Consider the following 72,089-nt stretch of genomic DNA (forward strand, 5'->3'; position numbering starts at 1 on the left):
GAGGGCTAATATCCAAATACATAAAGAACTCAAAAACTAGATTTCCATAAAAACACATAATCCAAATAAAAATTGGTTGCATATCTAAACAGAATTCTTAAAGTGCATACTCAAATGGCTGAGAAACACTTAAAGAAATGTCCAACATCCTTAGCCATCAGAAAAATTCAAATAAAAACTAATTTGAGATTTTATCTTTTACCTGTTAGAAAGGCCAAGTTCAATAAAATGAGTAACATCTCATGCTGACAAGAATGTAGAGTAAGGAATGATCACACATTGCTGGTGGAAGTGAAAATTTGTATAAGTACTATGGAAATCAGTTTGGCAATTCCTTTGGACGAGGGGAATCAATCTACCTCAAGATCCAGCTGTATCATTCTTGGTCATTTATCTAAATGATGCTTCATCTTACCACAGAGATAATTATTCAACAATGCTCCTCGATTCTCTAGTCACAATAGTCAGAAACTGGAAATAACCTAGATATCTCTCAAAAGAAAAATGGATAAAGAAAATAAGTGGGCTACATATACACAATGGAGTGTCACTCAACTGTGGAAAAATGACTTCATGAAATTCACAGGTAAATTGGTGAAACTATACAAAATCTTCCTGAGTGAGGTAACCCAGATCCAATGGACAAGCATGCTATATATCCATTTAGATGTGGACATTAGCTCTTAAGTCAATGATAACAAATCTATAGTCTGTAGATCCACATAGGTTAGGTATAGAGTAAGAGACTAGTGGTCAAAAGGTCTCCCTATAAAAGAGAAATATAATATGTAGTTATGGATGGATTGGGGGTACTGGATTTGGAGTATATAGTTGGGAGGTGAAAGGGAGGGGTCATGAAGGAAAGAATATTGGAAGAGACAACTAAAACTAAGGACAATTTTTGAGGGCTGCTATGGAAAGATAATATAGTAGTTTCCCAAAGATACTATACAAAAGCAATCTAAATGAAATCACCAAATAATGGGGGAGACAGAGCCCCAATGGCATATTCTTGTCACTAAATGAACTTCAAGTCCTGGAGTTGTATTGTATCTAATTCAGTTTTTGGCCAAAAAGTTTCAATGAAACCCTCAGACAACCAGGCCTATTGCCAGAACTATAGATAGCTCTCCACAAACTGACAACAAAGTTCCGTTGCTGAAAACAAACCCACAGCTCATTAAATATGGAGAAATCAAGCTGGTGCCTACACAGAGACTTCACCTCAGTGTGCTAGCTGTTTTGATACAAGCTGGAACTCAGTATGTTACCAAAAGAGAAATGTAAACACCAGCCTGCTGTGGGATAATGGTTTGTAACCTATCAATTGTATTTTAATAAAATGCTGATTGATCAGTAGCCAGGCAGGTAGTATAGGTGGGACAACCAGACAGGAAGTAGAGGCACATCAATGAGAACAGGAAAATTCTGGAAAGAGGAAAGCTTCCTCTGCAGTCCTGTCCAGACACAGAAGGAAGTTGTGACCTGCCCCGCTGAAAAAGCCAAATGGTTTACAGTGTGTTAAAAATATATTCAGGCTTGGGAGTGAAATGAAAAAGGTTAAAGTCCTTAAAATAAAAAAGAAAGAAAGAAAGTATTTGGGTGTGGTGGCACACACCTTTAATCCCAGCACTTGAGAGGTAAGGCAGGCAGATATCTGTGAGGTCAAGGACAGCCTGGTCTACAGAGTGATTTCTTCTGAGACATAAAAAAAAATCCTGTATCAAAAAGCAAAAAATTACAAAATAAAAATAAAAGAAATAGAGGTTAATATAAAGCCATGTAAGGATGAAAAATGACATTTTCATCTGTGAGGTTCTTGGATCCCCCAACACAGCCTAATTCAGGGCTGAGGTGTCGGGGGAGCCAGTAGGGAGTGTTCCTGTCACAGGAGCTTCTTTTTACAGTCCCACCCTGCCTCCTAAGCCTGCCTTTTTGTCTGCAAGTCCTTGGAGCCTGGCAAGAGGCCCTGCTCCTAGGCTGAGAGGATTCAGAGAGGTGAGTGAATGGCTGTTTGGCCAGAGGGTCCAGGGGAAATGTGTTTAGGCCCCATCAAATTCCCTAAGCTTTTCTGGTCATCCAGCAGGGTGTGTTCCCAGCTGCTGGCTTTCTTTACCACATTCCAGCCTGCCCCCAAGCACTCCTTTTCATCTGCAAGGTCCTTGGATGCTCCAACTCAACCTGCTTGGGGGCTGAGGGGAGAGGGAGTCAGCAGGGAGTGTTCCTTTCACTGGGGCTTCTTTGTAACCTATCACCCTGCCTCCCAAGCGTGCCTTTTTGTCAGCTAGGACCTTGAAGCCCAGCTAGAGGCCCTGCTCCCATGCTGATCAGATTCAGAGAGGTGAGTGAGTAGCTATTCAGCCTGATGGTCCCTGGGAACTGAGTCCAAGCCCCCTTCCATTTCCTAAGATTTTCTGGCCATCCAGCAGGGTGTGTTCCTGGCTGCTAGCTTTCTTTACCACATTCCACCCTGCCCCCCAAGCCAGCCTGTTCATCTTCAGGGTCTTTAGATCCCCCAGCAAAGCCTGCTTCAGGGAAGAGTGGATCTAAGAGCCTGTTCCAGTGCTCAGGGGACCTAATAGAGGGCGGAACAAAAAAAACTCCCAAGTACATAGTCAGCCACAGCAAAGATTAGACCAAGATGCCACGACTCTGCTGGCCTCTTTGAAGGAAGAGATGGGCAGACGCCAATGCAAGAAATCCTCCAACATCCTGAAAAGCAACAGGATAACACCTGTTGTGAGGAGTGGGGGGGGGCTGCGTCCCGCCACCCGGCTAGCTTTACCCGAAATAATTACACGGAAACTATTCTTTTAAACACTGCCTGGCCCATTAGTTCTAACCTCTTATTGGCTAGCTCTTACATATTGATCTAACCCGTTTCTAATATTCTGTGTAGCACCATGAGCTGGCTTACCAGGAAAGATCTTAACCTGCATCTGTCTGGAGTGGGAGAATCATGGTGACTGACAGACTCGGCTTTTTTCTCCCAGCATGCTTTTCTGTTTTCTCTGCCTACCTAATTTTCTGTCCTGTCAAAGAGCCAAGGCAGTTTCTTTATTTAACCAATGAAATAAACACAAAACAGAAGACTCTCCCCCATCAAACACCAGAATCCAGTGAACACGCAACAAGAATACTTAAACATCCTAACCCAGAAGAAGGAGAAGAATTCGATTTTAAACGTAACTTTATGAAAATCATGGAGACAATTGAACAGGAAGTGAAAAACTCCCTTAAAGAAATGGAAGAGAACACAAACAAAAAGTGAGAGGAAATTAATAAATCCCTCAAAAATACCCAAGAAAACCAAGAAAAAGCAATCAAACAGGTAAAGGAAATAGTTTAAGACTTGAAGACTGAAATGAAGGTAATTGAAAACACAAACCTAGGGATGGCTGGATATGGAAAATCTGGGAAGTGAACAGAAAATACAGAGACAAGTGTAACCAACAGAATATAAGAGATAGAAGAAAGAATCTCAGTTGCTGAAAATACAATAGAGGAAATAGACCCATTGATCAAAGAAGACAGCAAATCCAACAAATTCATAGCACAAAACTTCAAGGAACTCTGGGACACCATGAAAAGACCAAACCTAAGAATATTAGAAGAAGAATTCCAACTCAAAGGCCCCGAAAATAAATTCAAAAAAATTATGAAAGAAAACTTTCGCAACCTAAAGAAGAATATTCCTATGAAGGTACAAGAAGCATACAGAACACCAAATAGACTGGATCAAAAATAATCCCCTCAATATATAATAATCAAAGCACAAAACATACAGAATAAAAAAAGAATATTAAGAGCTACAAAGGAAAAAGATCAAGTAACATATAAAGGTAAACCTATCAGATTTACACCTGACTTCGCAATGGAAACCATGAAATCCAGAAGGTCTTGAAAAGATGTGCTGCAGACACTAAGAGACCATGGATGCATGCCCAGACTACTATACCCAGCAAAGCTTTCTTTCACCATAGATGGAGAAAACAAGATATTTTAAACAATACATATCCACAAACCTTGCCTTACATAAAGTACTAGAAAGAAAACCTCAACCCAAGAAATCCAACAAGACCCACAATAGCATAGACATCTGAAAATCCTCCACCAACATAACTCAAAGAAGGGAAACACACGAACACTACAACCAAAAAAAAAAATAACTGGAGTTAACAACTACTGGTCATTAATATCATTTAATATCAATGGACTCAATTAACTTATAAAAAGGCACAGGTAAAGAGAATGAATATGAAAACAGGATTCAACATTCTGCTGTTTACAAGAAACACACCTCAACCTCAAAGACAGACACTACCTCAGAGTAAAGGATTGGGGAAAGGTTTTCCAAGCAAACAGACTTAAGACATAATTGGGTGTGGCTATCCTAATATCTAACAAAATTGATTTCAATCTAAAATCAATCAGAGGATATGGATAAGGACACTTTATACTCATGATGAAGTCTCAATCTTGAATATCTATGCCCTTAATATAAAGGCACCCACATATGGGAAGAGCTTGGGGGAGTTGGATATTTTTGATGGAGGAAGGACAGATATGGGAGCAGGGAAGAAGATATCTTAATTAAGGGAGGCATTGTGGGGTTGGCAAGCAGCTTGACTCTAGAGAGGTTGCCAGGTGTCCACAGTGATATCCTCAGCTAGGACCCTGGGCAATGGAGTAGAGGGTGCCTGAACTGGCCTTTTCCCATAATCAAATTGATGAGCATCTTGAATATCACCATAGAACCTTTGTCTGGCATCAGATGGAGATAGAGACAGAGACCCCATAAGAGCACTAGACTGAGCTCCCAAGGTCCAGTTGAAGAGCAGAAGGAGGGAGAATATGAGCAAGGAAGTGAGGACACAAGGGGTTGGTCCACCCAGTGAGACAGTGTGCCTGAGCTAATGGGAGCTCACCAAATCTAGCTGGACTGGGACTGAATGAGCATGGGATCAAACTGAACTCTCTGCCTGAGGTGATCAAGCCTCACAGGATATGCCAGTAATGACTTGATGCTAATTATAAATTTTCTTTAGGTACCCATAACATTATCAGCACCCCCACCCAGCAGAAAGTAGCCTGGAAAACTATGCCCACATTCCCCCCAAAAATAGACTATTGATATTTTCCTTTGTTTAGAATGTTGGTTATGAGTTGTTATTATGGATAACGGAAAGGAGAAAAGCTAATCAAGGAATATTGGATTCAGACTTCTTGTTCCTTAAAAAAGGTGGGGGGAGTGCTGTGGGACAATGGTTTGTAGCCTGTCAATTGTATTTTAATAAAATGCTGATTGGTCAGTAGCCAGGCAGGTAGTATATGTGGGTCAACCAGACAGGAAGTATAAGCAGGAGAATTCTGAAAAGAGGAAAGCTTTGTCTTTAGTCCTGGCTACAGAGCAAGCAAGATGTAACTGCCTCACCGAGAAAGGTACCAAGCCACGTGGCTAACATAGACAAGAATAATTGGCTAATATAAGTTATAAGACTTAATTAAGAAGCTTGAGCTAATGGGCCAATCAGCTTATAGTTAATTTAGACTTCTGTGTGATATCTTTGGGACTTAACAACTGTGGGAACCAGGCAGGGCAGAAAACTCAGTCACCACCAACCCAGTCACAATTGCCTTCACCTAAAGTGGTGTCCTGCTTACAAGATATGCTAGGGAAATGATGGCCCAAAGGACATGGGAGTGACCAACCAATATTTGATTTGATTTAAGGCCCATTCCACAAGATAGAACCCATTCCAGATACTGCTTGGTTGTTCAAGAACCTGAAACTAGATAACTCAGGGACCTCAGGTAAGACCAAATACTGATGTTGTATAAAAAGTTAATAATGCCAAATAAAGTATCTTTTATTGACATTTTGTTATACCCATTGATTAATTTTTGCTCAGTGGTCATCAGAGCTTCCTCCTGCAGGAGATGAGAATAAATGCAGATACCCACAGCTAGATTATGCAGAGAGTGAGAGACCATGGAACACTCAGATTTAATGGGGATTTATCCATAAAATATCTCTCATCAGGTTTCACGGAACCCCGTAGAAAAGGAGATAGAAAAGTTTAAGAGTCACAGAAGATTGATGACATCAAGAAAACAAGGCCCTCTAAATAAACAAGACAAATGCACATATGAACTCACAGACATTAAGACAGCATGCATAGGTTTTGCAGGAATCTGCAACAGATACAGTTCAAAAAGTTAAGGAGAGGTGAATAAATGCCCATCCCTAACCCAGAAGAAACCTCCAGATGATAACCCATTGTAAACAAATATTTAGTTTCTTCCAAGGGAGTATCATTGGGGAAATTACTATTAAGGGTAGGCTGCATGCCCAGCAGTAGAAAGCCAACAGGAAATGAAGTCAATGGCATTTTTGGAGTTTCCTTGTCTCATATGTAGTGTCAGAGCTTTGGCTTATTATTAAAAATCTTTTTGTGGTTTTTATTATATAATATTTATATGTGTATATAATGTTCTTTTCATAGTATAGAATATGTAATATATATAATGTGCTTTTCATAGTATAGAATATGTAATATATATATAGTAATATTTTTGTTCCTTTCCCCTGTCTCTTCCAATCCAACATCCATAATAGTTTCCTTTTTACTTTCATTTCCTGTTTTCTCTATATACCACATAGGCTAGAGCATGCAGTGTTTTATGAGTGTACCTCCTTTACTTAGCATATTTCTAGTTCCAATCATTTTCTCGCAGATGATGTAGTAATTTTCTTATGTGTAATTGAATATAATTCAGTTGTGTGTATATATTTCATTTTCTCTATTCTGTATCCTTTGGTGGAGACACAAATTGATCCCTTTTCTTGTATAATATGCTTTAAAGCTGAGATAAAGGAAAATATAGGTTGTTGACATACAGTATCAGCAGAAAAACATGAGCTAATGCAAAGAACTTTGGATTAATATGAAATCCTTGTAGTAATTAGGTCTGAGGACATTGATATACTCCACAAATGAGCTTACTCATTGAAAGGAAGTCAGATAATGCAATTTTGCTTTCTAGAAACAAAATAGAATGATTAACTTTGTCACCTTGATTGGATATGAAATCAAGTAAGAGATATTCATGAGCAGACCTGTGAGCTAATTTATAGGAAAGATTAACCATGGAGGCAATGTCCTTCATTCTCAGCCCTCAGAGTGGATTGTTGGGGAATATCATTTTAAGGTGTGTTTCTTTTGTTTATGTTGCATTTGTTTAATTTTGTGAAGGTGTGTTACTGTGCCTGTCTAAAAATCCTGATGGTCTAATAAAGATCTGAATGGCCAATAATGAGGCGGGAGACAGGAATAGGTGGGGCTGTCAGGTAGAGAGGATAAAAATGAGGAGAAACTTGGGAAAGCAGGATGAGGGAATGAGAGAAAACAGAGGACGACTTCAGGGGCCAGCCACCCGACCACCCTGTTCCTCAGCCTGACGTGGAGTAGAAGGAAAGAAAAGATATACAGGAATACAGAATGATAAAATCCACAAGGCTAAAGATGAGATAATTTAAGAAAAGCTGGCAAAAAAAGCCAAGCAAAAGCCGGGCATTCATAAACAAGAATAAGCCTCCATGTATGATTTATTTGACAAATGGGTGGTAACCCCTCAAAAAAGTCAAAAGACTAAAGAGCCAAAAGAGTAAGAGCAAAAACAACCAACAAAAGTATAGAAGTACCTTCCAGGTAACAGCCTAGATACAAGGAAGTGCAAGAGACAAACAGTAGACAAATAGTGGCTGGGCAGCTGTGGCGCACACCTTTAATCCCAGAACTTGGGAGGCAGAGGAAGGCAGATCTCTGTGAGTTTGAGGTCAGCCTGGTCTAGAGAGTGTGTTCCAGGAGAGCTGAGTTGTTACACAGAGAAACCCTGTCTCAAAAACAAAAATGAGAGAGAGAGAGGAGAGAGAGAGAGAGAGAGAGAGAGAGAGAGAGAGAGAGAGAGAGAGAGAGAGATGCTGATTTCAGCCAGCTGCCTTTGTTCCCTGCTGATAAGTGTTTCTACACGGTTGTTGTTGCCACTACTACATTATTTTGGGCTTCCAAAGTGAAGATCAGTGTCTCTCCAGGATTTCTACATTATTTTGGGCTTCCAAAGTGAAGATCAGTGTCTCTCCAGGATTTCTCCAGACCTTCAGTGCAATATTGGGACTGATGAGGCATCTAGCTTCATTGCCTGAATATCTAGCTATGGAATTTTCTGCCTCACCAGTGTTCATACAGACATTTTTGAACCACGCAGACCATCTCCTGAAAGCTACTCAAACAAATCCCCTGTGAAATATGTGTGTGTGTGTGTATTTATTGCGTCAGTTCTGTTTCTCTAGAGAATTCTGATTAATATACAAGGTAAATAAATATAGATAGAAAAATCAAGAGTGAATTTGTTCCTCATACTCACCTTTTTATCATCCACGCAGTTTACATTTATTTTTATATATTTCCAGGGAACAATTACCATATTTTTTCTAGAGCATGCTACTCTTTTGGTATAGCTATAGGTGCCATTGTGTGATCTGGATATCCCCCAAAGAAGGAGAGAATTTGTGCATTACTCCATTACAGGGAAGTAATGGTTTTATAAAATGAACTTATAATAAAAGAGTAAGTTGGGATTTGTGATTTAGATTATATCCTCAAGGTGTGTAGCACCTCAATGTCTTTGATATCCATCCAATAAAAGAGAACACATAATATTTTCTTATATCTCTTCCATAATATAAAGAAATTAACTTAGTATGAGTCTTCCCTTGAAGTTTAGCAAAACAATGTCACTGGCTGGGAGTCAGTGAATTGAACACAAAAGGCCCTTCACGAAATCCAGCCATTTTCTTTAAAAGAAGAGACATACTTTCAATTTTCTTTTCTTTTTTTTATCTTGTTCACTTTTATTCACCACTTTATTTTTTTTTTATTAAAAATTTCCACCTCCTCCCTTCCTTCCATGTCCCCCCTCCCCCTCCCCCTTCCTCTCCAGTCCAAAGAGCAGTCAGGGTTCCCTGCCCTGTGGGACGTCCAAGGTCCTCCCCACTCCATCCAGGTCTAGGAAGGTGAGCATCCAAAGAGACCAGGCTCCCACAGAGCCAGTACTTGCAGTAGAATCAAAACCCAGTGCCAATGTCCTTGGCTTCTCAGTCAGCCCTCCTTGTCAGCCAGTTTCAGGGAGTCCGATTTGATCACATGCTTCATCAGTCCCAGTCCAGCTGGCCTTGGTGAGCTCCCATTAGATCAGCCCCACCGTCTCAGTGGGTGGGCACATTCCTCGCAGTCCTGACTTCCTTGCTCATGTTCTCCCTCCTTCTGCTCCTCATTTGGACCTTGGGAGCTCAGTCCAGTGTTCCAATGTGGGTCTCTGTCTCTATCTCCAGCCATCACCAGATGAAGGTTCTATGGTGATATGCAAAATATTCATCAGTGTGGCTAGGCCCTATCTTATAGCTACTTTCAATTTTCTATGTCTTAATTCTGCTATCCATAATATGAATATAAGGAGAAACCACTAAAGAAAACCTTTAGACAACTTAAATTTAACAGAGGTTAATTGAGCACAGGATGATTCATGAGTTGGGAAGTACTCAGAACTAGGACAGGCTTGAAGAACTCTGCCAAGAAGTATGAGCAGCTGGATTGTATAGGCTGCTACAGAGGCAAAACAAAGTACATTATACGATATAGCTAAAACATTGCTATTTGCCTTATTTGGATGAAAAATGCCTAGCTGGAGGACAGTAGATATAGTTTGCTTATGTACAATCCTAGGTTGAAGAGCAGTCTTAGCTTGAAGGCCTCTTGGTTAAATTTCTAAAAGAAATGTCTGCCTAGGATTTCTTGCCAAATTATGAGTGGGAGGCTATTTACCGGAGCAAGAACAACGAGTCAGTGACTATACCACTGAAGACAAGTGGTGGGACCTGTTGCAAAGAAGGGTCCTGGACTGAATGGTAGGATCACAAGGGACTCCGAGGTGAAAATGACACAAGCGCATAACGGAAGTGTATATGGAACTGTCAAATAACAAAAAAGAAATCATTTTCCTATGTGGAAAAACAACATCTGGCATGATTCAGGCTAGAGAAACATCCAAGAAATATTGATAAGACAAAAGTCTGAATTCCCAAATGCTCCATAAAAATGCTAGCATGCTGGTTAAAACTTTTATATGAATAAGCTGTATTTTTGGTATTGTTCAGACCACAGACGTATTAACAATATTTGAATCACAGAAAGTTAATACTCCTTTATCAGAATAGATTGTAAGGAAGAAAATAGATCAAAAAGTTCATGTAAACTATGCGATAGGTTTCAGTAAAACATTACAGGCTGTATAGCTACATAAATAAATTCTAATATTCAGTTTCCTTAAAATGTGGAAATTCAGTCTGCCAACACGAGTATTTTTACATTCAATTACTCTCACAGTATTCAATTAATTTCCATGATGATTGCACTTTATCATTATAATATGTTTGGAGTCAGGAATACATGAACTGGGTACAACATTATTCTCCATCACACTTCTGCAATAGAGAGAAGATTTCACATCAGTGAAGCAGAACCAGGTTAATACATTGGAATTGGTTTGGATTCATCAAAATGGAATTTTACTTGTTGGAATCTAGTGTTTGGTATCCTTAATGAAAAAATATCTAAAATTAGTTTCTATTAATTACCTTTTGCAATGCATCAACTAGTTCATTTATGTAGTACTATTATTTAAGTGTTGTCAAATGGAGTTTTGTAATGTCTGAAACTTTTTTAAACAAAATGCGGGGAAGAAGAATCAGTGACATAAATCTGTCATGTGTTGATATTCTTTGAAGCTGAATAACGGGGGCTCCTTGTATCCATTCTTCTTTCAACATGTTTGAATTTCTCCATAACAGAATGGCAAAATGAAGTGGGCAGGAATGTGATTCAGGTAATTTTTTCTAACATTATATCTTTAATATTATTCAAAGACAGAAGGGGTATTTATAGTACAACCACTTTATGTTCACACTTGTTAAACACACAAAATGGACAATAATTTTTCAAACTTTATTTTTCGTCCTTTAACTTGATTTACTTTTAATATTCTTGGTAATCTTATAAATTTTGGATGTGAAACATCGTGCAAAGATCTAAAAACTTCTGCCATACCATATTGTTCCCAAATCAAACTCAAAAGACTCTTAGAAAAACAAAGACATTGAGATTGGATGACCAACCCTAAAGAAGGTCTACCTATGGAAAAGTTATTCAGTTGCTTTTTTTAAATATGCACAACAAGGTATACAGAACTCGAATGTGGATTGTACTCGTAGATGGGTCAGATGTTAAGAGTGAGAAGAAATGAATATAGTCGGCAATAGGAACTATGTGGTCTTGGTAAAATTAAATGAAGAGGTTCTGTTGAGGATATGGTCTGTGAAGTTCAAGAAAGTTTGCCCATATAGTCTTCTACCCCCTCCACACAGACCACATCCTGTAAAGAGTGAGGATATACGTAAGCTTAAACAGCTGCATTTTCTTACAAGTTCACCACTCACTTTCTTTCCTCTACCATTACTATAGCAGAATATGGTTTTGAAGGTAATGAAGTTACTTCTTACTTGGGTTTCTCAGGGTCACAGGAAAGTTTTCTAAGTGGTTTGAGGGTACTTGAAGCATGAGGTAGTTCATGTATTTTTAGTTCCATTATTTTCTTTTTTTTAAATTATTTATTTATTATGTGTACAATATTCTGTCTGTGTGTCTGCCTGCAGGCCAGAAGAGGACATACAGATCACATTTCAGATGGTTGTGAGCCACCATGTGGTTGCTGGGAATTGAACTCAGGACCTTTGGAAGAGCAGGCAATGCTCTTAACCACTGAGCCATCTTTCCAGCCTCCCATTATTTTCTTCAGATCTACTAAAGCATCAGATGTTTCACTTTTTAAAATCCCCTTGTGCCGTATCCTAAGACTATGTAATTCATAACAATTTTGTTGTTATGGAATATACTTAAGCTTCATCAATAGTCTAGAGATATACACACAATGAGAAACAAATTGCTAAAATAGACTCAATGAAGTTAGACTTAGAGGAGGCTTGAGGTAGTATAACACAGGAGGAATGACATCTTGATTATTGAGATTGGAATCCACTAGTCCAGTAAGTTAAAAGTAAGAATAGACATGAAGAACATGAGTCCATGTATAATACTCCACTAGCTGTCTGCAAGTCCATCAGTTTGCTGGAAGAAATGGCCACACAAGACATCCAGAATCAGAAAATTTCTATTTAATTACAGAGACAATCTTTATTACTAGAATTCAGATGATAAATAAGAGCTGTAAATAAACACCAGATATAACATTTCACAGTATCTTGGAAGCTAACCCAAAAGGTGGCATAAAAATTAAGTTGTGTGGAGTTCCACAGACGAATCCTTATGGAGCATGGGTGTTCACAGGGCAAATAGCTCCACCTCATAAACCACTAGTTAATATGATTTGGTGTTTTACTGCATGACAATTAAAATACATAACACATAAAATATTTCATTAAAATAACAATAAAAATAAAGACAATATTAATAGCATGCGAAACATTCTGCATTCAAATTTTTATTTAAATACTCTGCTTGATTTTGAAACTAAAATTTAAAATCTTTATAAAAGAAATAAGAGATGACTTATCTTTAACTATACACTACCACAATCAAGACTCTTTTTGTATTCAGTCATATAGAGCTCAAAACTATAAATAAAAGATCTGAAAAAGAATCTTTCCAAGGAGAGTGGGACATCAGAAAAGAGGCAATTTCTTGGTAGGAGCTGAAATACTATTTGTCTCCTACATTAGATTTTTTCCCCCTAGAAGCTAAGTCTGGTATTAGAAGAAGGGGTGGGGGGAGATAAACTTCAAGCAAAAAAAAAAACCGAAAAATTTATATCCATGTTCATGGAGATATTTCTTGGAATTTAGCATCCTCATAATGGTAAGCCATTTTTCTATTTAGACTGGCATTTGCAATGTATTATGTGAAAGGGTTGCTATAACACTCTCTTTAAAGTGTCCTTACTTGCAGTTCATCTTCCTGTGCCTGCAGTCTCTTTATTGATTGTCACCACTTGATGCAACTTCATGTTAATGCCTATTCCTATGGTATGAACTTCAGATATTTCTTGGTAAGTTAATATGAAGTTAACATTAATAATTAGCACCTTATTGTGAATAAGTTGATCAGAAAGGAAAGGGAATAGAGCAAAATACAAATATATTGATGAGGAAGATGAAGAATCAGGAAAACCAGATGCTGAATACAAACCCAGATGAGCATGTCTGAGGAAATAAATAACATAAGATCATTACACACTTGCCTTCTACCTAAAGGATGCAAAGGACTGCCTAACAAATTAGCTATATGCTCAACCACTCTAAGATTATCAATAATATACTAGAAATATTTCCTCTCCTTTAAAAAAATAGTATGATTATTGTGAAATCAATGTTAGAAAAAGTTCAAACAGTGATCTCCCAAAGTGACGTTAAAAAGTGTAATCCATGCTACAAAAAAGTAAGCGTAGAAGTAGAGGAGGAAGTGGAGGAGGAGACGGAGGAGGAGGAAGAACAGGGAGTCGAAGACGAGCCTCTGCAAGGAAGAAAAAAAAAGAAGGATGAAAAGAAACACATTAAGGAAGAGCCACTTTCTGAGGAAGAGCCATGCAACAGCTCAGCAATCCCTAGTCCAGAGGAAAAGGAGAGAGAGAGAGAGAGAGAGAGAGAGAGAGAGAGAGAGAGAGAGAGAGAGAGAGAGAGAGAGGCTGAGGACTAGTGGAAAGGAACTATGATTTATCCACCTGAACACACCATACTTAGATTGGGTTGGAGGCATATCAGATGCTCTGTAAATAATAAAGGGAGATTGACCCCCCCCCAAAAAAAAAGAAATAATAAGTGAGTTTTATTCCAAGCACCCACAGTTGTTTCATAGTTCCACAAATGGTTACAAAACAAAATTACACTCAAACAGAAATCACTTCAAAACAGACCAAAGACACTTACAGTTTCTTTTGAAAACAAAATTTAACACTTATTTAATACACCAAAACATATGTACATTACAAGAAATAACTAGGAAATACATAAATATACTGTTGCTAGCAGCCAAAAGTCATTTTTCTAATCCACTGTCATTTTCACAAAAATGTACAAGTATAATCTACACTTGCCCAGACAAAACTTTAGTTTTCTGGTAGTATTATGAGTTAAAATTCATGAAGATTTAACCAGTTTACCCCAAACATATAATTAACTATATACCTAAAACTATCCTTTTTTTCTGGATATGAAAAAAGAAAAAAATTCTTGCTTGGTTTATACATATTTTTCTTAATGTAAAGAAGAGTGTGCTATCTTTCCATTCTCTTCTTCAAACATTTTTAAAAGTAATCTTATTTATAATGTATATCATGATTCAGCCCATTCCAATACTTACATCTCCATACCCCAGTTTTTTCCTGCTCAATACTACCAAGTAGGTAATAGGCAAATCTTTTGTAAGGAGTGCCTAAGGCTACTGGGATGAAGTCTACTTTTTTCAAAAGGTGAAGGAATTGCTTTCAACAGGTTCTGAGAGGTAATCTGTGTAGGCTTTATAACTGAAAAATATGCAGACTTGAAGGTCCACATGACCAGTGTCTTCAAGCCCTTTTCTGACTTGTGTAGATATGTTGACAGATACCACTTAGCTTGGGGAATGAAGGACAATAGTGCTGATTTTAAGACATATACTTCACCTTGCTTCATCTTTTCACTCTGGCCCAAGCTTAGTGAATAATTGGTGCACTGTTTCTTCCATAGGCTCAGTAAGTGCAGTAACCTGTTAGATTTTCTCAATGTAATTCTAAAACACGATGCAAAACATCCCTCTACTAGGCAGGTCCATACATTTCCAAAGGTGTTCTTTGGAACTAGTTTAAGAGAGCCAGAACTGTGATTGTCACCTGTCTCCTTTCTCTTAAGCCTAGAGGCCATCTGAGTCATAATGGGCTGTCTCTAGAAAACTACCTGCCCTGGGAATATTCAATGTAGCATTTTATACAATCACGGGGGATTATTGTGTGTCATGAATATTTTATTGTTCTTAGTTTAAATATACCAAAGACTGATTACATAATTTCTTTCAATGATTAGATGTGAGAGATGGTATTTCATACTGACACTAACCAAAGAAACCAAGCATAGGAATTTTCAAATCATGGAATGGAATCACACCTTGGAAATAAATATTAGCCTATCTTTTTAATGTTATGTGTATGTAAAGTACTGTCTATCCCACTTTAAACATAACCAAATGTTGTTGGAATGCAAACTGTGCTTGCTACTACAAATAGACATTTGCAATCCCTCTGGTGAATTCATCATCTGAGGTTAGAAAACTCAGTACTTAAGGGGAGTTTGAGCTAGTAATCCCTTTGTGACTTAGGTTCACAGATAAAGCTGATGACTGTAGCTCAGAGCATATGTGCGAAGAGTGACATCAAAATTTTATCACTTAAGTCTTAAGGACTTGGCCATACATTATGCATAGACATGTCACAAGCAAAATGATGAAACATGTTCTCAATAGGTTCTGTGTATTCTCTATGTAAGTAATATAGAACACACTTAAAAGTTGGGACTGTTCTTTGTGAATACTGCCTTGTTGATGGGCTATTGCGACCGTGTCCTGGTACTTTCATTCTAGGCCACGTTTAGTTTTGGGTTTTATTTAGCATAGTCCAGTTGCCACTGTAGAAGTGGTATGGTTACTCACAATTTTATATGATTTTGTCTGGAGTTGGACGCTATCAGGCAAATCTTGTCTTGAAAGACGTCTTCTGAACTCATTAGTGGTGAAATAATATATGATTGGGTCAAGGCAGGAATTCAGACTTGCCAGACACAGGGCCACAGAATGAAATATTAGAATCACTCTTCTGGCTACACAGCTCTTAATTTCATTGGATTTAACCAGGAAATCTAAAGGAAAGCTGAAGTGATAAGGTGCAAAGCAAATTAGAAATACCCCTGCACAAGTCAGAATCATCTTCAAGGCTTTCTTTTTCTCTCCAAGATGTTGAGAAATGGGGTATTTGTTTTGTAATGATAAAGCTGTTTTCCACGTGCAGTACAGGACAATCATGAGAGGAGTAACAAACCCAACCAGTTCTCCAATGGTTATCATGGCAACAGATTGGGCCAAATTGACATTCCTGGTAGGAAGATCCACAAAGCATTTGGTTCTGTTGCCTGGGGTATCATCATTGGTTCTGAGGAGAGGAAAAAGTAGGCAGGCAAGGCAGATGATCAACCAGCCAACAATGCTGATATACAAGTCATATTTCTGCTTGCCGTCATTGAAATGAAAGGGGTACATGAGAAACCAAAATCTTCGTACACTGATGCAGACCAAGAAGTAGATGCTTGCATACATGTTAACATATTTCAGATAGAAGCAAAACATGCAGAGGCCAGGACCAAATGGCCAGTCATGGTTCAAGTAGTAAAAGATTCTCAGTGGCAGAGAAAGAATTTGCAATAAGTCAGCAATAGCTAAATTTATCATAAATACCACAGCCCTTTTGGTTTCTTTCATATAGCCATAAAATACCCACAAGGCTAATATGTTCCCTATGAGCCCTGGCACAAGAATGACAGTGTATGTTACTGCATAAATGAAGTACCGAAAATCTGTATTGTCTCCATCAGTCTTGTTACATGTATAATTAGCAATCATGATTATTTCTAGAGAAATTGTCTTTGTCTAATGATCATTCAAAATCTAAATTCATAAGTAACAGTTGTACCTCTACAAGATTGCTGGTCAATGGCTCAGAAAGACAGAGTATAAAACAGCTTTTTGCCACAATTGTTGGCCTCTACATATGATTTGGGAACTTTCCAAAAAATGCTTGTGTGTTTGCCTTAGATTTGTCTACAACAAGTACAGAATTCTAGTGTGCAAGCACACATGAATTGTTAACGTTTTCTCTTCTTGTTTATTTTGCAGTAAGGCCTTCCAGGACATCATGGCAGTTGGATATCTCCCATTTGGTTCAGAACTATGTTATCTGTCAACTTCTTGAATTCCCATATGATAATCATTACAGGTGTTTGGAAGGATATTCGTGGGAGTTTTTTCAGCCTGGCTCACACAGAAGAAAGGTTTGCTTCAGTGCAGAGTGTGTCTGCCACTATTCCAAGATGATTAACTTTGGTGGGTCTTTTTTTCCTGAGACCTTTTCAGATCTGTATTGAAATTTAAGAAGAGAAAGGGAAAAAAGACAAACCTGTAAGTAAAAGAAAATAAGCCATTTATATATGGTATTTTTACATGAGAAAAACCCTGCGTTTGATGGCCATGCTATGTCCAAAAGACAATGTTTGTAAAACATACTCCCCATACTCTTACATTCTTTAGTCTCTCTTTCAATAATATCTCCTGAGCCTCACTGTGTGGGGTGATATAGATATCTTACTTAGGGCTGAGAAGTCACAGTCACTTATTCTTAGCATTTTGGTCAGTTATGGGGCTCTGAATTAATTGCTTCCCATTACAAAAAAAAAAGATTTAAGAACAGCACAGGTCTGTGGGTATAAACAAATATTTAGATCATTTAGCAAAACAACACACTAGATTCCTCTCTAGTGTGTTCCTAGTCAGAGGCTTTTGGTAAGGTTCACTATGTCAGTCATGAATTTTTTCCTGTGGAACAGGCTTCAAACACAACCACAATGCACTTGTTTATCTCCTTAACATTTGTGCAAATATTGCATCAGTGGGCGCATCTTTTTGGTCAGGTTAGTATTATTGCATAGAGTGCCTAGTACTGGAGAAGACCATTGATGTCTTTTTTCCTCCAGAGGCCTACGTAATATCACCTGACACAATGAAAGTTGCCTATCCAGGAGGACTCCTCCATTGCTGGTGAGAGTGCAAATTTGTACAATCACCAATCATTATCGAAATCAATATTGTGGTTCCTTAGAAAATTTACAATTGATCTACCTAAGACCCAGCTATACCACTATTGGGCATATACACAAAGGATGCTCCATCCTACCACAAGGATACTTGCTCACCTATGTTCACAGAAGATTTATTCATAATAGCCAGAAACTGGAAACAATCCAGAAGTCCCTCAACTGAAAAATAGACAGAAAATGTGGTACATTCACTCGAGAGTTTAAAAAAATGGCAACATAAAATTTGCAGGTCTATGAATCATACTAGAAAAAAATCATCCTAAGTAAGATAATCCAGCTCCAGAAAGACAAATATGGTACATACTCCCTGTTAAGTGAACATTAGCTCTAAAGTAAATAATAACCATGTGACAATCCAGAAACTCAGAGAGGCGAAGTAACAAGAAGGGCTCAGGAAAGGATACATGGATCTCTCAGGGAAGGGAAAACAGAATAGATTTTGTAAGTGGATTGGGGCAGGTGGGGATGAGAACTGGAGGGGCAGGGGGAGAGGGATGAAGGAAGAGAATGCTGAGACAGACAACTGGAATGTGGGGGAGGAAGCACTTGGGGGTGATTTGAAACTCCCTGGAATCCTTGAGTGACCCTAGTGAAGACTCCTAGTAATAAAGGATATGAAAACTGAACCAGCCATCTTCTATAGCTAGGCAAGGCTCCCAGCAGTGGGGCTGCAACATTAACCCAGCCACAAAATCTTAGACTTAAAATCTTTCTTGCCCACAAGATGTGCTGGGGTAATGGTGCAGAGCTTATGGGAGTGGTCAGCCAATGACTGGTCCAAGTTGAGGCCCATACCTCAAGAGGGAGCCCATGTCTGACACTATCTGGATGAGTAGGAACCAGGGGCTGGTTAGCCCAGAGACCCAGGGTAGAATGAAACATGACTGGAGGAAAAATCCAATGAAATGATTCCTAATGATTTTCTGCTATACTCATAGGATCAGTGCCTAGCCCAATTGCCATCAGAAAGGCTTCTTCCAGCAGCTGATGGAAGCAGATACAGAGACCCACAGCCAAACACTAGGCAGAGCCAGGGGAACCCTGTAAAAGAGAGGGGAGACCGGATTGTATGAGCTGGGATGGGGAAGTGGGGTGGGGTGGAGGGCATTACGAGAACACAGACCACAAAATCAACTAAGCAGGCCTCATAGGGGATCACAGAGTCTGAAGTGACAATCTCTGAACCTGCATGGGTCTGAGCTAAGTCCTCTTCATATATGTTATGGTTGTGTGGCTTGGTGTTCTTGTGGGATTCCTAAGAATGGGAGCAGTGGGTGTCTCTGACTCTTTTGTCCGATCTTGGGACCATTTTCCTCCTACTGGGTTACCTTGTTTAGCCTTATTATGAAGGTTTGTGCTTATTCATTTTTTAACTTTTTATTATTAAAAACTCTATTTTTTCATTTTACATACCAATCCCAGTTTCCATTTCCTGCCCTCCTCCTGCTCCCTTATCCATTCTTCAGAGAAGGTAAGGCACATTGCTTTGAGGAAGGATCAAGGCTCTCCCTCCTATATCTAGGCTGAGCAAGGTATCCCTCCAAAGAGAATGAATTCCAAAAAGCCAGTACAAGCACAAGGGATAAATCCTGGTCCCAATGATAGTGGCCCTGCAGTCTACCTCAGCCGTACAACTGTTACCCACACAGTTAGTCTTATTTTAACTTGTTATGCCATGTTCAGTTGATGTCCCTGGGAAGCCTGCTCTCTCTCTCTCTCTCTCTCTCTCTCTCTCTCTCTCTCTCTCTCTCTCTCTCTCTCCTCTCTCTCTCTCCTCTGTCTCTCAAAAAATCTATTTATTTATTATGTATCCACTGTTCTACCTGTGTATATGCCTGCAGGTCAGAAAAGGGTACGAGATCTCATTGTACATGGTCGCGAGCCACGATGTGGTTGCTGGGAATTGAACTCAGGACCTCTGGAAGAGCAGCCAGTGCCCTTAACCTCTGAGCCATCTCTCCAGCCTACCTGCTCTTTTTATTTTTGAAGGGAAACAGAGGAAGAGTGGATATGGGAAAGAAGAGAGGTGAAAGGAGTATGGGGAAGAGTGGGGGAAGGGGAAACTGTGGTGGGGATATAATGTGTTAGAGAAAACTAAAAGAAAATTAAAAACATTCTTCTATGTCTTACAGCCAAAGTATGTGGTATCTTCAGCAATAGGATCCCACAGTCTAATTAGAATGGGCAACTAGTGTTAATAAAGTAATGGTATAATAATATATAAGAAAGCAATGCTAATAGCCTGAGTTATTTTATTGGGGCGCTCTGGAAACTCCCTTACCAATAACCCATATGGAGGGTACACTATATCAGGATTGAAATATCTTTTTTGTACTCATAAAATTAGGGGTACCTTAGTTTACCTGAACAAGATTAATCCTGTCAGAATTCCAGTATGAATAGGGGACGAGCTCAGAAGTCTTTATCCCTAGATGAGGAGTTATTGGTAGTTGATGGCCACTAAGGGGGAAGAGAATAATTTTTCTTTAGGGGTGTAGCCAAATTTTTCTTTGGGGGTGATAGGTTGTTCATCCCCAAGTGGATGGCCCCACACACATGCACATATGGTCAGTTCTCAAGGGACTCAATGAGTTATTTATATATAAAAAAAAACATAAGAGGATATAAAGTTGGGAAGGAGACCTATCGAGAAGGTCTAGAGAAGATGGGATGAAGTCAGATATAGATACAATCAAATATCATTGTATATAGGTAAAATAAGAAAATAAGACCTATATATAAAATGCATTACTTTTAAAAGAATTTGAGTGAGAGTAAATATGCTACAGATTCTATCACAGTGGTTCTCATTCTCTGGGTTATGACCCCTTTGTGGGTCAAATGACCCGGCCACAAGGTTCACCTAAGACCACTGGGAAACACAGATATTTACATTATGATTCATAACAGTAGGAAATTATAGTTATGAAGTAGTGATGAAAATAATTTTATGGCTGGGGGTCATCACAACATGAGAAACTGTATGAAAGGGTCTCAGCACTAGGAAGGTTGAGAACCACTTTTCCACAAGATGCAGAAAAATAAAACTAGAAGGAACTTGAAAAAATAATCTAGCATTTTGTTACTAAAAATGTCTGAACCAACAAATATGGGAGCCTCTTAGATATTCAGAAGAATCTCAGCTCTTCCCTCAGGACTTGCAAAATCAAAATGTGCATTTTAACAGTTAAACTCAGTTGAGATTTTGGAAAATCTGATCTCCACCACTGTTTCATGAACTTAGCAGATATTCATATCCATTTAAGGAAGACTCTTTCTTTAAAAATAACAACAAAAAATACAGCTTTCCAGGTGTTTCCTCCAGAGATTTTGATTTAACATGTTTTAGATAAGGCCAGAAATTTGTTTTTAAAAAGGCTTCCCATATGATTCTGATATAGTCAGCATTGCATTTGTCCTTGAAGCATCGTTTAGGGGCCAGTGATTTTATTCAAATCCTTCCCAGATGTTGTGAAAACAAGTGGGCAACCAGCCTCTCTTTAAATATTTCCATTTACATGGGCCATTTAGTCACCTCTTAATTATCCAAGACGAGAGCAGAGCACCAGAACAGAGAATCAAATCCCCCAAAGGTTGACTCAGCTGGGCCCATGACCCTTCTGAGGTAAACAAATTTTAGCTTAGGGACTTGGATAGTTGCCTCAAGGCTGCTGAAATCTAGAAGGATTTAACTGACTTTAAAGATACGTGGGAAGAATAAAAATGAAAAGAGAATTATGAAACCTTCTGGTTTGGATTATCAGCTCCATGTGGTTTGAAGTGTTCATGATTCAGTCCTTGAAGGAATTATTGTTATTATTTTGCCTGGTAAGTAAATTGCCTGGTAAGTAAAATATCACGTGTTGTCTAGAAACGTGGGTCTCACTTTATTTAAAAGGCATTTAGCTTGAAGATGTTAAATATTTGATATTTCTCAAACAAGGAAGATGTAGAAACTTGGTATTATGACATTTATGCATTACTCTAAAGAATAGTATTGATAGTGAAAGAGATGTTAGCAAACAGTCCAGTTCTGAAAAGAGATGGTATCCTTGAAATATGTTCACATGTAGTGATGTTGATAAGGTGATAGAGAAATTTAGATGGCAGATAAGAAGTGTGTGGAGAGGTGCTAGTATCACTAATAACCAAGGAAATGCAAATTATAAACCACTATGAAATATTACTCATACCACTAAGAAGGCCTTTTATAACAATTCAAAAGAAAACAAGCGCTAGTGAAGATGTAGAGAAATGGAATTTTTTCTGTCTTATTGGACGGAATATAAATTAATACCACATTGCAAAACGTGGATTGTGGTTCCTGAAAATTAAAAATAGAACCACCACATGTTTCAATATTTCTACTGTGGGTATCTCTCTAAAAGAAATGAAATCAGTACTTTGAAGAAACATCTTCACTCCCATGTTCATTTTAGTATCATTTCTTTTAGAGAACATACAGAATCTATGAAGCCATCAGCAATGAATATATATAAATATCTGTGTATATACACAACTGTACATTAAAAATGACAATAATAATGGAGAGTCAATATGAAAATTTACTATGCTAATCTAGGTAATGCATTTAGTACGTTGCAAGTGTGCAATAAGTGCTTAATAAACATTACTTATATATTAACTGATGTTTCTGCAAGAGCATTCTTATTACCATCCCATTTTAAAATTTGCATCTTTCCCCCAAGTTTAGTCCTTTGCTATTTAATTTCCTTTTCTATTTTTATTCTGCTCCATTCTACATTAAGTTTTCATTATTTTCACTTTTTTTCCACGTTAACTCTTTAAAGCTAACAAATCAGAAGCTTCATAGCATGGAAATTAATCTTTATAACAGTGTCCTGTACCTTTGTAAACTTTGATCTCCTGCTATTTTTTTTCTAGCAGGGTGACTACATATTTCCAATGAAGTCAAACTCTTCAATGTCACCCTTTTAGCTTTCATAGACAGCACTGATAGTGATGCTGCTTTAGCCTGCAGCAGCTCTTTGTCTACTACTTCTGTGTTCTTTTTCTTTATTTCTTTTCTTTCTTTCTTCTTTCTTTTTTCTCTTTATCTTGCTCTTCCTTCCTTTCTCTTTCTCTTCTGTTCTTCATTCCCCTTTCTTTCTCTTCTCCCTTCCTTTTTCTTTCTCTCCTTCCTTCCTTTCTTTTTTCTTTCTTTTCTTTCTTTCTTTCTTTCTTTCTTTCTTTCTTTCTTTCTTTCTTTCTTTCTTTCTTTCATTCTTTCACTTTCTCAAGTTTCCTGTTCTTCCTGAAACATCCTGTGGTTTAAGCAACACTGTTATGCTGGCTGTCACCTTCAAATCCTATTTGTAACTTTTTACAATAACCCAGTTTCCTGTTATTGTAAACATAATTCCTAATGTTAATTATGTGTGCATTATTCATGCTCTTGTTCTCTGATCCATTATATCCAACTCCAACTAACTCAGAAACTCCTTGAAGTTATGGCCTGGGTCTTGTGTACTTCTGAATCCTCTAGGTTCTGAGATCTTGGCTTGGTTTATTCATCAAATATTTACTGGGCCAATATTTACTCAGCATCTAGAATTTGCCAGGTACCGGGTACTGGAAATATAGACAACATAAAAAAGGTGTGTGGCATTTCTCTTCTTGAACCCAAAATCAAGTGGGAAAGAATAAAAGTTACCATACAGGGTGGAAGAATCTGATCATAGATAATGCAAGCATGTAAGAGGGGAGACATGTAATAGAGAATTTACAATTAGTAATTAACTAAACAAGCATAATATCTAACAACAAATTTTAAATTTTTTCCCTTATACCTACAAATAAGTACAGTTTTCACCCCTCATTAAGGAAACTTCACTTTACAATAGACAGAGACCACTACAGAGAACCACACCCCATCAAAATGCAGAGATGTTGAGCAAAATGCAGAAAACCACACTCCATTAAACTTCAGAGGTGCCGAGCAGAATACAGAAAACCACACTCCACCAAAATGCAGAGTTGCTGAGCCCAGTCCCAATGGATACATCTACTAAATACTTCCACACATAAGACTCAGGGGACACTGGGGAAGGGGAAGGAGATGGTAAGAGACATCTTGGATTTTGCTGTGAGATTGTGTCTCCTGGTAATGTCACAAACAACACCTATAAAGTCTCACCCACATAACCACCCAAAAATGAGCTGAACAAGGACAGCATCGATGGTCATGTCAAACTGGACTTAGACAAGCCAATGAGGTTTCAACCCTACACAGAGAACTACAGAAAACTGAGAAAAGCTGTGGGTGGGACAGGTGGTCTTTCCCAGGAAAGAACACTCCAATTGGTTGTCCAGTGTCAAATGGTCAGCTATGAAAACACATAAACCAGTAACATTATGCAGAATGAGCCGGTAATATTTACAAATGTACATGCATACACAAATACATATATGCATGTCCTAACAATTAATGAAAGAATGAATTTGAAAGAGAATGGAAAGAAGTATTTGGGAGGGTTTTGATAAAAGAAAGGGAAGAAAGAAATGTAGTTAAATTTATAGCCCCAACATTTAAAAAAATATAAAAAGAAAGGACATGGACATGTTTGTTGTTTGCTTAAATAAATTAAACTGGAAGTCAAGACTACACACTCCCAAAGTCTATACTCCTGTGATGTGGGAGTCCCCTTTGTGTGCTGTGATTACCATTAATGAATAAAGAAACTGTTTTGGACCTATAGCAAGGCAGAACTTAAGTAGGCAGGGAAAGCTAGGCTGAATGCTGGGAGGAAGAAGGGCAGAGTCAGATAGAAGTCATGGAGCACTAGTCTCAGACATGCCAAAATTTTGCTGGTAAGCTACTGCCACATGGCGATGCACAGACTAATATAAATGGGTTAAATTAATTTGTAAGAGTTAGCCAATAAGAAGCTAGAACTAATGGGCCAAGCAGTGATTTAATTAATACAGTTTCTGTGTTGTTATTTCATGTCTAAGCTAGCTGGGTAGCCGGGAAGAGCAAGCAGCCTCCCTACAACACTCCTGTTTTTGTTCCTGTGCCATTGCTACAATTTTATTAGTGTATATTTGTTGAACAAAATACCATATCTAATTATGATCCTTTGCTACATGTATATAAGCTCCTTTTATCTGACAAATTTCTGGCTCTACATTTCATCATAAAACTCGGGAATGTACCTAAGTAGACAATCTCCCTTAAGATTTTCCTAGGTACCTGCCAGCATAGCTAGTGATGCTTTCCCTTCACTAATCAGCATGATTTTCTAGTACAAAAAGTTGAATGAAATTTCTAATCATTGTCCTAAACTAAACACAAATACTCCTTCATCTAGGATGACAGGGACAAAAGTGAAAAGGGACATTTGTTTTAACACATAAAATTCTTCATAAAGACAGTCCTTTCATAAGAAAGAACCCACACCATGGCAGGCATCTAAACATACCCTGGCTTTAAATGAGAGATTTATTTGAAGTAGCATGCCCGACTTTTCAAAAACCTTTCTCCTTATTTTGGGAGACCATCCTTCCTACATGACGAGGGAGGGGGACTTGATTGGGGCAAGGGAAGGGAAATGGGGGGCGGTGGCGGGGAGGAGGCAGAAATCTTTAATAAATAAATAAATTTAAAAAAAGTTTCTCTGAGTAACAGCTCTGGCCATCCTGGAACTCACTCTGTAGACAAGGCTGGCCTCAAACTCATATAGATCTACCTGCCTTGGCCTCCTGAGTGCTGGGATTAAAACCGTGTGCCACCACCACCACCAGGCTACTATAATCTTTTGTAAGCAATTTGATAAATCTCCAGTTGTTGACTGCTGTTTAACTTGGAATTCATTCACAGTGGAACTCAAGCACTTTTATATTGATGTACAATTAAAAAAGTACTAACTTGCTTTTGAATGGTACTCTAAAACACTAAAGAAACTACTTAAAATTATATTTAGCCCAAATAAAACTATCATTATCTTGGGTATTTGCCACACTGTGTTTGTGTATCCCAACTCTTTTCTTTCACAGTATAACCAACTATTATGCCAAGTTCCATTTTACACATTGATTTTTGAATATTTTTACTTTGTAGAAGTGGTGAAGCAATCACAAGTTACATAGCAGTGGGAAAACTGTATGCATTTCCTGTTCTCAGTGCTGACACGGCTGTGGGGATTTTCCTCAGCTTTTCTGAATGTTCACCTTGTGTCTCAGACCAGACATGAGCGTTTGGACAAGATGAGGGGATTTTTTTTACAGGAAAGTTATGAGTTTCCAAGCTTACATAAAATAAACTAACGTCCAAGATAATCACATCCCTCTGGCCCTTTGCACTTTTTTTGCCGTCCTTCTCAAAATTTTCTCTTTGAGCGTGTGCCCTATGCACTGCTTCACAGGATTAATAGCCTGTGAAAGCAAAGGAGGAAAGCCACCTTTTGGGGGCTGGTAAAAAGAGCGAGGGTGGAGTGGAAAATAAACCAGTCCCCAGGGCCTCACCCGACGATTGGCCATGATTTGTGTGTAGGTGGCTACCTACGTGGTATGACTTTTAAGGGACTAAAAAGCCTTCCTTCAGTAAAAAGAAAAAGAAAAAGGATTTCCTATTTCTTGACTAGGGTCTAATCTTTCTTCATTTTAAAAAATTATTTATTTTTAAAACAATCTTTTCTCATTTTACGTACTAATCTTAGTTCCCACTGCCTCCCTTCTTCCCTCTCCCCCACCTTGCCTTTGCCCAACCCCACCTACCATCCACTCCACAGAGAAAGTAAGGCTTCCCACGAGGAGTGTACAAAGTCTGGCACATCACTTTGGGGCAAGACTGAGCACCCCTCTCCCTGCCCCATATCTAGTCTGAGCAAGGTATCCCTCCATAGAGAATGGGCTCCAAAACACCAGCTCATGTAGTAGGATACATCCTGGTCTCACTGCCAGTGGCCTGACAGAATACCCAAGTCATACAACTGTCACCCACATTCAGAGGGCCTAGTTTGTAAGGATAGGATATCTGCCCTAAGGAAAGCATTTAGACTGAAAACATCAGAATCCAACCTTTAGAAACTGGGTTCACAAACTCAAACCTGACAACTTTGTCAAAAGAATATCAATGCCTCCACACACTCACAATTTCTGGAGTATATGTAATACATCCCAAAGCTTATGTAGTCTTTGAATTTTAGCTCATTTATTATGTCAGTATGCTCTAGTCTTTTTGTTTAGTATGTTCCCTTCTCTGTGGTTATTTCTGGTTTATTTATATTTGGAGTCTCTTTTTTATTTTATCTAACCTCTGTAGCATTTTGTTTTAAACAGCAAAAAGTAATAGTAAGTAAGTGGTTCTCAACCCCTTTGGGGGTCAGATTACCATTTCACAGGGATTGAATATCAGATATCCTGTATATCAGATATTTGGATTATAATTCATAAAAGTAACAAAATTACAGTCATGAAGTAGTAATGAAAATAATTTGATAGTTGGGGGGGCAGTCACTAAAATATTAAGAACTGTATTAAAGGTCTGTAGCATTAGGAAGGTTGAGGACCACTGCTCTAGAAACGGACACTGAGGTACTCAGCTATTTCAGAAAGAACAGTGATGGAAAATGACTTAAAGTTTAAGATTTAAAGATAGTGGTGGTATTTACACCACCAACAACAAAACATATACTGTTTAATAATTACAGTTAAATTTCTTCATGGGAAAGAAAATTATATCCCAAGATCATGGCATTAGTCTAAAATATGAAGATCTCATCATTCTTGTATTTTAAGTTGCAGGTAATGATTTCATATTAGGCTTTAAGGGAAGTAAAGGAGGGAGGTACACAAGACCTATCTTATTAGTTTATATGAGCTTCAGTTTCCCCAGTGACACAACTTTGCCTTTGCTGGACTGGAAGTCATTTTCTGGGTCTTGATGGCATGCCCTCTTTGATATGTCAAGAGAAAAGAATTCTAGTTAGCTACTTCTTCATCTAATCCCATGATTTCTATGATTTCAGAGTGTATACTACCAACTAAATGACACTCCAGATGAACATCCTTCAGCAAACAAGCCTGCAGTGATGAGCCTATAGGCTCATATGTTTGGACACTTGGTCCCCAGTTAGTGAAATTGTTTGGGGGAGGGTTAGGAGATGTGACCTTGTTTGGGGAATGTGTCACTGGGGCAAGCTTTGAGACTTCAAAAGCTTTCAGCCATTCCCAGTACTCTGTCTCCTGCTTTCTGTTTTAAGATGTGAGTTGTCAGCTGTTTCTGCTGGCATGTCTTCACTCTGCTATCATGTACTCTCTGGAATTATAAGCCCAATTAAATGATTTATTTTATAAGTTGCATTGGTCATGTTGTTTTTTAGCGCAATAGAAAAAAATAACTAAGGCAAAACCCCCTAGTTTCATTGGGAAATGGCAACATGCGAGAAAACAGTATTGTGATTGTACACTCTTCTGTCAGCATTAATCAACCTCTTGATTAGTAAAATCAAATGAAAGGTTTTTATTTTGTCTTGGTTCTCACAGTCATCTTTTTGTTTCTTGCTACTAGAGCTACTAGAGTGACTTTAAAGTTAAAGATGGGAGGCTGTGTGTGGCTTACATGCCTATGGTTCCAGCACTCGGAGGTAGACACAGGAGTATTTTGAGTATAATAACAGTCTCAGATACTGTCTTAAAAAACAATAAAGATGAGTGGATTCCTTGATTGACTTTCCACCAGCAATAGTCCTGTGTAGAGTCCACTCTGTTTGGCTTAGGTAGAAACACAGAGCAGTACAGCATTGCTACTGTGCCTCCCACCAACCAGTTTTCATTTGTAATCCAGTAAAATGAACCAAACACAAAATTTTGACTCATTGTCCTGAATCCATCTCCGAAGATACAGAAGGAAGATGAAGAACATCAAAGGTTAACCTTAAAACAAAGACTTTTGTTACAAATGCCTTGTAACCCCTTTTCAAGTACGCAGGCAATGATATACTCACTTGGAATCTGTCCCACTCCAGGTCTGTAATAAGTACAGCCATATATAAAATATCTGCCATCAAACAAAACTGTAGATCTTCACTGAGACTTGGATAAATTTGTATGAGAAAGCATCCAAAAAATGATTCATTAATGATGAACTGTGTCAGGTGAGTCCTTTTCAAATGACTTTTCTTCCCATAGTTGATGTTTTAGTGACTGGATTCAAGTTTTGGGAATTTTGCTCTCCTCTAGGGAAGGGATGACGTTTCTTAAAGGATCTCAGATATCATCACAATGACTGCTTTGCGATCAGGCCAGGCTTTGAATTTAATGCAAAGGCAATATATGACTGGAATTTTCCATTTGTATTAAATAATTTTCTGTGACTTAATAATCTGTCAGTGAGTGGCAATGATTATGACAATTGTACAGTTTAGGTCACTCATCATTTCAGTGGACAATATAACTTGGCACTGGGAATTAATGAGAGGATTATCATGGCAACATGATGAGCTACTCTTGTTTGACTTTAAAACTAAATGCATTACAACTTATATTAATGAAGTCCTATTTGGAATTAAAAATCTATAGGAAATCTAGAGAATGTCCTTTCCTAATCTTCTCTATATGTTTTTATAAAAAGAATATGAACTTCTATTTCAAGCTCAAATTAGCTCAGCTAACTAAAAATCTTAGTTAGCTGAACAAGACACTAAGGAATCCTCACAGGCAAATACAAGTTTTTGTGTTTTTGAAACATAACATACCCAGCAATACCCATTAGGATTTCAGAAGTGAACAAATTCATATTTTATCTCTGTTTACAACATTTTGACATGCATGAGAGCCCTACTTCCCTTTTGTTGTGTTAAGTAACATGACCTTCTTGTTTTAGACTGCCATGCCTATAGTTGTTTTTACCAGATTCAAGCTAAACTATCTCTTTGAAACTTGCAAATCTTTCACATGTCTACACTGCAAAGGCCTGAAAATTCAAAATTGAAGGCCTAGTTCTCTTTTTTTCAGCCTGATCTCTTATTGCTCTCCTCAGCATCTACCATGCAGGATTATCCTAGCACAAAGCATGCTAGGATGCACATTTCTGTCTCTGAATTCAACTCAAATGTTGACATACTATTTTAATTACATCATAGGCTAAATATTTAACTATACAGCATTGTCCATTCAGAATGCCAGTCAGGACTCCCAGATACCATAGTAATCTTGTCAACATAATTTTGATTAGGGTGAATTTATATATAATTTAGGCACTCATTTCCAATTTATAGTTTTTTCTCTTAAATACAAACTATGAAAAGTTAAAGAAAGGAGAGATTATTAAACAAAAATAAGAGGTATTTTCAGCAAAGGCTATTATTTTTAATATTTGCTTAGTTTTAGACACATATTTCATTGGAATGAAAAAAATGGCCACAAACTGTTCTAACACTGTACAACTCAGTGTGGAGATGCCTCAAAAAGTTAAAAATAGATCTATACATAATGCAGCTATACTACTCTTAGGCATATATTCAAAGGACTCCATGTCCTACTGTTGAGATGCCTCCTTGTCCATGTTTATTGCTGCTTTATTCATAAGAGCCATTAAATGGAAAGAGTCTGGAGGTCTAGCAACCAATAAATGTGTAATAAAACTGTGGTGTATTTAAACATTTGACTATTATTCAGCTATTAAGAAAAAGGAAATTGTGAAATTTTAAGTAAATGGGTGTAACTGGAAGCAATCATTCTAAGTGAGATAACCCTGATCCAGAAATACAAACATCACATGCTTTTTTTCAGATATATATGTTTTACTAGGAATACCCATAGAGGTCAGGACATTACTAAGGAACTATGGAGAAGGACTTTTAAGGGAGTGGAGACAGAAGGCACTTCTATAAAGTGTTAAAAGGGAGTAATGGAAGAGGAAGGGTTAACCTGGGGTTTGGGAATAGAGATTAGGACAGAAGAGGGAGTGTGGGAAGAGATAATAACATCAAAGAGATTTCAAAAATAAATATATGGAAACCTGATGCTGTAGATATAAGCAGTGGCCAACAACTACGAAAAAGTAACTTATACCAGTCATTGGGTTTTTTGTTACCTGCTAGTAGGGGTGTTATCCTATATGAGGTCTCTCCCCTGTCTCTCAGTATCCTTACTAGAGAAGAGTTATTGGCCACTGAGGTCCAATAGGCCACCAAACATTACAAACTTTTGCCGTTGTTCTTGGTTTTCTCCAGAACTTAACAGTAAGATGATATTGCTGAAGATATCACGTGGTTGAATCATAGGACATGAAGATATCAAGTTGATACTGACCTGGAAACTTCACCTCTACTGTCTAGCTTTCATAGTGTGAGATGGTGCCATGCAAGCTATCAAGAAGCAATGTAAAATAGTCTTACCCAACTGTGAACACTGTGATCTACATTAATGACTGGTTGGGGAAGACATGCCCATTGATGTTAATATGGCTATAACCATCACCGGAGCGACCACCAACTTTCTGATTGGACTTATGGCCTGCTTCATGAGACAAAACCCATACCTGGAACTATTATCGGTCTAAGAACTTATAGCTAGACAGGTCGTAGGCCACATGGAAAAGCCTACTACTTTTAAACTGCTAAATGGGCACAATGTTAAACTGACTTCTAATGACTTATCTTTATACCCACAGATTAATATATCTCCCAACAGTCACCAGAGGAGTTTATGATTATTCATAGTAGATGGTGACTAATATGGAGAACCATAACTTGCCAACATGCATAGAATATCAAAGTGCAGACCGCTCAGCTCTAAAGGAAACATATACCCCCTCCACAAGCTCAGAACTAATTCTAGAAAAGGAGGAGGAAAAGGTGTAAGAGTGGCTGATTACAACAAGGATACATATTTTCTCGACAGAGCAGGACAGCTGCACATACAAACAGTGGTTTCAACAGCACCCACAACACCTATGTGAGTCTAAGGCAATCCAATTCTAGCATAGATAAGAGAATTGGGCACACAATTCCAGCAGAAATTATAGAACTATAGGTAACTGTCAACTGCTGGAAAATGGAGAGATAGTAGTTTTCTCTAAGAGTGTATCCTAGTAAGTCAATCACTCTTCAGTGAAATAACATATAATCAAGCATACTTCAGCAACAAAAATTACCTTGAAGTTTTTTTGTGAAGGACACAAATCTGGGTGGGTAAATGAGAGAAATAAATTAAGGAAGAGTTAAGGGTGTATGAATATGATCAAAACACACTGTATGAAATTATCAAATAACTATTTGAATTTCTCCTTGTTTAAATGAATTTCATACTTGCACAAAAATACAAAGATTACCCAGAACTTTTATCCATTAATACTTTCAATACATATATAGTAGTTCATTTGAGCTAACAGATAGCCATCTTTGATGATAGATATGTGTCATTTGCTATGTGGGCTATTCTATCATGGGTCATGTGTCAGTAATCTATAATATGCTGTATACAGATGCCTGACTTTATATCTCCTGTTTCTTGCTAATATCCTCTATATTAGCAAAAGTCCCAAGAAAAATCTTTCCTCGCTTAGGAGAATATGCAACTAGAAAGAGCGGATCCAATAACTTGAATATTGCTTCCAGATGCTCAAAATTGAATACATATTGAAATACATTACATTAAATATAAACATATTCACATGCAGAGGACATGTGTACTATAGCAGTAGTACTGATTATTAAACACCTTCCTGGTTGAGGACATGGTATATCAGTGGAAGAGTACAACCATTTTTAATTTATCTATGATTATTTTGCTCATGATGTATTCATTTATTATTCTGTTGTTACTTTGTACATATGTATACCAAATTTGGCCATTTCAAACCTCTATTGCCTTTTCTCGCGCCACATCTCTTGCTGGAGTTTTCCTATTTCCCAAAAGCTACTTTCCACTTTGTTCATTTTTTAACTTAAAAAATGTTTAAGTTTAAAACATAAAGACTTTACATATCTCCTAAACAACAGTTATTTATCTACACCGTTGCATAATTCTGAGAGCAACCCTCTAGAATAAGAGGAGAAAAAAGTACCCACACTTCTCATTCTGAAATCTATGCCTTTCTATTATATGTCTGACCAGAGACTTGTCAACCAATGAGTAAACACTTGTCTATTTGTGTAATTTGTTTGTGCTCACTATACTTTTCCACCTTAGGAAATGTCATATTCTTTCTCAATATACAACTATTATTCTATTTATTTTGTCTGTGCAGAAAGGCCAGGGTGTGGTATGTTTTTGTGTATGTAATGTTGAAAATGTGTATATAATTATATGCATTTAATTTCAAATATAAGTAAAGGCTACATTCCCTGATTTTCTAGTTGCTTTTTTAAGACTATGAAATAAACAATTCGCACAAATAGGGACAGAATAATAATGAAATGACTTAAATACTCTCCTCTGATTTAAGTAAGAGGTTAGAAAAAATCAACAACAAATGTAAGCAGTACTGTAAAGCATTTTGCTTTACAATATCAAAAATTTTGACAATGGCTACACTATCTAATTCACAATTAAAAATAGGATAATTATGAATTTTAGTTTTGTCTAGGCTCTAATAATTACCCCAAAGTGCAAAGTTAAAAAACTACATTTTACCAAATCATCTAGTAAACAAATTCTTTCATGTGATGCCAGGCTACATTGTTTCACTGTTAAAACCTTATCATTACATGATAATTTATTATATAGAACAGCAAGCAGCAGGCAGTTAATGGAGGTTCTCAGTATCTGTCTGGTTACTTCTGGGTGAGAGAACAATCTTTGGGGGGAAGAGATGCTGGAACAAATGTAAAGATAATGTTTAAGTACCTACTGTTTAATCCAGTGCTGATAGATGCTCTTAATCACCCCAATCAGGTCTCTTGCAGATGCTGTGATAATAGGGCTGATTAATTCATTCATGCCTGAAAACAAAACAAAACATACATCAAATAGTGATCGAGTGTAGCTTGGAGGACTAGGGAATTTTATGCATAATGACATACCAAAATGGATTACCAGAGGCAAAAGGAAATGAATAGATAGTTACATCTAGCCCTTAGTGGTTGCAAGGTAGAGTGTCTAACAGTCCTTTTCCCATCTGACATTCCGTTTGACCTTGCAGCCTTTGAAAAGAGTGAGAGAAGATAGGAATGCCACTAGCAGGCTTCACACGTCACTCCCTGGTCACAAGGTGCTCTCAGTTTTGATGAGTTATCCCAGAAAAATCCCACACTCTCTAGTCAAACTCACAGCATGATTGGAGGGAAGCAACATTCTTTTCCTCCATCAGCAGTCTTCTGAGAGGTTCTCCTCACTGCAGCTGTCTCACTTCCTAGTGACACACATGGAGGAGACTCAGCTGGCCACTGCTTGTGAGAATAGCTGCTGCTGCAAATCAGATTTCTTCACAAAGCTGCCTTGCATTTGCTCTGCTTATGTTTGTAGGTTGCTTCTATGTAGGGCGAGTATGGACACCAATGACTACACCCCGTCATCCTGCATTTCAGTTTATCTGGTGAACCCCTGCGCTGTCATGCCAATTTATCTGAAATATCCTACTACACATCCAGTCCTTATAGGCACTGTGTTTCTAAGAATCTAGTAGTCTGTGTTTCAAAGACTCTCCTAATAAAGAATTTATTAGACATTATATTTTGTTCTTATTTTTCGAGACAGGATTTCTCTGTGTAAATTCCCTGTCTGTCCTGTAGACCATACTAGCCAAGAACTCCCATAGATTGGCCTGCCTTTGCCTTCCAGGTGCTGGAATTAAAGACGTGCATCCCAACTGACTGGCTAGGCATTATACTTTCAGCTACAGTATAGGCCATGTATAAAATCATACTTAGAAAGTCAAGTGGATACAGTATAAACACATAGGGAGACAGCATTGCCTGGCTAGAATTAAGACTACAAGACAGCCGTAATTTGCACCATAGGTGCTGGGGAAAGCTCTTAAAATTGGGAGGAGAGGGCATAAAAGATAGCAGTAAAGCAAATAATAAGATAGTCTCTACCTAAGCAATGGCCTCAGTTTGTCCTTTTAACATCTTATGTATGCTGCAAGTTTTTTCTATTGAATACATGAGTTAAAACTTTCTCTAGGAGAATTTCAAAGCAATCACCCTTCCTGTTTTATTCTCCCCATGTCACCTGGCCTCATAGTCTCACTTTCTTCATCTTAGAGAGTTAATAGAATAAATGATGGCAACTTTTAGGATGTGTAACTAAGATTACATGAATCTCTCAAGTAAAATTCAGTGAGATGGGGCTTAATATCAACAGGTGCTCAATGAACACTGTCAATCCTTTCTTTTTCCTATGCCACGTATAAACTAGGATTCTAGAAGCACATGAGAGTCTCAAGATATGTTTCAGAAAAACTAAACCCAGCAGCACAGGCATTAAGGGCAACATTGAATAAATGGGACCTACTGAAACTGAGAAGCTTCTGTAAAGCAAAGGACACTGTCACTAAGACAAAAAGGCAACCCACTGACTGGGAGAAGATCTTCACCAACCCTGCAACTGACAAAGGTCTGATTTCCAAAATATATAAAGAACTCAAGAAACTAGACTGTAAAAAACTAACCAACCCAATTATAAAATGGGGCACTGAACTGAACAGAAAATTCTCAACAGAAGAAGTTCAAATGGCCAAAAGACACTTAAGGTCATGTTCAACTTCCTTAGCGATCAGGGAAATGCAAATCAAGACAACTTTAAGATACCATCTTACACCTGCCAGAATGGCTAAAATCAAAAACACCAATGATAGCCTTTGCTGGAGAGGTTGTGGAAGAAGGGGTACACTCATCCATTGCTGGTAGGAATGCAAACTTGTGCAATCACTTTGGAAAGCAGTGTGGCGGGTTCTCAGGAAATTCGGGATCAACCTACCCCTTGACCCAGCAATACCACTCTTGGGAATATACCCAAGAGATGCCCTATCATACTACAAAAGCATTTGTTCAACTATGTTCATAGCAGCATTGTTTGTAATAGCCAGAACCTGGAAGCAACATAGATGCCCTTCGACGGAAGAATGGATGAAGAAAGTATGGAATATATACATACTAGAGTACTACTCAGCAGTAAAAAACAACGACTTCTTGAATTTTGCATGCAAATGGACGGAAATAGAAAACACTATCCTGAGTGAGGTAAGCCATACCCAAAAAGAGGAACATTGGATGTACTCACTCATATTTGGTTTCTAGCCATAAATAAAGGACATTGAGCCTATAATTCGTGATCCTAGAGAAGCTAAATAAGAAGGAGAACCCAAAGAAAGACTTATAGGCATCCTCCTGGAGATTAACTTTCATCAGGCAATGCAAGGAGACAGAGACAGAGACCCACATTGGAGCACCAGACTGAAATCACAAGGTCCAAATCAGGAGCAGAAGGAGAGAGAGCACGAGCAAGGAACTCAGGACCGCGAGGGGTGCACCCACATACTGAGACATTGGGGATGATCTATCAGGAACTCAACAAGGCCAGCTGGCCCGGGTCTGAAAAAGCATGGGCTAAAACTGGACTGGCTGAACATAGCAGACAATGAGGACTGCTGAGAAGTCAAGATCAATGACACTGGGTTTTGATCCTACTGCACATACTGGCTTTGTAGGAGCCTAGACAGTTTGGATGCTCACCTTACTAGACCTGGAAGGAGGTGGGAGGTCCTTGGACTTCCCACAGGGCAGGGAACCCAGACTGCTCTTCGGGCTGATGAGGGAGGGGCACTTGATTGGGGAAGGGGGAGGGATATGGTAGGCGGTGGAGGGGAGGAGGCAGAAATCTTTAATAAATAAAAAAAATAATAAAAAAGAAAAATTACGGAAGAATAGTAGTGACAATAAAAGTGATTATAGGTTTGTTTTGATTATTTTGTTGGGCTTGGTGTGGTGACACAGAAATAGAATTTAAAACTCTAGAGATAAAGGCAGGAGGATCAGAAGTTTGAGGCAAGCCTGGACTATACAGTGAGAAGCCAAAAATACTTTGTCTTTAGAAGAAGGTAAAAAATGTGGACTAAAAGAACCCTCAGAGAGGATGAGTAATAAAAAATCATCCCCAGAAGCTTCAGAATTCAAAGTTATCTGTCCCAGGGTATAGGCAAGAAAACTCAGATCTACTCCACTAGGCATTGTTGGTTCGCCCTTTTCACATAGAAGCAGGGAACAAAGCTTTCATTAGTTTCTAATTGCCTTTTTATCTCCTTACAACCAGTGATTTTACTTTTAAAATCCAATCTGTAATTTTAAAAGTGAATATAAACTACTGATTAGTGATAGAACTGAAGGCAATCTCCATGATCTTCACAGAGAGTGTGCAGGTATTTTCTCAACAGACTTACTTTAAAAACTGATGAAAATAATTATAGATTTAGGTATATTTCCATGGGAAGGTAGATTATAGACAATTCTAATGTTTTGTATCCAAGGAAAATGCTACAAATGAAAGCAGTTCATATATAGACAGCATTTGGGATATATGATGTTTACATTGATATGTCTGATGGTGACACTAACTCAGAAAATTGTGATTTTCAATTTAATATCAAAACGGATTAATAATTTTAATGTTAGACTTAATCCTTTATCAAAACTTTGCTGCTAGAGTGTAAAAATCTATTGATTAACTTAAAAAATAACTGAAGCAGTTATCATAAAGGACTCACCCTTTACTAAACTTAATGTTAGTGACAGAACCAGGTCTGGAACTTGTTTTAATGCAAAAACCCATTCTCTTTTTTCATATCATATTTTCCACTATTATTTCTACATAAATCTGTGTGTAGATATTCCTCTTTCATATAGTCATATCATTTGAAGGTAGCGTTTGCATTATTAAGATATATTTGTTCTGTAAATTAGACAATCACATACATGCCCCTAAAACTCAGTGTCCCTTCACTTTCTTCAATATTCTGGACACTGCTATTTTTTCTGATGTGCATACCAAACAGCTATATATTCTTCTCATCAGCTCCCTGTCCTCCCCCACCTTCATAGAGGAGCACAAATATATGCACATTCTTTACATTAGTTTATCCATTTTCATTGGCATTCGGAACTGGAAATGGGACTCCTTGACTGCTTTTCTAATACTACGATCTGGTAAATGACTGACCAAGAAAGAAGGGATACATTAGTAAAATGAAAAATACATTGTTTACAAACTAAGTCAGCACATTAGATCTCATGCAAAACTTATAGCCTGTCCAGCAAAGCATATTGCCTCACAGCAATAACCTGACAGTCACAAGAAACATGCAAAATCAATTTCTAATTTAGTAGATCAAAAGAGAAAACCTATAGAAGATTGTCACAGATTTAAGATACACACCCACAATAAATTCTGAGGTAGTAAAGCAATCACAAGGCATGTCCAAAGGCAATGATTTCACTGATCCATAATCCTCATGTTACTATTTTCCATTTATTCAGCTGCAGATTTTGTAACCATTTTGCTGTGCATAAACATTTCAAGCTGCAAGCTTAACCAAGAATACTGCTTCTGTGTGCTGAAGAGAATCTGTCAAGGAAAAGGCAGGTGTGGCTCAATTTTCCCAGTGTGATTGCAATGCAATAACATGGTATTTTGGAAACTTTTCAGAGGAGCTCTGACCAGTTTTGCAAAGTGTCTGTTCATTTCAGTACAGTGATCCCCATTTGCAAAAGAGATGTGCTCTCACTCATACTGTTTTGTGCAGACTGAGAAATGAGGAAGCATAGTTTTTTTGTTCACTTTTATCCCCCTACTTAACCACAAAGGAGCATGTCTTAAAACTCCAGCAATGGTTGGTTATGATTTATAACAGTGTCCAGAAATTGATTTCCCAAGGTTCTTCCTCCATTTCTTCTTAGATAAAAAATGTCAACATGTAATTATGTATAATGTGAGCAAGAGAAAATGACTCAGACTAATTTACACCAAGAGGAGACTATCTAAAACCTTGTTCTTGTATTGTGTAGTATTGTGTTAACCTCTGAGCTCAGAACTGACAAAATGGCTACAACAAAGAGCTCCTAAAGTATAGCAGTTAGACTCCAGTTATTTCTTTGTCTAATATATTCATAGACCATACTGTGAGCCTGAAACAGGCAACTCACATCCTTATTGCAAATGCAACAATTTTTACTCACAGGCACAAAAATTTGCTCTATTGTCTCCTTTCATGGTTTTTGTTTCACAATGGTTTTCTTCATGGAGGATTCTGCTTTCCCTCCAACTCTTAAGCATCATAATGCATAGACTTTAATGGGAGGTCATAAAACAAGGACATACAAAATTAAAATTGGTCCCTAAGCTCCATTTAGGGCTAGACGGTTTTTTTAGGCCTTTCCCTTGTGGTAGTATTAACTTACATATAGAACCACATATTTTGTCTAATATCTCACAGAATCTTATAACATAAGACGTTTGCTCTTAAAACCTAGCATGTCATAGATTAGGTACAGCCAAGCTAAGCATTATGAAAGTTTTTAAGGTCCCTGATACCGTCCACTTTTCACATCATACCAGCTTAATTAAAGACAGTAATTTCAAAAAATAAAAAAAAAAAGCTTAAAAATTTAAAAAGCATGAAGTAGGATCAAAACCCAGTGCCATTGTCCTTGGCCTGGGTTTTGATCCTACTTTATGTTCTGGCTTTGTGGGAGCCTAGCCAGTGTGGATGCTCACCTTCCTAGACCTGGATGGAGGGGGGAGGACCTTGGACTTTCCACAGGGCAGGGAACTCTGACTGCTCTATGGACTGGAGAGAGAGGGGGAGAGGAGTGGGGGGAGGGAAATGGGAGGCTGGGAGGAGGCAGAATTTTTTTCAATAAAAAATAATTTAAAAAGCAGTGTATTGACTCTGTTTATGGCAAAGGGTGTCATAAATCACACTTGTATGTCTATATATTTATCTTATTTTCACCATTCAAATATGTTTCATTGGGATAAGAGTTTATCCTATATGACTCCTTTTGTTACTCATTTAACCCAGGAAATAGAAATGCACCATCAAGTTTGATTGAAAAAAATTAAATAATGCTTCTGATAATCCTCATTTTTTCCTTGGTTCCCTATATATATGTGGTATCAAGCCTTCCAAAGTTCACTTAGGCTGAATCAATTCCTTGGAAATTGTTTATACATTTGTACCCTCTCTGTTATAAATATTCTTGATCCTCAAGTGAAAAGGCCAAGCAAGATAGTAAATCTGGGCTATTTTCATATGTGAAGACAACAGAGTAATGGAAAGAGCTATAACCTGTTAAGGATCTTGGCTTGAAATCAAAATGCACACAGTTTTCAAATGTTAATCAGACTTTAATAAGGTTATTTCTTCAGAAAAGGCAACAGAACCAGAATAATTGCTATAATTTGAGCAAGTTGTTTTACTTCTTTAGCATAAATTTCTTCATTTCTAAAACGAAGGAAAATAATTGGGTGTAAGAATGTAGTGACGCTTTCTCAGTGCTTTAGTACATTGTACTGCACAAGAAGGAAGGGTCATAACAGGTTTTGATGATTAAGAATTCAAGATAAAATTTAGGACCAATAGTAGATAGACTCCAAATGGCCTGTAAAATCCAGATTCTGGGTAGATGCTTAAATTTAATTATTTAACTTAAAATTGTTATTAAGAGAATATGTTAGCATAGAGTTACATTTTGTATGAAAATGATCAAAGCCTGGAAATAGTGTAAACCAGGATCCGGAATCATCAGGAGCTGGGAACTCACAGATGCTTCTAAAACCCCAAGTGACTTTGGCAGTGCTCCCAATGTTCTCCCTTTGTTAATGGAAGCAGACTGAGCACCTAGAGCTAAGGGAAGAGACAATGAGCAAAGACTGAGGATTCTTTATAAATACCACAAAATTAGTGCAGTTAGAATTGAGATAGATAACGTCACACCTAATTTACTTTCTGAACACTTTTTAGATGCAGTTTTAATTCTACACCAAAGAAAGGTCTGTGTGGAATTAAAATTTCATATTGGGAACCAACTTATGTATAGGAAAATAAAATAAATTTCTTAACTAATGCACTGAGGTTTTACAGAAAAAAATATAACAAACTAATCACCACTTCTTAAAGGCAGAATTTTCTGAGAAATCTTGATTGAGGGAGCCATTATTGAGTTAACAGAAACCTGGCTCTAGAGAAATTTCCAGGAATCCACAAGGATGACCCCAGCTAAGACCTTAAGCGATAGAGGAAAGGGGACCCGATCTTGACTTGCCCTGCAGTCAGACTGATGAATATCTTAAATATCAGCATAAAAGCTTCATCCAGCAACTGATCAAAACAGAAGCAGAGTCCTGCATTGGAGCACTGGAATGAGCAGCCAAAGTCCAGTTAAAGAGTGGGAGGAATGAGAATATGAGCAAAGAGGTCGAGACCATGATGGGTACACCCACTGAAACAGTCTACCTGAGCTAATGGGAGCTCACCAATTCCTGCTGGACTGGGAAAAAACAAGCATAAGACCAAACTAGTCCCTCTGAATGTGGTTGATAGTAGGGAGGGCTTTGGACCTTCCACAAAACCATGTGCCTTACCTTCTCTAAGGATTGGATGGGGGTGGGGTGGGAGGATGTGTGGAGAAAATGGGAGGAGAGAAGGGAGTGGGAACTTGGGTTGGTATTTTTTAAATCTAATATTTTTTTTTAAAAAACTCAAAAGATACTAAAAAAAACTCAAGCATTTCCTATCCTTTGGCCAAACATGACAAATGAGCTAATGCATACAGTTGTTAATACTAGACTTTAAATTGTCAAGGTAGCTTCATACAGTACTATGTACTAGAATGGTTTAGCCTTGAATTTGTATGAAAATAGCTCCAAGTTCCTATTCGTGTCTACAAATAAATATCACTAAATGAAAAGATGGAAGAAAGGTTGCATTTGCATTCAGCACATCCAAGCCATCTTGCAAAATGGTGATGCCACAGCATTTGGGAGGAGCCAACATGCATAGCCAGCATGCACATATTTAGGTATTCATGTAGCCTGTGGTTTTACTGTAGCCATCTGTGACTGGCCCACATCCCAGTCAGAGAGTAACTTATAACCTAAGGGAATCAAATTTAATATCTCTTACCGATTGGACTATGTCACAGAATTTTCCAATTTAATGATTCCCCAAGGTCAGGCAGTTTTTACTTTCCTCAGTGATTTTTCTCTAGGTAAGACTATAACAGACACAGAGATATTTTTCAATGTGAAACTTTTTACAACTGAAATTTAGAACTAAGGTGGGTATTAAGAAAGAATTCTACATCAGCTATGATCATGTCTAATTTTATTCTGAAAAACAATTTAGTTCCCTCTGCAGATTCATAAGTGTCTTCTTTGAGTTTATGCTGAGGGGTGTTTATACTACTTACCATGACCAAAAGGACCATTTGCCAGGTGGCCAGAGACAAGCAGAGGAGCTCCAAACCCAAAGTATGAGATGCACTCAGAACACTATTGATTCCAGTCCTACATTACTTACCTAGACTTGCTACTTCAAAACTAGACTATCGTATTCATACTGCTTCATCTAGGCAGATTTTTCTTTTCAGTTTTGTGACAGTTTAGAGGGGAGAAGAAAGCATTGCTGTATCAGATGCCTTGATGTGGGTTGTACCTACTGCTGAGAAGAAAACTAATCATTTCTTCTCTTAGTAGCTCTTCCTCAAAGAAGCTGTTACTAGACAAAGTGACTGAAGTTTTTATTGTATAGAATCCCATGGCATGTTGAAAAATATGTGTATCTAGATTTATCTTCATGTACTTTGGAATGAGAAATCTATGGTGCCTCCAGAATAGGAATATGTCTGAGTTAAAAAGCTAAAATGGGTGAAACAAAAAACTCCAACCAAAAGTATACTTGAGAATGTAGAATTAAGGTGCTATCATCATAGATAAATGTAGAGGAAATCCAAATAAAAGATTTTACAATATTAAATAAATAAGACCCTTGATATAAGAATTAAAGGGATGCAGACAGATATAGATTGAAATAAAGTAGATGTTCGAAAACTTCCCTCGACCAACATTTTCTTCTCTTAATCAAATTCGGTAGTAACAATATTTAATTGTAAAATCACATCTAGGTCTATTCTTGCCACACTGTTCATTTTTTGAGCATACTGCTTAGCCCAGCCTTTCAAAGAGACTAGACATCTAGGAGAATATTACCTTATAAGTCACCTAGTATCACCTAACAAAAGATAAAATGCACTAAGTAATATACTATTGTCGTTGTTGTCTTTCGATAAGAATTATTTTGTAATGTAAAAAATAAATCACTTACTTATAAGAATTATCTCACAGTGTACCAGCATCAGCTTTTAAAAACCATTTGGATCTGATCTGTCAAATTAAACATAAAATAATTTTAGGTAAGCTTGTAGTTATGATTATATTAAAACCACCAATCAGTTACTGAATTCTGATATTGTCTCCCATACGTATTATACACTGAACAAAAGCCTTTTGAAGAAGCAAATGCCTTGTCAGAAAATAGGAAATGAGTTGGGTGGGTAGGGAGGCGGGGAGGAACAAGAGTTGGGGAGGGGAAATATGATTTTATCATGTTCTTATTGTATGAAAAATAATGTTTTTAAAATATTATAAAAGTACAAAAAAGGAATGAATTTTTTCTTGTACTTGGTAGTAGAAGTTGACATATATTTTTTGTTCAGAATGAGAAAGTAACTGGGGTTCAAGATGCAATCTGACCTTGAATTAGAAGACCATGTTTCTGCTCCGAGAATAGAGAGTGCTTCTTTGTAACCCACACCTGACTGGGACAATAAATCAACTTAAACATCCTTATTGAATAATGTGAGTTAGTGAAATTCTTCATCTAGCTCCCAGTTTCTAGAGTCTGTACAGACATGATTCTGGTTAATAGCTTACACTCCTATTTTGGGACACTCCATTTGCATCTTAGTTCTTGGCTAATGCAAATGTAGCTGTGGTGTACATGAAAACTTTGCCAAGAAGTACACTGCCTTCTTTCACTTGACTTACAAGAATATACTAACAAAGCTTACTTCAGTTTTTAAATCCCAAATGCTTCCTGAGTATATGATCAATGCTAATAACACTCAAGCAGCCAGCTAAAAATGTCCTCTTTCATTAGAAGTCACTCCCTAGTAATTACTCTAATTATCAAGGCTTCTCACACTCTTGCCTTAGCCAGTCAGATACACTGAAATTTCCACTACCTCCCCAAATCTGAAATGTCTTTATCTTAAAATTTTCTGAATACTTTTTTTTCCTTCTGTATTTGACAACATAATTTCCTGGACACTAGATATAACACATACAAATATGATCACATGTGCATTATTGTTTTCAAAAAGCACTTAGTATCAATTTCCTTTTTTGTTAATATTCTATATATAAACACAGTAGGAATAGTTCTTTCCTATTTTACAAGGAAATAGTGGTAAAGCCAAGAAAATCAGTCTGTTACACCACCGGCGCCCTTGCGCGAAGCCTAAAGTGCATCATGATATTGAGAGGTTCTTGAGTGATTTCAAAATGACATCTTTTAACATTTCCAATGAATAATGCATGAATCTTAATCCACGAGCCTTGTTAGGCAGCAGGAAGAAGTAAAATGAGCACTAGATGAGCTGCTGAGAGACGTAGAATTTAGCCTTTTCTCTGTTAAAGTAAAGAAGTACTTGGCCTAGTCACTTCAATCTTTTGAGCCTCAGTTTTTTCCAGTTGTAAAACATAAGCTATTTTACTTCTCAAAACCACAAAGAAGTACCACTCATTCCCACAAATGGGCAGGATAACAGTCCAATGAATTTTTTATTCTCTTTTCTAGGAGGCTGATTTTTGAGAGACCAGCCTTAAAAGGAAATTCATTTTAATAGGCAAGGGAAATGTGACTGCCTGTACTCCATTTCTCAGGACTGGGTAGCAGTCATAGAAAGGAGTTCAATTCTATTTCTGCTTTTAGTAATCTGCGATATGAGAGGAGACAGTACTACAACAGAAGACAAAAGACACATTTTCTTCTCCTATGCATCTCAGCTACCTAGCAGAAAAGGGCACGAAGTCTTTTCATTCCTAAAAGTCTTCTGGTGGAATTCAGTGAGCATTTTGGAACAGGCGATGTTTCATTTTATGTTTCCTAGAGGTTTTCATTCTGCCCTCACAATACCCAGCACCGTATTCCACAGTCCCAGCCAGAGTGGTTATGCTAGATGCATTCACCACGATAAGATTACTGCAAACGTCTAGGCAAAAAAGGCAAGGGCATACATTAGCAAGAACAAAACAAATTTTCTGCAATCAAACAGACTTCTTGAAGGATGGCTTTTTACAAAATATTTGGCGATGTGGCTAGCATATTGTCTGCTTAGGCTAAAGAAATTCAATTCATCCCATAAGATTAATGTATTTCTTGCATACCTCAATTTTACAACAGCCGGAGGAAAGAAATACTCCTTGCTGAATGACCAAAGCTCTCTGAAATAGCCATTTCTTCTTCTTCAATAAAATTCTAACTTTCCTTCCTTGGAAAATTACCCCAAGATAAAAGCACATCCAAGGACATGGCTCTTGACAGCAAAGCAAGAGGACACTTCCTTGCGATATAATCCCCAGTCATGTTCCACATCCCTCTTCATCCCTGCCCTTACCTCACATAGAAGCCCACCTTTTCCTTTCTTTTAATCTCTAAACATAGCTCCTAGCAGTTACATGCCAGTAATAGCTTTCTGTTTGTTTGAAGGTAAAAGGCATATTTCTTAATATTTCCAAACAAGCAAAAAGAACACAAAAGTTAAAACATTTCCCCTTACATTTTATAGAAATTAAGTCAATTACAGTGATCAGAAATGTGAATTAAACTTCACAGCATACCTTCCATTGTTTTTTTATTGTACTGATTGTTTGTTCTGATAACTATAGCTTATCTAAGAAAATCAGAAAAACTCTGCCTGTTTGTCTTATTTTCCTCCTCTCACATTATAAGCATGCTTTATCTGCCAGGCTGCTTTTTTCCTAGTAGAATCTCTCTATAGTTTCTATAACTACAATTCACTTTTATAATAAAAAAATATGTAATTCAGACAGAGAGGAAAATTAATTTATGCTGGTTAAAGTCTTGAGACACTACAGTTCTCATTTTCTAAAACATTTTGAAAGGGGCAATGAGTCAACTATTTTAGTCATTCAACAGTTTAAGAAATATCATCTCCAAAGTATTACAGCAAAGTTTAGATAAAAATCACCCAGTAATCTTTCTTAAAGCAAGCTAGGCTAAATTACAAATATTCACCTTCCTATTTTGTCTGGTATCAGTTTAGCTAAATGCACTATTATAAAAAGAAACATTCCATTTAAAACTTACATTTTGCTAAGTTCAAGGTAATATTCTTCCTCCCACCTGAAGCAGACAACCGTTTGATTATTTTTGCTTGTACAAACACCATGGAAATGACCTTTATGGATGGTTCAAGTTCATTATATTTGTAATTATTTAGATCTGACAGAGTAGTTAGAACCTGATGTCAACAGTCCAATTCTACATACCAATGGTGAAAGGCACATAGGAGAGATGATTATGCATCAATAATTTTAAGCCTACCGTTTCAGTTTCTGTCTTTTTCTTCAGAAGTCTCCAAAGAATTAATGTGACAGCCACTCCAACGGGGATGCTACTGATCTGTGCATCGATATAGCTCCTTTTTCTGAAAACAACCAATCTAATTCTCATTCACTCCCCCAAACAGTAACGAAGGAGAGAGGGAGAGAGGAAAGAGAGACAGACAGACACACACACACAGCGAGAGAGAGAGAGAGAGAGAGAGAGAGAGAGAGAGAGAGAGAGGAGGGAGGGAGGGAGGGAGAGAGAGAGAGAGAGAGAGAGAGAGAGAGAGAGAGAGAGAGAGAGAGAGAAGAGTGCCAAAAGAAAAATGATGAAGGCAAAAGGAAAGGGGGCAGATAAAATTTTTTGAATTACCAAGCCACTACCATGTTGGAAAATATGGTAGTGAGATGTCAGAGTGAAATGTGAAAGCTGTTCTCATCACACTGAACATTTCCGTTTTCCAGTGCGTGAGCAGCTCTCTCTCTCTCTCTCTCTCTCTCTCTCTCTCTCTCTCTCTCTCTCTGTCTCTTTCTCTCTCTCTCTGTCTCTTTCTCTCTCTCTCTCTCTCTCTCTCTCTCTCTCTCTCTCTCTCCTCTTTCTCCTTTTCTTTCACTCTCTCATTAATGATTCAAGGCTATGCAATAGGCTGTACATAGTGCTTGCAAAGCTTCACATTTAGCAGAAAAACCGATCCTTTCTATTTATAGGGCCATAGTGCATTGTCTTCCAGTTTTGTGGTTGCACTGAGCTTTGAGTCTGTGATAACACAGAAACTGTTTATTGTGTCATTTGCAGAAGCTTGGTGCCCTCTGGCCCCTTCTGTAGATATTAGACCATTGCAGTCTTCAGTTTGATCCTTTCTCACAGCCCTATATTTGTGTTTCAGTATCTAAATGGACATTTCTCTAAATATACAGTAGATTCCTATAGTAAAGGTCACTGAGAGAATGGCCCCTGCTTAGGGAATTCCTGAATTTAATAACCTGTGACATATTGACACCGAAGTGAATATTCCACGCCTTATAGGTATTTAGAACTATAATCCCCGTTACTCTTCTTGTCCACCCACTCTTTGTTTTCCTCAGTGTCCCTGTGGTCAGGAAGTGTAGGTAGGCCTCTATTTCCTCCTTATGTTTAGAGAACTTTAGGTCAAATGGGGCTGATTTTCTGTAAAATATGTTGTTATCCCCAGGCTACTTAGGATGATGTCCTAAGGAACCACCGAACTCAGGTATCACTGAGCCCTGTGTGACACTATATGAAGCACTAAATATTTTCTCCACCAGACACGGGAATATGAACAGGAGGAAACCTGAAATCCTCAAATAATAACTCCTATTCAGAACCTAGGAACTTTTCACATAAGCCATGGAAGAAATGAATGTTAGTGCAAGTCCAGCCACAGGCTAGGACGTAACTCGGCAGGTGTACTATAGGGATGCTTGAAGGCCTTCTGCCTAAAAACACTCTTTTTACTCTGCTTGAGGGACTAGAAGTAAACTTCTAGAAGTAAACATTTCTGAAATCTGGATTGCAAAATTCTAAGCTCCAAAAATTAGTCTTACTTAAAAAAGCTTGGCGGAGGATGTTGATCAAAACTAGAAAGAAATTTGTACTAGGAAAGGGATATACGGGAAGCCTAAGACAGACCGATGGGAAAACTGATTTGTCCAAGACTAGTTAACATGCTGATGGTCTCAAGTGCCAAAAATTATAAGGATAATTAAAGTAATCCAAATATGCATTGAACAAGTTATGGGTACAGTAGACTGAAATATATTAGCCCTGCTTTGCCTTTTTTTTTAAAAAAAAATTTGTACTCTGAGACCTGGGGTAACATAAGAATAATGTTTTTCTTGTTTATTTCAACTTGGTTTTCCACAGTCATTTAGTGTGGCAACCTCAACCCTTACATAGCTTTACTTCTATTTTAGATCTACTGAACACCTACTATGTGTAAAACAGTAGATCAAAGAGAGCTGTGGAGGACGAAATGTGGAACAAAGAATGGGAGGTAGATGATGGTAAAGGAAAGGGTACCAACTCCTGCAGCTTTCTGCAATCTAGTAAAATAGATACCATTATTTTGCAATTTTCTTTCATATAAAACAACATAAATGTCATATCTAATTTTGTAAAATTTTGGAGGAATTTAGGCATTCAGAAGGGCTACTTTTGTTTATTTATTTTTTTAAATGTCCCCAGATACTAACTTTTTTTTTAAAGGATGGAAGCTGGGCCAGTCTTCCAATGGGAGTAGGGTTTGGGTGGGGTTTTTAAGAATGGCAGGGTATAGTGGTGCACGCCTCTAATCTCAGGTCTTGGCAGGTCAAGGCAGGAAGATCACCACCAGTTTGGGGCAAAACTGGGCCTGTACTAGAGATGAACTGTTTCTCAAAAAAAAGGGGGGCCAAGTTTTGTCAAAATTCCTAATTCATGCTGCTTTGGAGTAGAGTCTTTCAATATAATTTCTGCCAAATAAATTTTGAACACAGGGATATCTGTTTCCTTATGTGGAGCATGACTTTTGAGTTTTCAGCCTGTTGGTCAGAATACATACAAGCTAATCTTCATGTATTTTGAAACAAAATACCCACTGGTGAAATTTCCTGGCTTAGATTATATTTATCTTTTCTACTAACTCAAGGAATTTTAATCTGATAAAAAGCAAAAGAATGCCCCTACAGAAATCTCTTAAATTTCATTCCAAATTAGTCAAATAATAGCATATCAAAACTAAATGATGGCTTTGTCTAAAATTCATTTTAAAGATGAAGAAATTAAAAAAAATTAAAGAACATGGTTCCAGGCTCTGGGTAAACTATTGATAAATCTGAGCCCAGAACTTGAGTTTCTTTAATACTGCAATGTCCTCACTACAATAAAGCCTATCTGACCAAAACCACACCATCTACCAAATTGGTGATTTACCTATATTTGCATTGTCTGTATTCAGTCTTTTATCAGAGTTACAGAGAAAAAGTCAAACAGCATATGTACTTGAATATTGGTTTATATGTCTCTATCGTTATATATAAAAGGCACATTGATTCACCTAGTTCTCCTTTAAAAAAACAAGTCTAGCCCATGCAAATGAAGCAAACACACATGGTTCACTCATTCTTTGTCTATACTGTAATTCTGAAAAAGAAAATATGTTAAGGTGGAAATAAAATAAATTTGAGCTTTTATTATCTGGTGGAAGATACACTATTTCTTTTTAATGACTGTTTCATTATCTCCTAACCTCTGCCCCATGATTCTAAAACTGTTGTTTCAGCTTCGCTTCTTCGTCAATATATCTATAAATATTATATGACATAGTACAGAGTACGCTTAACTTAGTTTGTGAAATATCTTTATACTACCAGGCCTATAATTTAAATGCCAAAAATCCCCCCACTCCTCCAATTTTTATGATTTTAATTTGTTAAAACTGTAATTTAATTATGACTACTGTGTGTTTAGCACTTTCAAATCTTCAGAGGACATTCTGCTTTCTTATACCAGAGCAAAGAACTAACACATCCTCATCATCAATTGCACATCAGGGTGCTAGAATTAGCTCAAGAAAAACACTTAAAATATCTAAATCATTTTGTGTGAGAAAAAAATCACTATTAGTTAGCTAAACAGATATACTCATTCCTTGTTTAAGTAAAAATACATTTTTCACCTGGACAAGAAGGTATTTATTTAAGGGCCTAAATGTCAGGCACCATGATGTGTTATCATAATCTTATTTTATACATAAAAATACCCTATGTCTTAGGTAGTATTTTGTTTCTACAGTATAGTTTTCAAATGTGCTCATAAATGATAAGCAATTTTCTACAAACTACTACTCTGAGAACACTGAACCTTAATTTGGAGTTTTGATCTTAAGGTGATTTAAAGTCAGAGACTATCATTGCAAATCATGCAGCTATAGGGTGATCTATTAAGAAAGTATAGCTGGTATTTGATTCTATTAATATCTATAAAGAAGCAGACCATAAAAACTTAGAGATTCTGATTCAGGAGATTCAAAGACCTCAGAGAGAAATCTCCAGAGACTGGAGTTCATGTTATGGTGGTATTGGTAGATTATAGGTAGTTTTCCACATTTATGGGACCTCCTGCACAGCCCTAAAAATGCTGCAAAGTAACTCTAATATTAGTTTCAAGAAATTACAGAGTAAACCAACTCTTTAACTCCTTCCTTGAAATATATTTCAATTTTGATGAATTTATGCTTTAGCTTTTCTTGGCCGCATGCCACTAAAATGATTATTAAAGATGGTAGAAAAGCAAATCTCAACTCCTAGCGTTTTTCTAAATCCAGAAAGTGAAGTGGAATATGTAGAGAGCTGTTTCTGTCCAAGACAAATGGGCCAGTGGCCAAATCCAAAATTGCCACATCCAGCAGGACTCCAGGGACAGACCTGACTGGGTCAGTGGAGGAATGAAGAAAAGATACACAGAAAAGCTAGGACAGGCTGGTCTGGGTTCTTGGATTGAAAAGCCACAGACCCTGTAAACTCAGGGTGGTTCTTAGATACAATTGAGCAGGGAGGCGGGGTCATTGCAGACAGCTGAACAAAGAGACAGGGTTTATGGTACACCTCTGGACAAGGAGGGGAGTTTAACTAATCTGCATAAAAATAGACTCTCTAGTCTTCAGGCCATAAGCATCTAAGGACAGAAAGCTACAGTGCGCATTTTCTGCACACACTGTCAGTGTTCTCACTTGGACCAGGCTTTGGCATTTCCCTGAGCCTAACCCGGAGATGTTTTTTGCCATTTTCCATGCGTCTAAGGCATTAGGGTCCTTGATATAGCTCTGCCCACATCAAACAATTCACATTAAGTTAGGACTTCTACCAGTCTTCACACAAAAATGCTAATTTATTCCAGTTTATTGTCATTGACAAAACCAGTAAAATCTTGCTTGATTGATTAATTGAATTTTCATTCTTACTTCATAAAATAAAGGGGAAGACAAATGGCCTGAAACAGTGTCTAAACCAAGAACCAATGACACCATCATGTGTTATGGAATGCCTAGTGTCTAAGAAAACCTAATTAATTGTTGTTGTCAAAATGTCTTGAAGTGTTTACACTATATAATAACTATTTTCATGCAAATGAGCATTACATTTCCCAATCATAAATAGTTCTCAAAGGAATGTTGTAAAGGGAGTGTTTGGAACTTATCCTCATGCCAAAATCATAGCTAACACAAGTTAATGAGAATTTTCACTGTATTAGACTTTTGTTGATAGACAATTCAGCTAAAAGCCCACAAAAGTCATTTTGTAGAGCCCATGTTCATGTACACATGGAAAACACCACTTTAAGAAATACCTCTATTATAGACAGAATGTCACTTACTTCACATAACACAATACTCAATGCAAATGTCAGGTACACCCCCACACACACACTGAGTCGACTCACATACCTGCTGCTAGGATGGAAAACCATCATTTCAAGTCCGGTTTTTCTCTTGGATCTTTCTTCATCTGTGTCCTTTTTGAACATGAAATTCTGAAGGGAAAATGCAGAACTTCAGATTCCTACCTCAGTGTATGTTTATCAGCTAAATCTACACCGACAGGTTCATGACAGTCGTCAAGAAACAAAGACTGGAGAAAAATGGGGAGGGATGTAAAGAGGTATTTGCCATGAAATTTTGCTCTGGACAAGATGCGCTGGTGTGTTGACAGTGGAAGGACTTGTAGGCATCTCCCTTGCTCTGAGCTTTCACTAGTGGATTGTGACTGACTGGGCTTTCAAAGACTCCTGAACTCATGATTTTTTTGAAAAATTTTTCTTACACACTCATATATCCTTTTTTTTTAACTCTTGGGAAACGTTTTATAATTCCCATCAGAATCCCAAAAGGATTCAAAACAACAGAAAATGTAAACGCTACTGGATTCATAAGCCCTGTCACCTGCTAACGGGAAGGGAGATCTGACAGGAAGGGCCCAGCAGTGAAGGTTTTCAGATAGCGATCCACTAAATGATTACAAATGGCACATATGCATGACTTCCTCATTTTACAGGTGATGAAACTGGCAGGCAGTTACAGCCCTTGTCCAGTAGAGCATAGTTAATCAGAGAGAGCTCAGAGAAAATTATTTTGAGAAATGATTTCTCTTCTCCCTTGTTTTCCTTGGTGTTTCCTTTACTGTCAGTGGTGAAGTGCATACTCAGGGTGTTGCTGATATTTTCAAATCTAGGTTAAAGCAGGGGTGGGGCGGTGATAAAAATGGGAAGAAAACCCTGATTACCAGGCCAGTAGCCTTCATACTTGATTCATTTTGAAACAATGATTCTTTCTCTTAAAGAAACTCTTGAACTGTACAAAATTTGTGTGCATTGTGAACATGTGTGGGATTCTTTATATCTTTTTTTTTACTAGCAAGACTTCATACCTCTCATAAACTTTCTCAAAGTTCATGAACCTCCCAAACATTGAAAACCACTGACCTCATTTTTCAGTTAAAAGAAAACAAAGCCTTGGAGATGTTCTTAAAGCCAGAAAGTAGAGAAGTCAAGACTGGCTAAAAGTCAGCCTCTTTATTTAATTCAATGTTACTTGCATTGCAGCAAGCAGTCTCTTTTCTAACCACTTTATTCGTCCAAATAAGTACATTTGGGCACTTTCGCTATTCCGTACTTATGGAAATGATCGGATCAAATGTACTTAAAACCAAGACACTGTAGACTAAATACAGGAAAGGATTTGTAAATGAATGTGAGTTCTCTGAACTGTCAATCATTCAGATGATGCGTTTTTGAAAAGGCTTTAGCCACTGGAGCTGAGGTAATAGGTTTAAGCTGCAAAATAGGTCTTCAGAGACACTCTCAAACTGACCATACTTAATTTAAGGAGGAGCACTGTTTTATTTTATGAATCACCACATCTGGAACCAGGTCTTAGATGCCACAGGGTCAAGGACTATTCAACCAAAGCAAAACCCAGACATGTCAAAAGCACTCTAATAGAAACTCTAATATGGTTGCATCCTACCATGCAATACTTAACACTGGGAACCCAATGCAACACTTTGCCTGGATTCTCCAAAAGAATCAGAAATATTAGTCACTATCACTTCCTGAAGATCAAACTTTTTTATGAGCCTTCAATTTTATATTACTTTTTTGCACTTTTTTCAAGTATAATGAAGATTTATCTGCTTGATTTTATCTAGCCTAAATGTCTACACATTTGCTACAAAAATAATAAATGAATACAGAGAATACCTCTGTGAATATGATTTTAATTTTAGGTTTAAGTCAATATTATAGACTCCAAATTGGAATAGTTTCTAGGAGCTTATATTTATTAATGCATTTATTTGCAGCATCTAGAGAAGACAGAATTTGTTGGGAAAATAAAGGAATCATTCAAGAAACAATGTAAATTCAATCGTTCCTTATTAGGATCCCTTAGGATACCCCTAAACTGTCTAATGTATCAGTGAATTGACAAGATACATAACTATTTGGAGTTTTAGCTTAGGTTGCATAGAGTTAAGAAATTACATATTCAAAAAGCAAAATATCATAAATCTATGCTTATAGTTTTCAAAATGGAATGTCTGTTATTTTAGGAGTTGTCCCTGCTTCTTCAAGTCCCTGTTTAAACAAAGGAAAGAAAAAGAAGAAAGAAAGAAAGGAAATAATGAAATAAGTAAGTAAGGAAAGAAAGAAAGAAGGAAAGAAAGAAAGAACTAAGTAACAGCATCAGGAATTTGGCAAAGCTAAGAAGTGTGACCCTGCCAGCTCAAGAAAGCCTTTTCCTTGTTCAAGTTCCAGTGAAATAGAAAGTAATGGGACATAGTCAATGGAAAAAATTAATGAGAACAAAGAAATGATCTGCTGCTAAGTATAAGGGAAGACAAAGAAACTGATTGATAGAGGAAGGTCATTGGTAATAAACAAATTGCCTTGGCCCATTTTGATAGGCCATCCCTTAGGTGGGTGGAGTAGACAGAACAGAATGCTGGGAGGAAGAGGAAGTGAGCTCAGACTCAATAGCTCTCTCTCTGGGGCAGACGCAATGAAGCTCTGACCCAGGATGGACGTAGGCTAGAATCTTCCTGGTAAGCGCGCCTTGGGGTGCTACACACATTAATAGAAATGGGCAATCAAGATGTAAGAATTAGTCAGTAAGAAGCTAGAGCTAATGGGCCAAGCAGTGTTTAAATGAATACAGTTTGTGTGTTTTTATTTCGGGGTATAAGCTAGCCAGGATACCAGGAGCTGGGGTGGCAGGAACGTAGTCTGCAGCTCCTACAACAACTGATGATGGTGTATTGAGGTGATGAATTAATGGTAGAGATGGTTCAAAGATGCATGTTAATAAAAGTAAAAAGCACAAATTTGTAGGAAATGGTCTCTATGTTTGGAGAACTCTGAAAAGGTTGAGAACAAGGGTGTAGCTATAGGCTACCACATATTTATTCTTCTGTCTCACCTGATGCCTCTCATATAAAGGGGCAGATAACAGCAGATTGAGGGCCCTTTATTTCTTTATTTGAAATATACTAAGTTGAGGCAATTTAAAAGTGTTATCTCCATATACCACACACATTGGGAGAAAAATCAAGAGTAATCAGTGTCTTCATAGCCTTTATGGATTCTAATATTGCCTTCGAGTCCAAGGACTTGCTCACTTTCTCTAGGTTCAGGCACAGTAAATTATTTGGAAATAATCTATCAGAACAGAATAGCTATACCCAACATGACTATGTGTATGGTGATTTGCTATAGTATTCATATATAATACTTTTTATCTCCATTTTTGAAATCTGCAAAGTCTCACATGATTTCATCTTATTTTCCAAGTTTTTCTACTTTGAAATTATTTTCAGTAATAAAAGATATCTTTGATGTTGTACTACTTTCTGACTGTAGAAAAAAATCCACACAAAAGCCTTTATCAGTAATTGGTTCCTTTTTTTTTTCTTGCGGTCACCAATTAAACAATAGTCATTTTTCTGCTGCTTATAGTGGGTTTCAATTGAACTGTTAACAGCTAAAGTATCATTTGTTTCTGGTTAACCAAGCAAAATGCAACTAACATGGTTTTTACCAAAACAATTACTTTCCTTTTATATAAGTTTTGCATTCTGAAAGGCTATATGTGTTCACAAGAATTTATCCATATATCTACCTAATGGGAAGATTCAAAACATCTTCTCCCATAGTAGCATTTTATTAATTCTTTGAGAATTCTATACAATATATTTTGATCACACTCAACCCTTCTCCTCCAATTATCTTCTCCTAAATCTTCAACTCTCACAACCCTGCCTACTCAATTCCATGCCCATTCTCTCTGTCTCTGTCATCTGTGTGTCTTTCTCTATCTCTTTCTGTCTCTGTCTCTGTCTCTCTGCTCTCCCTCTCTGTGTCTAATTGATGTTGCCTAACTATTCTTGGTTCTGGGACATGTCCTGGAATGTGATCAACCTACCAGAGGTCACACCATTCAAAAAGAACTGACTTTTCCTCTCCCAGTAACTACCTAATGCTAAAAGTGAGGTGAGATTTTTGCTCATTTCCCCAACCTCCATGCTAGGGTTTTGTGTGGCTTGAAATTGTGCATGTCTTGTGCATGCTGTCTCAATTGCTATGAGTTTATATGTGCAGCTGTTCTGTTATGTCTGGAAAACAGTTTCCTTGACATTATCCATTATTGCTGGCTCTTAGCAATATTTTCACCCTTCTCTCAAATGATCACTGAATTGTGGAGATAAAGGTGTGTGGTATAGATGTGCAGAGGGCTGAACACTCTGAAATCCCTTATTCTTTGTATTTTGGCCACCTACAGATCTCATTGATTGCCATCTACCACAAGAAGAAACTTCTATGATGAATGCTGAGCGCTGACTTATGGGTGCAGCAAAAAGTCATAAGGGGTCATCCATTTTCAGTTAGCAGAACTATAGCAGTAGGTCCTCCCCTATAGCCTATGACACATCTAACCATAAAAGCTTGAATCCATTATCAGTGCCACATATGAGCCTAATCTCAAGAAGCAGACTGTAAATCCAATCAGAATGTTTTCCCCATAACATTCATGCCAGTTTTGCATCAGTGGGCCTATCTTGTCAGGTACATCATTATCATAGTTCATAGGGTTCACAGATGGATAAGATTGATGTTTACTTTTTCTGCTTATGGTGTGCATAACACCTTATATCAGAAAGAACACTAGTAAGCAACTAATGGATTTCTTTATCTCAAATATTCCATATAAATGGAATCAGAATATCTTAGTCAGGTTTTGAATTGCTGTGATAAAATATCATGATGAAAACCAACTCAGGGAATTTCCATAGAGCCAGGTTTTTCATTAACCTCATAATGAACCCCTTTATCAAGATATCTCTTTCCTTACTCTACCTCTCTGTCCCTCCTTCAACTGGATCATCCTTTTCTCTCATGTTCTCCTCCTCCCCTCCCTTTCCCATTCCTCTCCCCTCCCCCTCTCCTTCTACCCACGCTCCCTATTTACAAGGCTGACCCCAGGTAAGACTTCAAGCAAGCAATAATGGAGAGCGTGCCTGAACTTGCCTTCCCCTCTAATCAGATTCATGACTACCCTAACTATCATCATAGAACCTTCATCCAGTAGCTGCTGGAAGAAGATGCAGAGATCCACAGCCAAGCACTGGGCTGAACTCTGGGACTCCTGTTGAAGAGATGGAGGAAGAATTGTAAGAGCAAGGAGTGTCAAAATCATGGTGGGAGAACTCACAGAGACAGCTGACTTGAGCTACTGGGAGCTCACTGACTCTGGACTAACATTGGAGAAACCTGCATAGGACTGAACTAGGCCCTCTGAATATGAGTGACAGTTGTGAGGCTTGGGCAGTTTGTGGGGCCACTGGCTGTAAGACCAGGATTTATCCTTAGTGCATGATTTGACATTTTGGAGACCATTCCCTATGGAGGGATACCTTACACAGTCTAGATAGAGAAGGGAGGTCTTTGGTCTTACCTCAACTTGATGTGTAGAACTTTGTTGACTCCACATGGGAGGCCTTACCTTCTTTGAGGAGTGGATGGGGTGGGGTGGGAGTAGGAAGGTAGGGGAAATGGAGGAGGGAGGGGGAACTAAATTTGGAATATAAAATAAAAAGGATTTTCTTTAAATAAAAAGTAAATTAAAATGAGGAAAGAAATAAAAAAGAAAAGCAACTCAGGGAGGAGAGGGTTTATTTTACTTATACTTCCACATCACAGTCCACCAGTGAAGGATGTCATGACAGTAACTCAAACAGGAACCTAAACATAGAGACTGAAGGGGAAATCATGAAGGAGTGCTGCTTACTGGTTTGCTCTCCGTGCCTTGCTCAGCTTGCTATGGATCATCTGTCAGTGATGGAAATGCCCACAATGAGATGAACCCTCCAATTATATTAATAATTATAATATCATAATATTAATCATTAATAAAGAAAAGGCCCCCACAGATTTACTTAGTAGGCAATTTTATGAAGGCACTTTCTCAATTGTGATTCCCTCTTATCAGATAACTCTAGATTTTGTCAAGCTGAAAACAATAAGAACAAAACTGGAAAACATAATATATAAACAAAAGACCAGTAAGATGAAAAATACCCCAACAAAACAGTGGAATAGAAATGTCTACAAAACACCATAGAGTTCATTTTGTATTGGCACCTGATGTTGGGCATGGAATATGCCCTTAACTGTGGTTTGTATCCCTGGTGAGACTGCATTGGAAACAACTAGTTTTTTTTTCATTTCAAATGCATATCAGCTGCTGTGAGTTTCTTGGTTAGGGATGGGAGATCATGTCCTCTTCCCCCTCTTGGCACTGGGACTCCTGGCTTGCACTTGTACATGCTCTGTGCATACTGCTATAGTCTCTGTGAGTTCAGATGCACATCAGTTCTGTAGTGTCTGCAGGACAGTGCTTCCTTGTTTTCTATCCACTCTGGCTCTTACAGTCTTTCCACCTCCTCTGCATAGCGTCTTGAGTACTGGTGGGAGAGGTGGGATGAAGACATCCCATTTAGGACTCGGTCTCTGCACATCGTCCAGTTGTGGGTCTCTATGTTAGTTCCCATCTGTGTTCTTTTAAACTGTGTTCTTAGGCATAATCTTTGTATATTTATGTATTTTAAGGAAACAAGAAAAAAATCAAAAATGAAAACATATTTATATAGTTTGTCATTAAAATCTTTTAGTAAGCTTTTATTAGGTGCCAATAAAAGTTTATAACATATTTTATGCACCAATGAAAAAGTATACTATATTATTGTTTGGTTTCATCTATAATGTATATACTTATATGTAAAAATAGTAAATCAAATGAATCCATATAGAATTAAAGTTTCTTTATCATACTAGAATTAAACTGGTACCTATCTGAGGAAGATTCATGCAAGTTAAATATTGCAGTTCTGAAAATGTCACTAATATTAACCAATGAAAATCATATACATATTTTGGCTTAGTATTTCTATACTTTGAAAAAAATACCATGACCAAAGGAACTTGAGGAGGAAAGGTTTATTTCAGTTTCCAATTCTCTGGTCACATTCCCATCACTGAAGGAATTCAGAGCAGGAACTCAAGCAGAGAAGACTCCTGGAGGAAAGAAATGAGGCAAAGGCCATGGAGGAACACTGATCACTGCCTTGCCATTCAAGGTTTGTTCAGCTTACTTTCTTTTGCATCACCATCTCCCTTCAGCTAGGCCTACTCACATCAGTCATTAATCAAGAAAAAGCCTGCAGGCCAGCCTATGGACAAATATGGTGTTTTCATTTTCTCCATTCAGTCATCTCAAATGACTCCAGCCTGTGTCAAGTTGACATAAAACTAGCTAGCCAGCACACACTTTTCTATAATTTTGATTATATTTGCTCCTCTCATCTCCCTTGCATTTTGCATACCACTTCTCTTTCCTAATTAGTTCCTCTCTTACATTTAAGTCATTTTTGTGATCCAGAGAGTTGAAAAATTAGGATTGCTGGAGTGATATTTCATTTGTGTCTTAATTAATAAAGCTTACCCTGAGGGTGAGAGAGTAAAAAAGCCCCACTGGTCAGCCTTACAGACAAGGCAGTGTTGACACACACCTTTAATCCCAGTAGCCATACCACTTTACCACAGAAACCAGGTGGTAGTGGTGCACACCTTTAATTCCAGCCCAGAGGAATATAAGATGGGTGGAGCCAGCTCTCACATACTGTCTTATGCTGAGAGTCCTGGAGGCAGGATCGCCATTTCAGACTGAGGTAGAGGTAAGAGCCAGTGGCTGACTGTTTTGCTTTTCTGTCCTTCAGGCTGAACCCAATTTCTGTCTCTGGGTTTTTATTACTAGTGCTACAGATTGCTTACAAGAGCACTGATGAAAGGTTATAGGGGCATGGGCAACTTATAAGTGACTAGATGTAGTGATATAAATGCCTCTTTCTCCTCTAACAGCCATCAATAGCCTATAGACCACCAGGGAGTGGTGAGGTCTTGTGAAACCCTTCTTCTCGAAACTGTTAGCTGCTTATAAATCTTCAAGGAGAGTTGGAGCCTCCTGAACACCCTCCCCAAGATAGAATGCTGACAGATCCAATCTTTTGCAAGGCTTGTAGAGTTAATCCCAGTCACTGAGCGTTTCCAGGGTGCTATGACCATATTATACCCAGGATAAAGTGCTTCGGAGCACTCTACTTCCTCCAGCTCTTAATTCTTGCTTCCCGTTCTTCAGTGTTTATCCTTGAGTGTGGAGATGAGGTGTGGGTGGTGTAGGTCCTTGGAGCCTAGCAGGCAATAGTCATTATTCCAGTATCTTAAGAAGTTATTAGCCTCTTTAGTAACAACCAGCCACTGAATAAAAAATCATGAATCTGTGGGCATAAAGATAAATTCTTAGCAGGTGATCTTACAGACACATTGTATCCATTTAGCAATATGACAGTAGTAGTTTCTTCTCTAGGATTCTCCTCTGCTATGATCTTTTGATAAGGTATACAGTACCAGACATGAATGTATTCCTGTGGAGTCAACCCCAAATCCAGTCTGAAAGCAGCTGGTCATGTCTACAGCACACTTACCACTGCTTTATCCGTGAACCAACATTTTCTGAACACTTGGTAATCACACAGAAGCCACATCTGAATAGGACTAATTGCTGACAATTCTCTGGAACTATGAGGGCTAAAGACCCTCATAGAAGATTCCAGTTTAGTTTTAGCAGCATTTCTCTGTGTTATGCCACAGAAGTATGTAGAGTCTTCAACAATAGTGTCCCCATTGTTGTCAAATTTGTATTCTTTTGATTTAGTTATATACAACATTGAATAGAAGGAATTTCTTATATTTGTGTAGGACATAATTTTTAATGGAATTGTGCTAAGAATTTTGTAGTAACTACCTCATTATTTTACAGGATCACTCTTAAATAGAGTTGCAGGTATTTTAATGTTTAATGGTACAATTGAAATTAATAAGGAAAGGTCCCCTGAAGTTGTATAAAATACAAATTAATGGCATATTCAGAACTACATGCTTTATGATTTTGCTTGTTGCATTTACATATTTGACTGATTAGCTGATGCTTATTCTTTCATTTTGAGTGCTATTTTTATATCTGCATGCATTTTATTGATAGTCTATATTTTAAGTCTGCAGTATGACATTGTACATAGCTTCTTCCTAAAAGATAGCTATTAATAATCAAACCAGATTTAATGAATGACCCTTCAAAGTCTTGCTCTGTTAAACAAGTTAAATTTTAGCAGGTGTAAAGCACTGTACAAAAAAGGTTACATTCTCAAAATTTAATACAGGGCTTCCCAACCAGGAGTTTGTTGGATCAGATACCGGAGAAGGGTGTTTCATTCAGATTTAAATGGTAAGAAAATGAGAAACCAGACAAAGCAAGCCAAGTAAATTCACTTCCCTTTGTGCTCCTCTGTTGCTTTCTGAAAATGGATCACGGGTCAGGAAGCCCTGCTATGGCCATCACTTTAGTCTTTACACAGCATGCACACATGTGCTTCATGTTCAAAGATTTAAGGTCTGCCCTTTTCAAAACCTTTCAGGTTCTTATGGGCTTCAGAGCTTTCCAGGATTGCTGCCCAGTTCCTTACAGGCACTCAAGTAAACATCTGTACCAAAGCAGCTTTTCCTGGCAGAAGACAGACATAGGTCCAAAACCAGGCCAACTGCATACCTACTCCCACCGGGACACTCACAGGGCCCTATACCTTTAAAAGCAGCACCAGAAACAAATGGAGCCATCAAGAGGTAAAATGCAAACGCTGGACAGTTTCCACATATAAAAACCAATCTGTTAAAAACGTTAGTAACAGGGCACTGAACAGAGTTAAGGCTGGGCAGCTGGCCTGACTACAGATTGGAATGGAAACAATCAAGATGAGAAACAAGGCACAGTGGCATGGCAGGCTCACTTTCACTGCGCGTCTCTAGACAGCCGCTCATCCAAATGATACAGAGCAGCTGTGGGACCTTACCACACAAATCCCTTCTGGGTGGGGTGACACACCTGTAATCCCAGCAATCAGGAGGATCACCAATTCCAGGCCAACCTGGGCTACAAAACGAGACCCTCTCAAAATACCAAAACAAAAAATGTCCCAAGTATCTCACCATAGCTCTGAGATTTGAATCCAAACATCTTCACCGACATGAAAACAATCATAAAACTTATACTTAGAAAAATATTCCCTGTAGAAATTCTATTCTATGCTGTAGGCTTTCAGATTCAAGCTATGGTGACTTACAGAGGCCACTCACTTCCTGGAGTGTTGGAGACTATTTCAGAAACGTTCCAGTGAAGGGAAAGAAATCCTTATTTCGGAGTGCTGAGCTAGATTTGGTGACAAGTACTTGTATTCCCAACATCCAAGAGGGAGAGGCACAGGGACTGTCATATATTTGAGGCAATTTTGGTCCACAAAGAGTTCCAGACCACCTAAAAGTGCACAGCACAATACCGTACATCAAAACACGGTAATTCAGAATTATATATACATACATACATATATATGGCAGATATTGAGGTCACAGCTGTTTTTATTTGCTTAAACTGTGACATAGAAATACTCTTTCCTGGTCTGCAAGGTCCTTGGAGCCCGGTAGGGCCGCGCTCCCGTGCTGAGGGGATCTGGAGAAGTAAGTGGCCACAAGGCTAGACAGTCCCGGTGAACTGAGTCCAAGCCCCCTCCAATTCCCTAAGCTTTTCTGGCTGTCCAGCAGGTGTGTTCCTGGCTGCTGGCTTTCTTTACCAGAATCCACCCTGCCCCCAAGCACTCCTTTTCACCTGTGGGATCCCCTGGATCCCAAATTCAGCCTGCTTCAGGGCTGAGTGGCAAGGGAGTCAGCAAGGAATGTTTCTGCCAATGGGGCTTCTTTGTAAGATCTCACCCTGCCCCCCAAGCCTACTTTTATGTCTGTGAGGTCCTTGGAACACAGAAAGAAACCCTGCTCCCATGATAGGGGGATCCAGAGAGGTGAGTGGGTGGGCACAAGGCCAGACGGTCTGTGGGGGAGCTGAATCCAGGCCCCCTCCAGTTCCCTGGGCCTTTCTGGCCATCCAGCAGGGTGTGATCCTGGCTGCTGGCTTTCTTTACCCCAATCCACTCTGCCCTCAAGCACTCCTTTTCATCTGAAGGGTCCTTGGATCCCCCAGCACAGCCTGCTTCAGGGTGGAGGGGATTGGAGAGCCTGATCCAGTGCACAGGGGACCTAAGAGGGGGCAGACAAGAAAAACTCCCAAGTACACAGTCAACCACAGCAAAGATTGGGGCAAGACACCAAGACTCTGCTGGTCTCATTTGAAGGAAGAGATGGGCTGGCACCAATGCAAGAATTCCTTCAACATCCTGAAAAGCAATATGACACCAGAATCCAGTGAACATACAACAGAAAGGCTTGAACATTCTAACCCAGAAAAAGTAGAAGAAATCGACTTTAAATGTAACCTTATGAAAATAATGGAGACCCGTAAACAGGAAGTGAAAAACTTCCTTAAAGAAATTGAAGAAGACAAACAAAAAGTTAGAAGAAATTAACAAATTTCTCAAACAGGTAGAGGAAACAGTTCAAGACTTGAAGAGTGAAATGGCGGTAATAAAGAAAACACAAAAAGAGGGATGGTTGGATATAAAAAATCTGGGTAAACAAACATGAACTACAAAGACAAGTATAATCAACAGAATACAAGAGATAGAAGAAAGAATTTCAGGTGCTGAAGATACTATAGAAGAAATAGACTCATTGATCAAAAAAAAAAAAAACATCAAATCCAACAAATTCTTAACACAAAACATCCAGGAAATCTAGGACACCATGAAAAGACCAAACTTAAGAATAATAGGGGTAGGAGAAGAATTATAGCTCAAAGGCCCAGAATGTGTATTCATAAAAATTTATAGAAGAAAACTTTCCCAACCTAAAGAAGGATATTCCTATGAAGGTAAAAGAAGCTTACAGAACAACAAATAGACTGAATCAAAAAAATCCCCACTCCATATAATAATCAATACACAAAACATACAGAATAAAGAAAGAATATTAAGAGCTGCAAAGGAAAAAGGTCAAGTAACATATAAAAGTAAACCTATCAGACTTACAACTGACTTCTCTATGGAAACCATGAAAGGGTCATGAATAGATATGCTGCAGACACTAAGAGACCATGGATGCAAGTATAGACTATTTTACCCAGCAAAGCTTTCTTTCACCATAGATGGAGAAAACAAGATATTCCATGACAAAAACAGATTTAAACAATATGTATCCACAAACCCAGCCTTACAGAAAGTACTAGAAGAAAAACCTCAACCCAAGGAAGCCAACAAGATCCACAATAGCACAGACATCTGACAATCCTCCACCAACACAACTCAAAGAAGGGAAATACACAAACACTACCAACAAAATAATAAACAGAGTTAACCACTTGTCATTAATATCACTTAATATCAATGGACTCAATTCACCTATAAAATGGAACAGGTTAAGAGAATAGATAGGAAAACAGGATCCAACATTCTGCTGTTAAGAAGAAACATACCTCAACTTCAAAGACAGATACAACCTCAGAGTAAAGGGTTGGGGAAAGGTTTTCCAATCAAAAGGACCTAAGAAACAAGCAGGTGTAGCTATCCTTATATCTAACAAAATTGATTTCAAACTAAAATCAACCAGAAGAGATAGAGAAGAACACTTTATACTTATAAGAGGAACAGTTCATCACGATGAAGTCTCAATCCAGAATATGTATGTTCCTAATAAAAGAGCACCCACATATGTAAAAGAAACATGACCAGAACTCGAATTACATATCAAACCTCACACACTAATAGTAGGAGATTTCAACACTCCTCTTTCACCAATGGACAGGACAACCAGACAGACACTTAACAGAGAAATAAGAGAACTAACAGATGTGATAAATCAAAACGACTTAATAGACATCTATAGAACATTCCACCCAAACAGAAAAGAATATACCTTCTTCTCAGCATCTCATGGAACCTTCTTGAAAATTGATCACATACTCAGTAACAAAGTAAACCTCCACAGATATAAAAAAATTGGAATGGCCACTTGTGTCTTATCTGATCACAATGGAGTAAAGTTAGAATTTAACCATAATGCCACCCCCAGAAAGCCTACAAACTCATGGAAATCAAACAGTCAACTACTGAACTACACCTGGGTCAAGTAAGAAATAAAAGAAAAATCAAAATCTTCCTTGAATTCAATGAAAATGAAGACACAACATACCCAAACCTATGGGACACTACGAAAGCAATGCTAAGAGGAAAGTTTAAGGCACTAAGTTCTTACATAAAGAAAACAAAGAAAGCTCACATTAGTGAATGAACAGCACACCTGAAAGCTCTAGAAAAAACAGAAGCAGACTCACCCACGAGGAGTAGAAGACTGGAAATAATCAAACTGAGGGCTGAAATCAACAAAATAGAAACACAGAAAACAATCCAAAGAATCAATGAAACAAAGAGCTGGTTCTTAAAGAAAATCAACAAGATTGACAAAACCCTATCCAAACTAATCAAAAAGCAGAAAGAGAACACTCAAATTAAAAAGATCAGAAATGAAAAGGGGGGCATAACAACAAACACTGATGAAATTCAGAATATCATTAGGTCTTACTACAAAAGCCTCTATACCACAAAATTGGAAAATGTAAAAGAAATGGATATTTTTAAAAGATAAATACCGTATGCCAAAATTAAATCAAGACCAGGTGAACAATTTAAATAGACCTATAAGTTGCGAGAAAATAGAAGCTGTCATCCAAAACTTCCCAAACAAAAATGGCCAGGATCAGATGGTTTTAACGCAGAATTCTACCTGAACTTCCAAGAAAAGCTACTATCTATACTCCTTTATGTCTTCCACATAATAGAAACAGAGGAGTCATTGCTAAACTCTTTTTATGAAGCTATAGTTATCCTGATACCAAAACGACACAAAGACTCAACCAAGAAAGAGAATTACAGACTAATCTCATTCATGAATATGGATGCAAAAATTCTCAATAAAATCCTCGCAAACCAAATCCAAGAACACATCAAAAAAATCATCCATTATGATCAAGTAGGCTTCACCCCAGAGATGCAGGGCTGGTTCAACATATGAAAATCTATCAATATAATCCATCATATAAATAAACTAAAAGAAAAAAGCATGATCATGTCATTAGATGCCTCAGAAGCTTTTGACAAAATTCAAAACCCCCTTATGATAAAGGCCATGGAGAGGTTCAGGGATATAAGGAAAATATCTAAATATAATAAAAGTAATATACAGGCAAGCTGACAGCTAACATCAAATTAAATGGAGAGAAACTCAAAGTGATTCAGGAACAAGACAAGGCTGTCCACCCTCTCCATATGTCTTCAATATAGTGTTTGAAGTTCTAGAAATAGCAATAAGGCAACATAAGAAGATCAAGGGAATTTGAATTGGAAAGGAAGAAGTCATACTTTTATTATTTGCAGATGATATGATAGTGTACATAAGTGGCCCCAAAAACTCTACCAGAGAACTCCTACAGCTGATAAATACCTTCCATGATGTGGCAGGATACAAGAACAACTCAAAAAAATCAGTAGCCCTCCTATACACAAAGGATAGAGAAGCAGAGAAGGAATGCAGAGAAACTTCACCTTTTATAATAGCCACAAATAGGATAAAGTATCTTGGGGTACCTCTAACCAAGAAAGTGAAAGATCTAGTTGACAAGAACTTTAAGGCATTGAAGAAAGAAACTGAAGAGGACACCAGAGAATGGAAAGGCCTCTCATGCTCTTGGATGGGTAGCATCAACATAGTAAAAATGGCAATTCTACCAAAGGCAATCTATAACTTCAATACAATCCCCATTAAAATCCCAACAAAATTATTCACAGGCCTTGAGAGAAAAGTAATCAACTTTATACAGAAAAACAAACACCCAGGATAGCCAAGACAATCTTATACAATAAAGGAACTTCTGGAGGCATTAACATCGCTGACTTCAAACTCTATTACAGAGCTACTGTAATGAAAACAGCTTGGTACTGGAATAAAAACAGAGAAGTCGACCAATGGAATCAAATAAAAGACCCAGATATTAATCCAAAAACCTATGAACACCTGATTTTTGATGAAGGAGCTAAAAGTATACAATGGAAGAAAGAAAGCATCTTCAACAAATGGTGCTGGCATAACTGGATGTCCACCTGTAGAAGAATGAAAATAGATCCATATCTATCACCATGCACAAAAATCAAGTCCAAGTGGATCAAAGACCTCAATATCAGTCTGAACACACTGAACCTGATAGAAGAGAAAGTGGGAAGTACTCTACAACATGTGGGCACAGGAGACCACTTCCTACGTATAACCCCAGTAGCACAGACAGTAAGGGCAACATTGAATAAATGGGACCTCCTAAAACTGAGAAGTGATGGAGGAAGGTCATTGGTTAAAAAATAAAGAAACTGCCTTGGCCCATTTTATTGGTTAGAACATAGGTGGGTGGAATAAACAGAACAGAATGCTTGGAGGAAGAGGAAGTGAGCTCAGAGACGCCATGCTCAACTCTCCCAGGGCAGATGATAGCTCTGTTCTCTGAGGCAGACAGCCATGCAGCCAGCCACCAGGTCAGACATGCTGAATCTTTCCTGGTAAGTGAACCTCGTGGTGCTACATAGACTATTAGAAATGGGTTAAGAGGCTGAAACTAATGGGCCAGGCAGTGTTAAAAGAATACAGTTTGTGTGTTGTTATTTTGGGGCATAAGCTAGCCAGGCAGCCGGGGTGCCGGGGATGCAGCACTGCTGCTCCTAATACTACGGAATAGAGCCCAGACGTGTGGACAACTGAATCCACTGAAAGCCTGAGAAAGCTTGGGAAAGAGTAAAGCATGTTTTCTTGGTAGCAGCGATTTCTCGGGTCTGCTCTGCTTGCTAGAAGCAAGCAAGTGCTCTCATCTAAGATAGGCTTCCTGACTTAGCTTTAGCTGCACAACCCTGCAGCTCTTAAGAGGTCCTGCCACGAAACATTTAAATGGTGTTGATAAAAGCCGACTGAATGCTTGTTTGTTTTCAGCAGTAGCAGAAAAAAACCTGTGTTGTTTTAAAATGCTGGTTTTCTGGGCCATCCTGCTAGGGCAAACTCTGGCTGTTTGAGGCAGGAGGGCCAGCTACAGAGAGAGGACTTGAGTATTGTCTGTTGCAGCTTGTTTGATGGCAAGGACCTTGAAACACTGTAGACTTGTGGCACTGAATGCTGTTCTGGCCGGTACCTCAGCCACAAGGTTGGAATGGCAGAAAGCGAAGGAATGGGCTACATCTAGCCGGTAAAGCCAAGGCTTTAGTCCTACTGATATTGCTTGGTAAATTAAAGACTCATGTGTTCAAAAAAGAAACATATACAGTAAAAGAAAGATTTAAAGAAAAAAGAAAACTTTTAAATGATTTACAGTGTGTTAAAAATATGTGCAGGCTAAAAGTTGAAGTTATTAAAGTAAAAAACAAAAAAAAAGAAAGAGAGTTGTTGGGTGGGGTAGTACAAACCTTTAATCCCAACACTTAGGAGGCAGAGGAAGATTGACCTCTGTGACTTCTAGGTGTGGTAGCACACGCCTTTAATCCCAATGCCTGGGAGGCAGAGACAGGAGCATCTCTGAGAATTCAAGGACAGCCTGGTCCACAGAGTTATTCCAGGTCAAAGATACAGAGAACCTGTTTCAAAAAGCAAAAAATAAAAGTAAAAATAAACAATAGAGGTTAAAATAAAGCGCACAAAGATGGAAAATACACAGAGAATTTTGATACTGTATGCTATTATGCTCTCTTTGAATTGTTTGAATACTGAGGAAGGAGCAACGGCTGCTAAAAGATATTTGTTTATAAATGCTGCTGAACTAATCCAACATAGATATTTTGAAAATGCCTTGACTTTGAAATTTGGGTCTAAGGACATGATGCTTTGGAAAGGAGTTTCTTCTTTTGTTTTCACAGAGGGTGAGAGTCTGTGGATTGTTTCTATTCCAATATGGTATGATGAACCACGCCCTCCTGAAGGATTGCTGTGAAAACCTTCAGAAAATTGCTTCGCTCAACTGCCAACTGAGATGAAACTAGCACACAGGTTATACCATGAAAGACCTAATTAACAATGGCCCCATTCCACAGGAAGCAGTTTGGAGAGAAAAAAAAAACTGTGCCCATGTTCCCAAATATGGTTTATAAATGTTCTTTTACATTTAAAGGGGGATATGATATAGGTATGAATAATTTGCATTGATATGGATTTTGCTTTAGGGATATAAATTTAAGGTCAATTTTGTTATATGTATATGTATTTCTGCTCTTGATTAAGGTATTGTGATTGTGTAGTTCACTTAAAAATGTAATGTATATAGGTTGTTAATAGATAATCACGATAGTCATGTTTGTAGTCATGTTAGTTAAAATTTTCTAGATGTACATAGATATATTTTAGATAGACATTCTTCATATCTTTCAAAGATTATACATTATGGCATTTAATGTTCTAATAACTTAGGGCTTTTCATGACAATGAGACACATCTGCTCCTGGCAGCACCAATCTACTTCAAGACGAAGATGGGCATCAAAGAGGCACCTTATGGAGTTTGATATCCTTTTGGGCAAGAAACTGTTCTTTCCTGGACTATTGCATAAACTGGACACAGAACCCACAGAGACAGGTCTACTGAACTTGCATAAAGTTGAGATGATCTTTCGGGGTTACTGATTCATGAAAGAGTCTGCAAGACATTCTTCAGGACAAGCAGATAGTGACTGCCTTTGAAATTTCCTGCTTCTTGGAAATGTCTCTGGATATTATGGGCCTGTAGGCCGAAGACGGATGCCCCAACGGTACAGAGGAACTTTGGGTGACTGTCCAGGCAGCGAGATGTCTCTGTCATTTCTAGAGTTTGAAAGTTGCTTATTCATGGGATAAATCCGGACTAGCTGAACATAGAGGACAATGAGGAATACTGAGAACTCAGGAACAATCGCAGTGGGTTTTTGATCCTACTGCACGTACTGGCTTTGGGGGAGCCTAGGCAGTTTGGATGCTCACCTTTGGAGACCTGGATAGAGGTGGGCGGTCCTTGGGCTTCCCACAGGTCAGGGAACCCTGATTGCTCTTCAAGCAGATGAGGGAGGGTGACTTGATCGGGGGAGGGGGAGGGAAATGGGAGGCGGATGAGGGGGGGAGGCAGAAATCCTTAATAAATAAAGAAAGAAAGAAAGAAAGAAAGAAAGAAAGAAAGAAAGAAAGAAAGAAAGAAAGAAAGAAAAGGGAACAAGAAGGATGAATAGAATTTATTTAAATTAGCCTTTAGTTCAAGCAGCTGATGAGCAACAGACTCTGCACCAGTCAACTGAGATTGTTAGAATTTTATTTATTTTTTTTACTCTGAATTTAAAATAACTTTTAAAAAATTAGGTGCTTTTCCAAATAGTTGTCCTTTGCCAAAAGGAAGGTCTACTTCTCTGTTATTCTTTATCTTAGTGACTGGCAAGAAGTTGTGACTTCTGGATGATAATATTTTCTATTGTTTTGAGGAATCAAATACAGCTGGACATGGGAAGGTGTTGACAAGTACCATCAGTTTGCTCCTAACCGCCGTGCACCAGAGCATTGCTTGATTATGAATGTGAGAACACCGTGCAACAGAGCCTTGCTTGATCATGAACGGGAGAACACCGTGCACCAGAGCATTGCTTTATCATGAACATGAGAACATTGTGCAACAGAGTCTTGCTTGATCATGAATGTGAAGACACCATGCAACAGAGCATGAACATAAACATGAGAATTATTCTCCCCCATGAACCGTATGCTGCCTGTACTCACTGATTAAAAAATTGCATGTTACCTAAAAAAAAAAAGAAAGTTGCTTATTTCTTGTTTGCTTAGTTAATACTGTATCTTTCTGGAGTCTTTGATGGAGTTGAAGCATAGTTAGTTATAGTTATAGTTTTCCTTAGTTATGATAAAGATAAAATAGATATAAATATTGTAATATTTACTTGATAACTGTTTTGTTATATGTAATTTTGCTGTGTTAAAATTAAAGCCTTCCTTTTGTTTTGTTTAAACAGAAAAAGGGGAAATGATGGAGGAAGATCATTGTTTAAAAAATAAAGAAACTGCCTTGGCCCATTTTATTGGTTAGAACATAGGTGGGTGGAGTAACAGAACAGAATGCTGGGAGGAAGAGGAAGTGAGCTCAGAGACGCCATGCTCCCCTCTCCCGGGCAGACACAATGGCTCTGCTCTCTGAGGCAGAAGGCAATGCAGCCAGCCACCAGGTCAGACATGCTGAATCTTTCCTGGTGAGCGCACCTCGTGGTGCTACATAGATTATTAGAAATGGGTTAAAAGGCTGAAACTAAAGGGCCAGGTGGTGTTTAAAAGAATACAGTTTGTGTGTTGTTATTTAGGGGCATAAGCTAGCCAGGCAGCCGGGGTGCTGGGGACGCAGCTCCACTGCTCAAATTACTACAGAGAAGCTTCTGTAAAGCAAAGAACACTGTCATTAAGACAAAAAGGCAAGCTACTGAATCAGAGAATATCTTCACCAAACCCACATCAGACAAAGGTCTGATCTCCAAAATTTATAAAGAACTCAAGAAAGTAGACATAATAATTATAAATAACCCAATTTAAAAATTGGGGTACTGAACTGAATAGAGAATTCCCAACAGAAGAATTTCAAATGGCCAAATGATACTTAAGGACATGTTCAACTTCCTTAGCTATCAGGGAAATGCAAATCAAAACAACTTTGAGATACCATCTTACACCTGTCAGAATGGCTAAAATAAAAAACACCAATGATAACCTATGCTGGAGAGGTTGTGGAGAAAGGAGTACACTCATCCATTGCTGGTGGGAATGCAAACTTGTGCAACCACTT

The 72,089-nt window shown here is 38.0% G+C and overlaps 1 protein-coding gene across 15 annotated transcripts; it reads right to left on the reverse strand.

Annotated features, from left to right (window-relative positions):
* Positions 1 to 9,020: 9,020 nt before the first annotated feature.
* Gpr174 (G protein-coupled receptor 174) lies at positions 9,021 to 47,211 on the reverse strand. Of its 15 annotated transcripts, none has more exons than XM_075957836.1 (6): positions 46,611 to 47,194; positions 43,308 to 43,366; positions 33,840 to 33,930; positions 32,142 to 32,170; positions 18,119 to 18,181; positions 9,435 to 17,284 (listed from the first exon to the last, which is right to left on the reverse strand). In XM_075957836.1, the coding sequence occupies exon 6, from the start codon at positions 16,770 to 16,772 to the stop codon at positions 15,765 to 15,767; it is 1,008 nt and encodes a 335-aa protein (XP_075813951.1). In that variant the 5' UTR covers positions 16,773 to 17,284; positions 18,119 to 18,181; positions 32,142 to 32,170; positions 33,840 to 33,930; positions 43,308 to 43,366; positions 46,611 to 47,194; the 3' UTR covers positions 9,435 to 15,764. The 15 variants fall into 15 exon arrangements, 13 of the variants coding, with proteins under 13 accessions (XP_075813951.1, XP_075813949.1, XP_075813946.1 ...); XM_075957834.1 differs by having other exon boundaries at positions 33,836 to 33,930; XM_075957843.1 differs by having other exon boundaries at positions 16,782 to 17,325; positions 46,611 to 47,211.
* Between the last annotated feature and the right edge of the window lie 24,878 nt (positions 47,212 to 72,089).

The sequence above is a fragment of the Microtus pennsylvanicus genome, chromosome X, assembly GCF_037038515.1.
Source record: "Microtus pennsylvanicus isolate mMicPen1 chromosome X, mMicPen1.hap1, whole genome shotgun sequence".
NCBI classification, from domain to species: Eukaryota; Metazoa; Chordata; class Mammalia; order Rodentia; family Cricetidae; genus Microtus; species Microtus pennsylvanicus.

Excerpts from the sequence above, each read along its gene's own strand:
- Gpr174 (XM_075957840.1), bottom strand. The coding sequence starts at position 16,772 with ATGATTGCTAATTATACATGTAACAAGACTGATGGAGACAATACAGAT.